A 72089-nucleotide genomic window follows, 5' to 3' on the forward strand; every position below is an offset into this window, starting at 1 on the left:
CCACATGTTGCATGTTTATTATAATTATATATATACTTTGTATAAAAAAATTCATATGAATAAAATTTGAAAAATCATAAAGATATTTTGATCTTCAAAATAACCAAAAAATAATAATTCATAAACAAGATTTTAAAATAGTGACTATGTTATGTAGTTAATGGATTTCTTTTAAATATCTTAAGATTTCATAATTAATATTACAATAAATTTTTTTAATAGAATTATTATAAAATAACTTATTAGTTAACAAATTAATTATATCAAAAATAATACAATATTAATAATCATATTATAAATAGTATGTCAGTAATTCTATTATATGGTAAAATTTTATGTTAGGCACAAATCAAAAACTTTTATAAACACTCTAAAGCTTAATTTATATAGGTAGATAGATTTAGGCAGGTTTGGAATGATTGGGGCCATAAGTAATTTTCAAGAGAAAGTGTGGGGCACAAGACAAATTTTCTATAATATTCTTAAAGGATCAGTGGGGCAAGACAATAGGGGAAACAGTGTACCTGTTCCTGCTTACCTTCCCTTAGCTGTTCTTCACTGTAGACTGTGGGTCCCACACTCCTCTCTCTATCTATATTATTTTCTCTCTCTAAGAAAAAAATAAATTTAAATAAAATGAAGTTTTTTGAGGAGAAAAGAAAAATCTAATTTTCCTCTCTATTTCCTCCTGGTCTTATAAAGTTTTACCCAAACCCAAAATCTGAACTTTTCTTTTTCGTTTTGTTGAGAGAGTCTCCTCTGTACACACACAATACTGAAACAAATGTGAAGAATAAAATTAAGAAAAAAAAAAACCTTCTTTCTTTGAGCCCTACTTTTTTTTTTTTCTTCTTCTGCTTCTGCTTCTGCTTCTTGAGTTCTCACTCATAATAATTATAAAGCAAAAAGAAAAGAAAGAGAGAAGAGAGAGATGCCTGCTTGGTGGGGAAAGAAATCATCAAAGAACAAAGAAGAGAAGCATCAACAGCTGCAACAGGATAATAAAGAAGCATCAAATGGTAAAAATGATATTCTTAATATTAACAAGAAGAAGAAGAGCAGCAGCAATACTATCAGAGATAGTAATAATTCAAAGCGTAGTGGTAGTTTTGATGAGCCCGTGCGGAATTCACCACGTATGAGCAAAGATTTCGCGGGTGGGTCTTCTGGGTTTTCGGGTTTCGATTCGGATTCAGTTGAGAAGAGAGGTCTTGGTCTTCCCTTGCCTACACCATCTGGGTCAGGGAGTGATCATGGGATTACGATTGGGTTGGGATCTGGGTCGGCTTCTGGTGGTTCTGTTTCAAGTGTAAGCTCTTCTGGGTCTTCTGGTGAGGATCATCCGATTGCAAGTGATCATCACACTAATCTTTTTAATGGTTACAGGTTGGTCCATTTCTTAAGACAAGTTTCGTTTTTGGTGGGTTTCTGATTTGTTTTATATTAGGAGTGATTTTGATTTCTCAATTGATAGTTTTTTATGTCAAGAAATGGTTTTTGATTTATTTGGTAGAGGGAAAAAGAAAGTTTTTTTTGTTTTTCTTGAGAGATATGAATTCTTTTCTGCGTGTCAGAGTTGGGTTTTCTGGGCTGTTTATGTTGTCTCTGTTTCTGTGTCTCGTGTCTTTTATCCATCTCTTTTCTTGTCAGAGTTTGATTTATCTTTGTACTACTGGGTCTTTTCTTCTCTTTCCAATCAACTAGTCTTTTTTATGTATGTCTGATGGTTCTTCTTTATTGCCTTCTTGAAGCTTAAACTTACTCTCTAAACCACTGTATTATGTCTTACCCTGGGAGTAACAACAGGAGTAAATCCTCCAAAAGTTCTAAATTTTAAAACTGGAATTCATATTAAGGATCTATTATTACAAACTCAGGAGCTATGCCTTTCCAATAATACATTCTATCAGTTAATCTACGTAACTAAGCATTACAAGAATAAATTCGGTTTGATTCTCAAGTGAATCAGCTAATTGAAACCCAGGTCAACTGTTGATCACAGAGGAAATGGTGATATAAGGTTCAATATGGGTTCGAGAAGTCCAGGTCCAGGGTCAAGAAGCCCCCGTCCTGGATCTAGAAGCCCCGGTCCTGCATCGAGAGGGGCTAGCAGGTCTGCATCACCTCTTCATCCATTGATGGGAGGTATGAATCTAGACTCTCCAACGGATGGGAAGAATCAATGTCATCCATTACCTCTTCCGCCGGGTTCTCCTACCAGCCCTCCTTCATTGCCAGGCTGTAGAACTCCTGTCGTGACTGAAAGCATGAATGTTCCAGTTTCAAGATGGAAGAAAGGAAAGCTCCTAGGTAGGGGAACTTTCGGACACGTTTACCTTGGGTTTAACAGGTAATGCCAATGATCCTTCTAAACTAATTAGCTGAAATGTTTGTCTTATAATGGCAGATACAATGTTGTCTTATTGTCTATGAAGATGACAATAGACTTTTGGTTATGGAAACGACCATATATAAGGCAGTTGTATTATATTATGTGAATGCTATATAACTACAAAATCATTATTTTATAATTGTTCTAAAGAGAATAAAAAGAAAAGAATATAGTGCAAATAAATGAATACAAGACTGTACTATTGCTTTTATTTGGTAAGTTTGTGCACTCTTCTAAATGCTGTATTGCAACTTAAACAGTGAGGGTGGACACATGTGTGCAATAAAAGAAGTCAGAGTTGTATCTGATGACCAGACATCAAAAGAATGTCTTAAGCAACTGAACCAGGTAATTTGTCTATTGTATTAAATTGAGTGCAACTGACAATGCAGCAAACATTTGCATTTTCAGTATGGTCCTTTAGATGTTTACTAGTTGATAGTTGATTTCTAATGGCATTCTTTTGTCAATAGGAAATCAATTTGCTTAGCCAGCTTCAACATCCAAATATTGTCCGATATTACGGTAGTGAACTGGTATGACTTGTCTTCTTTAGTCACACCTGATAGGGATTTTGGGAATCTTCTTCCTGACCATGTCAAATTATTCCACTTAGTTTAATCCAAGTGATTGTGCATATTATACTCTAATTCAGTAGCTGTTTTGGTTTTCCATTTCCTTAGAGTGAAGAAACACTTTCAGTTTATTTAGAGTATGTCTCTGGTGGCTCAATTCACAAACTACTTCAAGAATACGGTGCTTTTAAGGAACCAGTTATTCAAAATTATACCAGGCAGATTCTTTCTGGACTTGCCTATTTACATGGAAGAAATACTGTGCATAGGTATTTAACTATTGAAGCTAATTATGGTCGATAAAGAGTAGTACTTGGAATCAGAGCTTTTTCCATTCTTATCTTTTCTAGTGTGTTTTTCTTGACAGGGATATCAAAGGGGCTAACATATTAGTGGACCCTAATGGTGAAATTAAGTTGGCCGACTTTGGCATGGCTAAACATGTATGTCTTATTTCAATCTGTAGTCTGATTCTGAATATTGCAAAAATAGAATGGTATTCACTTGCTTACAAATTTTAGAGAATAGAGTTTATTTATGGATTTGCCCTCACTTAGAAATAGTTTAATTTTTTTTTATATTGAATTTTGGGTCATTATTGAAAGTTTCAATTTCTGTTTTTAATCAGATTACATCTTGTTCTTCAATGCTTTCCTTCAAGGGAAGTCCTTATTGGATGGCACCTGAGGTATCCTCTCTTTCTCCCTTACCCCAACTAACACGCCAACAATTGGTTCTTGCTTATAATTAGTTTATGTGTATCTATGAATCCTCTCTGCTCCTTTTCTTTTTCGCTTTTCACTTCCTAGTGTCCACTGTTCATCCTAATTTATTTTGCTCATTCTTTTATTGGATTGACTGAACTCAGGTTGTAATGAATACGAATGGCTATAACCTAGCTGTGGATATATGGAGCTTGGGATGTACAATTCTTGAAATGGCAACATCAAAACCACCATGGAACCAGTATGAAGGGGTAAGCTTTTGAAAAATTCAGAATTTAAATCACCTTTGTCATTGCCAGCTTCAGAATTTATAGGACTGAAATCTTTTTACCATGTTGAATTTAACAGGTGGCCGCAATTTTTAAAATTGGAAATAGCAAAGATATGCCAGATATACCTGATCAACTATCAAATGAAGCAAAAAGTTTTATAAAACTGTGTTTGCAGCGGGATCCATCAGCACGCCCTACAGCCTCACAATTGTTGGACCACCCTTTCATTCGGGACCAAGCAACAACAAGAGCTGCTAACATCAACATAACTAGGGATGCTTTTCCATTCACTTTTGATGGAAGCCGCACACCGGTATATCTTTCAACTTAGTGTGGTACTAAATGCGTTTTAAATTACAAGATACAAGGTTAGATCTTGTATATATTATGAGAGCTTTTCGTAAAACATAATCATTAGACGGAATTTGCACATGCTTAAGTGGTTGGAACAATTTCTATCTTAAGCACTATATTATATTCTTTAGTAAACCATATGCATGTAACTCCTTGAGGATTATTGTTATGTTTCCAAAATCTGTATTTGAGCAAAGAATGTAGATCTAATTGGGCACAAGGCAGCAATGCAAGCCAAGAAGGATCATTACTTAGAAGCAGTCTGCAATTGTAGAGGAAAAGATTGATCAAGCGCTATGCTGGACTGTTTCTCACATGTTGTATTTTCACCTGATTTTCCATTTTGAAACCCAAAATGTTATCTTTTGAATTTATTTTGCTTCTACATGACTGTTTCTTTGTTGTGGGTGGTAGTTTGTGCATATGCTGTCTTTTAGAAATTCCTTTATTTTTTAGTCCAATTTATTTTCGAGCTAAAGTTGGATGTCAGCTAATTGATAATTTTGTTGCTTTGTAAGCAGCCGGCTTTAGATCTTCACTCCAAGAGATCAAGCATCCCTCTTTCCGAAGGAGAATATGCAATGAAGCCAGTGATCACTAATGTAAGAGGATTGAAGAACACTAGGTAAATGGCATACTTCCGGTCACGTCCCTCTTGGCTTCGTGATATTATCTTAGTCTTAATCAACTTTAGTGGTACTGTATGCAGGGATGATGTAAGAATGATCACTTCGCTACCTGTATCCCCTTGTTCTAGCCCATTACGACAATACGGGCCAGCACACAAAAGCTGTTTCCTTTCACCTCCTCATCCAACCTATGCATTGGTAGGGCAAGGTGGTTACAACTTGAGCGATTATTCGTTGTATTCGGCAAGACCGAACACATCATACAATCATGATCCTGGCTTCGAAAACTCATTATTAAAAGGTCAAACACCTGGTGCATCACCAAGAACAAGGCCCATTTGAGTGTAAATACGAGCAACACGTACTTTTTCATGCTTCGTCATAATGCGATACAGTCTGAAACGACAAGGTTTTGTTGTCCATGGTTCCGTGCTCTTAGTCACAGAAATTTCCCACTACTTGAATGAAGTCGGTGGATTATCTTCCCTGCGGAGAACTGGAGGGGACAAACTTTTTGGTGCATGGACTGATGCTAAAATATATTGATCTCATGGCATTCTCTGGGATTGTTGTAAATGGCCAGTGGGTCACTGTGTGTGTAACATTCATGTTGTAATCTAGTAAATTCATGAGAGATCATTGCTGATACCAATGTTTCTAGTTAGATAAAAAGAATGTGGTGGTTTAGGCTCTTCTCCAATACTTGTCCAGTTTGTACATCTTCACCTTGCAGCACAGAAGAATGAAAAGATCTGTAATTTCCTTTTAGTTGGTTGTTTTTCAGCTGACGATTCATCCTTGTCTAATTTGATTAGACACTTAGCGCAACAAATGTACCCCAGTTGTCGGACTTCTTTCATACAAACAAACGCGTAGAATTGGTTTAGGTTTCACTTCAATAATGAAGAGGATGAGGTTGTTATGATGCCTGTGGATAGAAAACGTGTTGAAAGGGGACTTTGTTTTTGTTGGCAGGGGGTTTGATAATTTCAATGGCAGAATTTGACATGACAAGACAAGACAAGACGAAACCGTCTGCTAGCATTACAAAACCACTCTAGGGTTGATGCCAAAATCCTACCTTTCATTTTGGATTATAATATGTTTGTCACATGTGTGTCTATGTTAGTTGGAAGAAGCTGCTTGGATGCTGGATTCCCTTAGGCGGCTACTTTGATTGGTTTGGTACTCCTTTGTGCATTGCCAACTTGCTCTCCCTTACTTTACTTATTTCAGACTGAATTTTGATGATTTGATTACTTTTAACATTTTCAACTTTTTATGGAATTTAATATATATTTAAATTTATATTTTATATAATATTTAAATATTTTTTAACATAAAATAAAAAATATAATAGTACTGTGAATATATTCAAAATTATAAAAATAAGTCCACTGACTTCAATCAATTTAATGTCATAAGACTCCTAATTAAACAGCCTACTATTTAATGATTAAATAATATAAAAATTTAGTAGTAGCTAATGTATAAAAAATATAAGACCCACCATGTAATAAAGAAAACAAAAAAGTCAATGAGGCTGAATCTCTATTGAAAGAAAAACGAAATGATATATTACTTAAGAAAAAGATTTGCCTTCAAATTCTTTGACACTCTCCCAATTTCATAGTCTATTTATCTTCATTGTCCTATATTCTTCTTTTAACCATAACTTTGGTCCTTTTTTCCTCCTTCTATGGCGGCAATGTCGAAACAATTACATAAAAATACTATTTTTTAAATATTCTTGCACTGTACTTTTTTTCTTTTATATAATCTTTCATTTATACTATCTTTTATCATTTCTACTTTTTTTTTTTTTTAACTTTACTTTATTTTCTTCTTTCCTTTCTTATTTTTAGTTTCTATTTCAGTTTCCTTCTATTTTATCTATTCTTTTCTAATGCATGACGATTACTTTTGAATTTTCTTTTTTGTCATCTAAAGCTTCAATAAAAGGTAAAATTTAGACGGTTGATGAACCATCTAAAATTTTGAGGATGGATTAGCACTTCTGTAGATGCCTATTTTGCTAACAACTCTCTATATACAATTTTTATTTCTTTTATTTTTTTCATTTTTATTTTCTCTTTTGCACAAAAGATAAAATTTCAATTTCTTTCCCACTCTTCCTATATCTTTATCCACAATCAAGTGCATCTAATTAATGGGTATACAGTGTTGATGAACTCGATATTATATATGAAATAATATACATATTATATATATATATATATATACATACTATTTTCATACAAATTTTAAAAGAGAAAAATTTCATTTGTAATTTTGTTATCTTGATATGCTAGAAATTTTTATGGGTTGTAGTGAAGATATTGTTGTTTTCTTTTAATTTCTATATTTAGAAGTATATAGTGAAAAAAAAGAATTAGAAGAATGAATTTATAGAACGATAAAAAAAAAAGAATAAGTGGATTATTATACAATTAACAAAAAAAGAAAATGGTATGAAACATCAATCCAAGATTTACTTTTTTTTTTTTATATAATAGTATTACCCGTATATAGATAAATAATGAAATAATCATTTGAGTTAGTTAATGAATTGGATTAAATTATATTCTACAATGATAATGTTTGATAATATGCTTGTTCTAAAAAATCAGCAACACTTTTTAAATAATGGCATCAAAGGTATAAACCATAAACCAAAAAATAATTTCAAATACCATTTATATACTATATTATACTAACTATACATTAAACATATATCAAAATCTATAAAATGTGTACCATTTGTTTATGTTTTTTCTAAAGATATAATAATCCATTTGATTTATGGATTCATAGTCCTTAAAATTAGATTTAATCCTAACCTTAGTGAAGCCATACTTTGTTTGCTAGTACATTCTAATCTACGGTATTATTGATTCTATTCGTGTAGTCCCATGTTTGGTAGGATAATTTAACCAATGAGATAGATTATTAAAATAATTATATTAACTAAACACCATTTGCTACATATATAGAATTATATCTCCCTAATTTTTTCTTTTTATTTTCTCAAAGTCTTTAAATCATCTAGTATTAATTAGTTTTTATAATATTTTTATGTTAATTATTCTTACATGTTTTATTGGATAAATTTTAGTGATTTATTTGATTGAAAATTATAAATAATCATAATCCAAATTTATTATACAAATAAAATAAAAAAATTTGTGACGAACTAATTTAAGAAAGCTTATAATATAAGTGCAAGAAAATTAGCCAAATTAGTGGTAAAAGATTTTATATGGTGAAATAAATTATTTTAATTTAACTTTTCAATTAAAAAGAAAAAAAGAAAGTTAAATTATTTTAAATAAATAAAGTACAAAAGTAAGGCTATTTTAGAAATTGAAATTTCATTATTTATGGGATTGGCAATTGATAGGTCCATATTATATATAAATATGTTAGATAATTTAGAGGTTTAATTATATATTTTCTATATATAATATATGATAAAAATATGTGTTTTTACCTCTTTTAAGCTTAATTATCTATTTGTAGGTATATTAGCCAAAAAAAAAAATATGGAGTAAAATATTCAGAAAGGAACTTAATAGGAAGTGTTGGTATCAAGATCTAAGATCGAGACGCATGGAATAACTATTTTTGCCTAGTCGAAAAAATTCATGACCTAAGGGGGAAAATTAGTCTTTTTATATTTATGAATTATTATTATTTATTTATGTAAGGATAATTAAGAGTTGTGATAAGGATAAGTTTTGGGAGGCTTATTCTTAGAAGAGAACTCTATAAAAGGAATCTATATAGATTTACATTAAAAGGAATTTAGTGTTGGATATTAGTAACATTTTTTCATTCATCATTTGTCCACCATTTTTGTCCCTGCAGTTTTCTCCATTGTTCTTCATCATAAACATTTAGTTTTACGTTTCTATTATTCTTTCAAGATTAATAAGGCTTTTAGAAAGTGAAGAGCGAGGATCAATTATCTTTTTAACTTGAAAAAAAGTTAGATCTTAAGGAATTTTTTACTTTATTAAGGATTTTTGCTTATCCTCGTGAATCAGATAATACTATGTTATTTTCTATGCTTGTTTTGGTACTATTTGCTTTGTTTATTGGAGCCTTAGGCATTCCCTTCAATAAAAAAAAGAATGGAGGTGGATATTTGTTTTGTTTTATGTTTAACTAATTTAATTACTACGACCATAGAATTATATATGTTAAATTAATTTTTTTTTAATATTTAGTTTAGCCTTTTTACTTTGTATGAACTTTATTATTTTTATATTTAATGAATAATTTCTTTGCCAACATATTTTTATTAGTTACAATTATTACTATTATTTAACTAGCATATTAGTTTGGTAATGATAGTTGTTATGAAAATATTTAGGTTGAATACATTAGAAATACCATCTTTGCTTCAACCTATGTTAATATAAGGAACTTTAGTTACATCATTAATTTAAGTGATTAAAGGAAAAAAAATATTACTATCTCATTCATTAGATTCGTGTTTATTATTAAGACAAGGGCAGTACTAAATAATTGGCTGGACTAAATACTATATTCATCATATATTTTCTTTAAATCGTTATTCCTGCATATTTACTTTATTACTTTATTTATTTATTTTATAAACTTTATTACTTTCTCAAAATATCTTTTTAGCGTATTTAGATTTACTTTTAGTTGTTTTGTGTTTGACAATTAGTGTTTATTATAAGTGATCTAACATTCCTTGAGAGATCGACCTCATAGTATTTTACTGCTTTTACTCTAAGAACGGTTCATGCACTTGCAAGTATTCAATTTGACACATTAATTCCATTATAGATAGCGTACTAAAGACATGGGGAAGCTTGGCATTAGATAAGACCCATCTCAAGGGCTAGCTAAGCCCTTAGGATTTTTAAGCCAACCTCTATCATATGTATCAAGTATGTGTTATTTTTTAATACTATAGTTTAGTCAAGCAATCTCATTTACTAAATGGAGTGTAAATATAGTAAATATATTATATATAAGAACTACATATTAAAATATAATACATGTACTCTATTATATTGAATGAGTACTTATATTATATTTATTGCTATTGAAAAAAAAAATTTTGAAATAAAAATATGCTAAACAAATTAAAATTTTGATTAACAATTACTTAACATATATATAACATATAGCTAACATATACATCTTATACCTAACATATAATAAAATAACTATAATGATACTATTTCTTAAGAGGTTACCTTTTAATTTGTACAAATCTACAATTTATATAAATTAAAATAGTTACAGATACCAAATATATATTTAATGTATCTCATATATTTTGTTGAGCGTAACATTTATTGCTACTTTTAATCTTTTTTTAAAAGATGCAAATATTTAAAGTATATTATAAATGATATCCAACATATACTAAAATAAATGGAATATATACTATTTTATAAGAGTTTATCTTTTTAGTTTTTTATATTTGAATATATATATTTAAATATTTTAGATATCAAATATATACTTAATGTATTGCATATTTTATCGAATGAATCCCATTTATTTCTATCTTTTTTATTACATTATGTTGTAAGTGTATAAAATATTTAATATTTTTATAGAAATATAGAATAATAAAATAATTATCATAATATTTTTTTTAAAACTTTTAATAAGAGTTAGTGTTATTATATACAAACCTTAATTAAATCAATCAATTAAAACTTGTATTATATCTATTGTTATTGAGAGAAGATAATTTTTGAAATTAAAATAAACTAATTAAAAAAATTAAAATTTTGATTAATATATACTAAACAAATGTCTAACGTATACTTTTTACTATATATTTATTAAAACTAGTTTTTTTTCTTCACGTGCATTGTATGTAAATATTGATTATTGGCTTGTTATAACTTAAAAAGAATAATATTATACTTTTTAAAATTTATCATCATAAATAATTTTATTGTTAAAAATATAACAAGATCATTCTTTATAAAGTAAATTTATCTTTAAATATACATATTTATGATTTATGAAATTTATACCAGTTATAAACTACTAATCTCATAAAAAATATATATTGAATTCAATTTAATACTTTGTGAATTATTTTTCACTTTATTTTCTTGGCATACATATTCTTATTATTAATTATTATTATTGTAGTTATAATTCATAATGAAATGATATTAAGATTGTCAATTGCTTATGTGTACTGTTTTAACTTATTTACTTCAATAGAATTAGACTTATATTTAATAAATTATTAATATTTTATTAATAAATAACCTAATTAACTAAATTAACTAAATAATTAATAAGGTCATGTTAATAATATGTTAAAATATTAGAAAAATTAAGATTAAGATAAAACAAATAAGAGAATTAAGTTTGATAATAAGCAATTAAAATAAAAAAGACCTGATGATGGTTGACCAATTAAAGACTTGTAGTTATATTTTTTCTCACAATTTTTTAATTTAATGGTGGCATGTATAGTCGATGGAGTGAAGCCTCCAAGCTCGGAGACCTTTAGGATCTACATAAGCTATGCCAAAGACATTGAGGGCCTATGTGCTGAAGGAACAACTACATGGGTGGTTGGAGTGGTTGCGACATCATCGAACATCTCAATAGTATTAGATTCAGCATAAGGAGTAGCAGCTGCTGTAAAGGCGGATTGTTGCCTACAGAGATCACCTTGCTTCTTCTTGGCATAATCCTTGAGCATATGGCCCCAAGCGTGACAATAGCGGCACCCAATAGACTGGTGGAATCACGAGAAGAAAATGGTTGACCCTTATGGCAAGAAGACCGGAAGCCAAAAGCAGCAAGCATAGTAGTTGGCTCAGCAGAGCAGGAGGAGCCCAGGACTCACAGACGAATCCCTTCAGCTATAAGATTTGAAAGTGCAACATCTAGAGTAGGCAGAGGAGATGTGTGCAAGAGTTGGCCTTTGATGGACTCAAACTTTAGATGAAGGTGCATGAGGAACTGAAATAAATGTTGCTGATCTCAGGCCTTTTGCTGCTTCTTGGCGTAGCCAGAATATATAGAACATAAGTCCTCCTCCATGGAGGAGAGTTGGTGCTAATGTTCCTCGTTATTGTGTAAAACTCCTAGTTAGGCCTATTGTCTCGATGTGCAGTAGAAAGATCTTGGAATACTGAATAAGCAATGACAAGACTGGTATAATTAGATGTGACGACCCGATCTGTGGGCTCGTGATGGGTGCTAATCGTGTTAGCTACAATCTAAGGCAGTGTACCTATCGCTGCAGTCTAGCACTAATGGCGAGTATCAAGGTCGTATTTCTCGAGAAAGCGAAAGCCCAGAGTTACTTCTTTGTTCTTTGTTATATTAACCTAAAATGGATGATGAATAAATTCTAAACTAACTATTAACTACGAACTAAGTTGTAAGGGAGATGCATGAGTAATTGATAAGTGAAATAATCAAGACAAGAAGACAAACCCAAAGGGAATCTAAACTAGTTGGCAATCAAAACAAAAGATAAAGGATCGGTGAGTCTAATTATGCTACCCAGTGGGTGAATTCTTAATCAATTCGGTTTCTCTCTCGAGATAACCGAATTCCTAAACCTAATAACCTAAAGTTGAAATCTCTTCCTAACGATTGATTCTTAAATTAGCATTAAGCTTTAATCCGCCTCTATTAAGCTTTGTTAATTCTTAATCTGGCTAGTTAATTATCCTTATCTCTAAGCGATTATTAACCAGTTCTTGTTATTCAAAGTTCCAATTGCCAAACGGATTTCTCAATCTCATAAAGCAATCTAAACATCACAATTCACAACGTCTCATGAATAATGCATAATCTTATTAACACTGAAAACAAGAAGAATACAAAACCAACTCAAACAATCCAACAATATAATATCAAACCAACATAGCAAAGAAATCCCAATGGATTTAATCAATTTAGCTAAACATGTTCATGTTTAAAACAATATAGGAAATCAATTACAATGAAAGAATAATGAAAATAAAACATGTACACCCTTTTCTCTCGAATTGGATGAACAACTCCAAATCTAGATCTATACTTTGATTAATCTCCCAAACTGCCTCTTGAATTGCTTCCACTACGGTTTTGCACTCGGAACCTTGTGATTCCGGGATTCTTACTCCCCACAACTCTCTCTCGCACTCAATACTGTGCAGAAACCGAACCAGCCGCCAGGGCTCTATGTCACTCTTTTTTCCTCCCTTTTTTTCTAAGGAAAATTCATTTTTCTTATATATTTAACTCAGCACGGCCGTGTTCAAGGTCAGTCGGTCACCGTGTTCAAGGCCGTCTTTGGTCAAGACTACCAAGTCCGGCCGAAACCGTGGATCTCACCAGTAGGTTTCACCATTGTTTCTCCCCGTGTTGTCCACCACGGGCCGTGTTGCTCCGTGTTGGCCACCACGGGCCGTACGAAGGCCGTGGTGGCTACTAAACCGTGCCCAAAGTGCCAATTTCAAGAATCAAAGCCAATGGTTGAGCACGGCCAGAGTCCAGGCCGTGCTCAATGTATGCATTGCGGGCTCTTATCCGATCTTGATGAATTCTCGTCCGTTTCCGCACGTATTGATCTATAATTGCTTAAACACCGATGATGGTCCTATAAATGTTCCTGAAATGCAAAAGAACATAAAACACGGGTGATCTGGGAATAAAAGCACAATAATTGCTAAGAACATACGCAATAATATGCAAGCAAATATGTGTAAAACTATGCTCATCAGCTCGTGACTGGCACTAAGGAATGGGTAGGCTTAAGGCCACCAAGTCTCGTAGTAAGCCTTACTAATTGATATTCAATAAAGTGCATATGAAAATATAATATTAATCCTGTCTGACATGCCGTACACAGATCTCTAACTGGTCATTATAACATTTCACGTTTTGCTATAGACCAGGTTAAACATAATATATCAAAGATACTACTGCGGAAAGTCTAGAATTTTTAAATTATTCAAATACAAAAGTATAAATTCATTACAATAGGTCGATGGAGAAGAAAGTCGGGCTATCAAATGCGAAGAACTCTAGCATCACTTGAAAAATAAAATTAGAGTGAGTTAAAATCATATAACCCTGTAACTATTGCAGTCTCCTTAATATAATAATCACTAAATCAGTATATCATATCATTTTGTATTAAAGTGCGAGTCATGCCATAATTTAGAAAGAAAGTACATTTAAAGACTTATAGGATGAGGGGCTCAGCAGAATCATAACTCCAAATGCTAGTAGCCTTTCGGCCCTCTTATTCCAATAGGTCTGGCACCCAGAGAGCGAAGCTCAACCAGGATCATTACATCTAGCTGGACACCGGTAATAATTAGAGGCAGGTAACAAAGGTTATTTTAGATTTTTCTCTGGTCGAGTATAACTCTGTGTGCTGTGAAAGTATGACTGCCAGAGAAAGGCCCCTAGTCAATCAATGCTCTTTAGGCGTCGGGTTAATTGGGAATCAAGTGTCCAGGCTGGATGTAAGGACCATGGTTGAGCTTCGCTTTTTAGGCGCCAGACCTATTGGAATAAGAGGGCCGAAAGACTACTAGCATTTGGGGTTAGGGTTCTGCTGAGCCACTTATCCCATAAGTCTTTAAATGTACTTTCTTTATAAATTATGGCATGACTCGCACTTTAATATAGATTACATGATATACTGATTTAGTGATTATTATATTAAGGAGACTGCAATAGATACAAGGTTATATGATTTTAACTCACTCACCTCAATTTTATTTTTCGTGATGCTAGAGTTCTTCGCATTTTGATAACCCGACTTTCTTCTCCATCGACCTATTATAATGAATTTATACTTCTGTATTTGAATAATTTAAAAATTCTAGACTTTTCGCAGTAGTATCTTTGATATGTTATGTTTAACATGGTCTATAACAAAAGGTGAAATGTTATCAATGACTAGTTAGAGATTTATGTATGGCATATCAGACATGATTAATATTATATTTTTATATGCACTTTATTAAATATCGATTAGTAAGTTTTACTAAGAGACTTGGTGGCCTTAAGCCTACTTATTCCCTAGTGCCGGTCACGGGCCCACAGATCGAGTCGTAACATTAGAATTGAGATAATCTAACTATTGGTACTTTAGATATTAATAACCATTTTCGTCCATTAGTTTTTAAAATTATTGCTTGTTATAACAAAATTAGTTGGTAGAGATATTGAGAAGTAAGCTCAACAATATATAGTTTGGCTAATTCTTTTGCCTCCATTTTCAATCAGAAAAAATTCTACTTTATAACTAATATTGAAAATACTAATAGAGTTAGCCATTTAGAATTAAAGATATATTTAATAAATTACTAATATTAATAAAAAATGATATTGTGATTAATAAAAAATTAGATAAGACTCTAAGAAATTAGATATAAAATACAACAAGTACCGATATTTATACTTATATAAGATAAATTAAACCGTAAAAAATTATTTGTAGAACTAACTCATTAATATTAATTTATAGAACCAACTAAGATTCAATATAAATTATGATAGATGAGTTAGTTTTACAAATAATAATATTATGATAGTAGAATTTTTAATTTTATTTTTCTCTTTAGTATTATTTTTTATGGTAGTTAAAAAAATAAATAAGAAAATAAGAAATTAGAAAAATAATAAATAATTAGTAATAATTAATGATAAGTGCTAGAAGCACTTACTTTTGAATTTTATTTTACCTCGATTTCACCTTAAATTGAGTTTAATTTGTTTGTTAGAATTTGTTTTCAGCCCTTTTTAGGGGCTTGGCAAGCTTGCATGACAAGAGAAAGTTTTAGCTTCAAAATATAAGAAAAATCAATCAAGAAGCACTTGATCATCAAGGAGAAAAGTATCATACAGGCATGACATGGAAAGAACCTTCCCATGTGACCTTCCCGTGTCAAGTGCAAAAATTGGCAAAATGAAGGAGTGTAAGGCATGGGAGGCACATGCCTGTGTGGCCTTCCCATGTGAGATGTAAAAAATGGCAGATCGTCCAAGACATAACATGGGAAGAGGACATGCCCGTGTGCCCTTCCCTTGTAGACAAAAGATATTCTCAAGAATGAATTTTAGCAAAGGACGCCACACGACATGTGGTGCCCGCGTGGTACTAAAAAACACACTGTTTAAATTAACTTTTGAATTTTCTTTAAGGGAGTTCCATCATATTTTCATTTATAGAGAGAGAAACACTTAGAAACTTCATCTTTCTTTTATTTTAGGGTTTTGACTGGTATTTCTCAAGGAGAACATTATTTCCTTCATTGCTTTCTAAGATTGAAGTTTGAAGATTGAAGATTGAAGATTTTTATCTCTACTCTTTCATGACTGGTTTGAGATATTCTCTCCCTAATTTTTATTTTTTATTGTAATGTCTAGGAACTAATTTTCTTGCTATTTGAATTTTGATGAACCCTAATTTGTTTTGTATGGATTGATTCAAAATTAATGCAATTAATCTTTTCTATGAATTGTTTTGTCCCTTTGGCTGCTTAATTATAAATTTCAATTGATAAGTCGACGTATTGATTATGATTTATTTTCATAAATTGATTAGAGTTAACTTTTTATGAATTGATGACATCTTAAGGATTAAGGATTAATTGTGATACTAGAGATAGATCGACAAAATTCTTTGGTTCAATAGTTCCTTAATCTTAATTTATGACCTAAGTGAGAGGGTTTGAGAAGAGATTTCTCTCCCTCCTCTTAGGAATTAGGGGTTTAATCACTTGAGAAATGTTTAAACCTAATTTTGTGGAATGCTAAATTTTTATTTGTTTTATGAAATACTTAACTTATTAGGGGGATTCACTACCTAAATAGGCTTTATCCTTTATAATTTGACCAATTGTTTTAATCTTTGTTTTCTAGATTATTTTACTTTTAAATATAATTATATCCAAGCAATATTTTGATTGCTAAATATTAGTGTATTATTGAAGGTAGTACTCACAATTAGGTCTCCAGTGGAATGATACTCTTATTCATCATTATATTACTTAATATGATCGGTATACTTTATCATGTGCGAATAGCATGCATCAAATTAGTAATTTATAAATATAATTTTTGTATATTATTGGTAGCAGTTATATAATAACAACTACATTAAAATCCTAATTCATATATAATTCTAATTCTAATACAATTAAACTCAAAAAATTATTCAATCCTAAGCCAAAAATTACAAAGCAATAATAAGCAAAAAATTGTCAAATTTAAAAAAAAAATGAATTAACAATTTTAATTATGTAGAAAGAAAATCGAAAGACTTTTTTTTGGCATTATAACTATTAAATTCTAATAAACAACACTTAACACTGGAAGTGTTATTCTGACTTTCTTTCCAAATTTTAATTTATCTCTTAATGATCCTTATTTGTCAACTGCACTCAAAGTCCAAGTCCAGATCACTGGAGTAAACCAAGTGACTGATGCTCTTTCTGCGACCATGCACCACCAGATTGTCTACAGACTTTAGGACCATGCCTTTAATCTACAAATCCCAGACTTCCAAGCCACCTCTGGTGCTTTGTTTATCATGGCTGACTCTGGCCAAGTCCCTACAATAGTCCAAGCCCCAAGGCAGCTGGAAAGAGAAGATCTGCAGAAGTTAATTCCTACTGAATGGGTGACAAATTATGAGAAACTCCAGGCATCTCAAGCCAAGCCTGTTCAGGCTACTGATCCTCTTTTTGTCACACAAAAAGATGGTACTGTGAAAATAATTTTCACAAAAAACGGAAAAATCTTCTTCTGCTCCCTCTATTTTCCAGGCTTCGATGATTCAATTTGTGTCTGGACCTAGAGAGAAGATCCATATTCATTCTTTTCAATCCTTTGGACATCATATCTACACTGTCAGGATTAAGGGACACTTCATCTGGGATGTTGACCCAGGAATGTGTAAATCAGGATGCACCTGCAGAGATGATCTCGATTTTGCTGAACCATATTTTCAACATTCTAAGAAAACTCCAGGAGTCATGTCTCCAGAAACTCTGTGTTCAGTCACGGAACCAAGGCCAGATGACCGAGATCCAGACGATCCTTGGATAGGCATCCACAAAAAATAGAAAGAAAAGCAGGATAAACCTCCTCTTCCTATGTATAAGGAAGCTTTGGAACTTCTTGCAAAAGAAGGAAAGACTGTCCTTGACATTACCTTTGATGAGATGAAGGTACTTTTGGCTGAAAAGGGAATTGTTTGAGCAGAAACCTTCTACTACTTGCAGATAGGAGATTTACCCTGATTTGCTAGCAGTCCAACCACCCCAGACAATCCAAAGCTGTTTCATGTTCCAGCCTGAAGATTTTCCTCCCCTAGGGAAGTCAGAAAATAAAAGATCGGAGATCCTCCTCTCAAGGGTTACTCTATCAGGATCCATAGAGCCTCTTACTCCACCAGAAGAAGTACTAAATTGGCAGACTTCTGATTCCATAGTTCAGAATTCTTATTTAAAGAAGATTGATGGAAAATTAGATCAGGCTCTCCATTTGGCTCACAAGTTGGTCCAAAAGTTGGATACCTTCTCTCAAGAAGTACTCCAACTAAATTCCTCTTTAACCGCCAAATATCAAGCCTTAGATAGAGAGCTTCGAGTTCCCCAACCGATTACACCAGCTTTCATCCAGAAGGAAAAAGAAATTACAAGGCTCAAAAGGCAGATTGATCAAATTGAACATGACCTTAGAAAAGACCAGTCTTCTACAATCCCTTCCTTTACATCAGTAGCCTCTACATCTTCTGCAATTGCTCCCTCATACTATTCTGCATTTCTTTTCCTCCCACAGCCAGAACAAGAAGGAACTCTTTACCAACTCTTTGGTACTTTCTCATATCTCTACCCAAAAGGCTCCACAACCCAATAAAAGAAAGTAACACATCCTCCAGTCTCTAAAGAAAATAAATTGCCAGACCAATTACTAATCAGCCCTTATGATTCTGATTCTTCTTCAAATACCTCTGAAATGGCTGATATAACAGAAATTCTCATGAACACCTCTACTACTAAACCCAATCCAGAAGTAGTAGAGCCTGAAGATAGCACAGAGGATGCACATTCATATTTTGTTCTTACTGGAGCTTTACATCCAAGGTCAAAACCTACAACTAGAACAGGACCTTGGTTCACCTTTGATGATTTACCTCCATCAAAATGGAGAGATAAACTTTCTAAATTTTTGGCATGGATTGATCTTCAAATGACTTTTGATGGTGCCACACTTAAAAAGGTTCTTGCCGAATTTGTAACGAGATTCACAGGCAGTTTAAGGAATTGGTTCCAGTCACAGCCTGAATATACCAGACTCCAATTTGTAACTTTGCTAACTCCATCAACTGCAGTCACAGTCCTCCATAATCAATTCCTTGGAATTTATGATCTCATTATATGGCAACAAAAATAGGAATACTTTGATCGAAAATGTTGTTCGTTGAAAATCAAGGATTTGAAAAGACATTATTCTGCAATGTCCAAATTATATTATGTCATTGGAGGGCACGACGGCGATGATACATTGAAATATACTTTCATCACCTCATTGCTAGATGAGACACAACCAGAAGTCAACAATATGATCACCGCAACAAAGAAGCCAGTTACCTCTATGACTCTTGGAGAAATCTGGCAGTTTACTCTCTCCTTTATCAAGAGATTATGTGACCAGCAAGAATTGTTCAGAAGACTGTCTTAATGAGATTTGATTGTTCAAAAGGCCTGTAACAAAAGTCACCTTAAGATTAAATGCAAGACCTCCAATTGTGTCTGCTCTAGTCACAAGAAGAAAATTAAACACCATTTCCAAAAATACCCCCGTAACAGAGCAAAGAATTCAGAGGAAAAAGGCCACATACAAAGAAATTCAGGTACTTCCGAAAAAAAAGGAATCAAGGCGACAAATCAGACAGATGCTACATCTACAGAAAGAAAGGGCATTATGCTAAGGATTGCCCTCAAAATCTGGAAAAGTCAGCAAGAATGATACAGCAAGTTAGCATGTCCATGTCTCTACCAGATTCATTTGAAGAAGATATAGAGTCTCTCTTATCAGAACAAGATGATCTCACTCCAGAAAGTCTCTTTGGAATAGAAGAAGAATATTCAGACTCTACTGGATCTTCAGAGGAGTCCTCTTCAGATTATGATGATAATGAAATTCTAATCTTGATGATCAGTCTCTCCTCCAAAGAAGAGAAGGACATTCTGACAAATGTGATGCAATACCCTTTTTCTCCATCTCCAGTTCCTGAGTTATCTCAACTTGCTACTAAGATTCCTCCAGTCCCTTATGTTCCTCTACAAGTCTTACCTTCAAGGTATGCAAAACCTGTTCCAGTCATAGCTTTCTTTGAAACTGGAGCTCAAAGAAGCATGATGAATCCTGAAGTCCTCCCATCTGAATACTGAAATCTCATATTCAGTTTTTCAGAGCAGCAAATGGCCAAACTTTCAAGACTACCTTGATCACAAAACAAAAAATCGGGATACAGTTCTTTCCTGATTGTGTGGTATGGACGCACATCATTGGCTCAGATCTCCCAAATAAAGACCTCTTAATAGGTTTTATTGTTTATCATAAAGCTCAAAGGCTTCAAATTCTTCTCAATGGAATAAAGTTCAAGAGGCAGATTCGTCCATACACAGATACATCTAATCTGTTCACTATAGCAGACACAGAACTACCATTCCTGCAATACAAGGAAAAATTCCTTCCTTTTTGTCCAGAATCCCATTCATATTTTTAACACCCTTTATCCTTATGGAAAAATCTCCAATTCTATATCAGCATTCCTTTCAAGCTCAACGACGATATCAACCCAACAAAAGCCACCCATCTAGGAATGTCTCCTACAGATCTAGCCCTTGCTAGATCAAAATGCCTGACTCTGCTACAACAAGGCCTCATTGAGCCCACAACCTCACAATGGGCCTGTCAAGCCTTTTATGTGGAAAAAAGATCTGACAAACTAAGAGGGAAAAAGAGACTTGTTATTAATTACAAGCCTTTGAATCATTTTTTGCAAGACAATAAATTTTCTCTTCCTCGCATTTCGAACCTAAAAGTCCACATTCACAAGACCCAATTCTATTCAAAATTTGATCTCAAGGCTGGATTTTGGCAATTGGGTATCCATCCCTCAGAAAGATATAAAACAGCTTTTTTATATCCCAAACGCCCAATATCAATAGACAGTCATGCCTTTTGGGCTCAAAACAGCCCCTTCTTAGTTCCAAAAAATAATGATAGAAATCTTTAGGCCTATCCTCTACTCCTCCCTTATCTACATTGATGATTTTCTCTTATTCTCAGAGACAGCTGAGGAACATCATTAACTTCTGAAATAATTCCTTGCTATCATCCAAAAATACGGAATCATGCTGTTAGAGAAAAAAAGTATTATTGGTCAGCAAGAGATAGAGTTCCTTGGAATGCATTTTAAGGATGGCCAATATACGTATGGTCCACACTTGACAAAAGAGCTTGATTATTTCCCAGATGAGAATCTTTCTGTAAAGCAAATTCAGTAATTTCTTGGGATACTCAACTATGTCAGGGAAGCCATACCCCATCTATCCAGTTACATGTGTCATCTTTCCAAAATGGTCAAAAAGAACCCTCCCCCTTGGGGAACAGAACAGACAACAGTTGTCAAGAGACTGAAAGAATTGGCTCATAATCCTCCATCCCTCACTATTCCGTCTACAGAACATCTTATCCTGCAGACTGACGTATCAGATCATGCATGGGGGGCAATTCTTCTTGAAAATCTCAATAACAAGGAACAACTGTGTGGTTATGCATCAGGACAATTTTCTCCATCTGAAAGGCATTACCATTCAATATATAAAGAGATTCTAGCAGTCAAATATGGGATAAAAAAGTTTGAGTTTTTCCTGATTTGTCAACACTTCTTGGTCCGAATGGATAACTCTTCATTTTCAAAAATCCTTGAGTCCAACCAAAAGACCTTACCAGAACCTCAATTATTGAGATTAAAATCATGGTTTAGTAGGTATGATTTTGAAGTTCAGTATATAAAAGGAACAAGAAATCTCATCCCAGATTTCTTGTCTAGACTGTCAAAACCACAACCAAAACCCCAACCTATTGTCCTCCTCATCTCAACAGTTAATCTTCCGATAATCTTCATGACCTCTTCATCTTCAAAAAATCCTCTGCAACCTCCCTCACCACCAGACCTTCCTACAAATCTCACAACCAAACAGGTCAACAATTTTGCCAAAAATATGATGTTTCATTATTTGGCAACCATCCAACAGACTTTCTCACTACCCATCCAACCCAATTTCTTTTATCCAGATTACCCTTGGTGCTTAATCTATCACCTTTCTCCTATCCATCCACAAATTAAAAGTGAATTATGGTTTCTATGGTGTCTTTCCACAGTCTGCTATCATGCTATAGAAGTGCCAGTCATGGACCTCCTATACTTTTTCAATATTGATACAAATGCAGGAACATATCCATGGAAATATCTCACTTGGTTCAAAATCCCATACCAATGGAAAAAGGATCTCCTCAAAGTCATTCATGAAAATAAATTGTTCACAGATAATGACTTCAAGGCTTCAGGATATCATGCCATCTATATTCTTCACAGGCCTTACTTTAAGCTCTAAGAAAACACCTATGCCACCCAAAACATCTGTCATTATTGGAGAACAATTGAAATGCCATTGCATCTTGCTCCTCCGCCAATAACAAGGGATTTGAAGCTTACTCTACAATTAAGAAATGATTTAGGAATGACCAATGTTTCTGCACCACTTGTCTGCACTTACAATGGGCCTGATAATCTATGGACTGAACACTCCATTATTGAACACTCAATTTTACCTATACTACCGACTCCACTAGATGATCCAAGTCTGACCATTGAACAAAAAGATGCCATTATGCAAGATTCTCAGCCCATGGACGATGATAGTGATCCGTGATGACTCATCCTTTTGCTGGCAATAAAGACCATCTCTCTCCTCCATAATTCAAAATGTAAAGGTGTAAAAAGATAAGATTCCAACTTTATCTTTTTCGTCCTATTAGGTGTATTATTTTCTGCATTTCTGCATGTGATATCTCTATGTAAGTGTATTATTTTCTGTGTGTATTATTTTCTGTCTTTTAGGGAGATGATAAGACTTATCTTTTTAAGTGGAAAATCTCATCTTTTCTTCTTAGGAAGACATGTGTAAAAGATAAGATTCCCACTTTATCTTTTCTGTCTTGTTGTATTAAGGCTCATCTATATAAAGAGAAGTCTTGAGTAATGGAAGGAAGCAAGTTTTTTCTTTTATCTATCAATATAATATTCTCCTTATGGCTTTCTAAACTCTTCATCTCTTCCTCTCGATCCATTGGTTATGAGCTATTTGCTTGCACGATCTGTTCTTCTATAATTCAAAAGGACTAACTCAGCTATAAGAATCCAAAAGAGCATAAAGACCTCTCATGACAAAGGTGCCTCTATACGGTCTTAGCTTGAGGATTTATCTTGCCTTGAGTTTACAGTATGAGAATCATTAGAATGAACAGCTCTCGGCTTCAATTGGAAGCAAAAGATTAACAATTTAACCAAAAGACTTTCTTTTGGCTTTATAACTATACAATTCTAATCGTAATCCAAAATTAAGTAATTTAATACAAAAATCAAAAGACAACCAAAAAATATTTTTTTGGCATTATAATTATACAATTCTAATTTTAATTCAAAATTAAGTAATTTAATACAAAAAATAATGTAAAAACTATTCAATTATTTTATAAGCATAAATTAAGATTGTAGGCATTCTTTAATTAATTACATCACTTGATAAAAAAAATAAAACTAATATAATATTAAAATATAATTATAATCCTAATTTTTAGGATTAGAATCATTTTGGAGTTAAAATTCTAATAGAGTTGATCTTTTAGAGTTAGACTTTTACTTAATAAATTTTTATTAATAAAACTTATTAGTAAATGACCTAATTAACTCAATTAATTAAATAATCAAGAAGGCAATTTTAGTAAATATGTCTGTCCTTTCTCTTTCGCATATTTATATATGTTATGATATGATAGTTCTCTGCATATGATTTTTAATTTTTTAAATATAATTGACATACATATAAAATAAATTATATTCTTAATAATTTTAGCATTGATATGAATTATATTTGTAACTTAATATTAATGATTCATAGAATTTTTTTAAATAAAACTCTAATTTTTATCAACATATACTATTTGTATATATGTATTCAGTTTCCTGTGTTCTTGCAGAAAATATATGCCAATTTTTTGAGTTTTATTTTGCTTCTGATTTTCAATCTTATCTTCAAATATCAACCAAAAAAAATCATTTAAACTGATATGAAACTCCTCAAATGGTGTCCATTTATCAAGAAAACAAATAAAAAATCTATTGAAATAAAACTCTTTTTTGTTCATAATTGATTTTTTAGAGTCGAGAAACATATGGTTTTTGTTTTTAATTTTTTTGCATGTAATAGTCAATTTTAATTTAAAAACTGATGGAAAAAATAATATGAATTTGATAGAATACTTTTGTCCATCTTTTGGAAGAAATCATTGAAGAGTTTGAATATAGTTTTGGGTGTAGACTTAATTTCAATAAAGAATATTGTATAAATGGTATTATAAAAGTTAGATATTTTTGAAAGAACTTAAAATTTACAGTAAAGCTTATTTCTAAAATTTCTCTTTCATTCTTTCCTGGCTGCAAGACTTCTAGTCTCATTCTTCTTCATTATATTTTTTCTTATATTACAAATCAAAAATAAGAAAAGCACCGATAAATTCTTATGTAATTTTTGTTGTGATCTTTAATTGTGAAATGGTTTCTTTGGTGAAGTCCGATTATTTGTTCTGTAACTCTTGTTGAGATAATATTTTTTATTATACAATGAAAATGATATAAGGTCTTTGTATTATGAGTTTTTTTTATAATTTCTTTTGCTATATATGATCAGTATTTTATTTTTATAAAGGGAAAAAGGAAAGATATTCTGAAACCTTTTGTTTTGTTTTGCTATGATAGGGGGATTTTCCATTTCATAAAAAAAAAACCTTTTCTTTTCCAAATCATTTGAAAATAATCCTAATCCTAAAACTAAAATCTCTCTTTGATACCTTAATGTTCCTCACCTTTCTTTTTTATTACAACAGATTGTTTATTGTTTTATTTTTTAGATTATGAGAACTATTTTTTTATTATCAAACTTAACACCATCAAGTGAAAAAATAATTTTAATTCGATCCTTTTAACTAAGGGGTCATATGACATCAAATAACAAAGTTAGAGCGTTTCAATTGCATCATTTTGAAGATGGAGGGCCTACATAAAAAAATAACAAGTTCATGGTCTAATTATGCCTTTTGCTTCTTTTTTTTTCTTATAATTTCCTCTTTATTCTTTTTATGTCTATTGTCTTCTTATTATTTTTTGAATGACTTCAAAGATTCTTATAACGGTTGTCTATCTATAATGTGAAGAAGTTAAACCATTCAGTACTTTTTTGCTTTCTCATGTTGTTAGTTTATAAGATGTAAATTAAGAAAAAATTGTTGATGATATTTGGAATTGATATTGAAGACGAGAGAATATGTCATTGATTATGTTGAAGAACAATTTAAACATTAGTTTGGTTTAAACATCCGCAATATTTTAATGATTATATTTGGTTTAGTGTTTTAAGAATGTTAATTGTAATTATGCACTTCTTATATTTAATTAATTTTTTTATGTTCAGTAAATATAAGAAGTGCATAATCAATGACATGTTAATCCTAGCAGAGACCCAACACACATATAATTTAGGAGCTCAATAGTAACCAACTGAAACCAAACAAAAAATAGACACAAACTAATAAAAATCATAAATAAATAAATCAGAAACCAACCGAAACAAAAAAAAAAAAAAAAAAATTCAGTAGAAAACTAAATCGAAACTAACAAAAACCAATTGAAATCTTATAAAAACTTAATAGAAACTGTTAAGAAATTCAACCGAAAATAGCAGAAATAGAAAAAGAAAAGTAACTCTATTAAAACTAGACCATTGTATTTTTTGTAATTCTTTTTGCATGTAGCATATTTTTTGAAAAAGAAAGATGATAATGTATTTTTATAACTTCTTTTATATTTTGGCATATTTTTACAAAAATTCTAAAAAATACTAGTTCAAAACTCATTCATTTTTATTTATAAAATCAAATTTTCATCAAATTACGGAACTTGTCTTTTATGCTTAAGTAAGAGTGAAAAGAGCCGAGCCAATCCGAACATGTCATTAATTAAGCTTGACTCAATGATATTATATTAGTAATTAAAATTGGCTCGAGTTTTAGATACTTCAGACGAATTTGAATGAGTTAAAAAGCGAGTCAAATCCGAGTTAAGTTTGAACTGTTCAATATTAAGATTTTTTAATATTTTCCCTTGTTTTTATTATATAAATTAGAATAAGTAAAAGTAGAATAAATCTTCTTAATATTGATATTAATTAAGAAAAATACAAAAAGTAATAAATTTCAAAGTGTTAAAAACACTCTAAGAAATGAGTTACTGTTATGAAACTAAACAATAAATAAATAAGTTTATTTTTATTATCAATAAATATTCTTTTTTTTTTCTAAATATACATATATCTTTCCTATTGATTATATATAATATATATATTATTTATAACGATTCTAAAAATTTATAGATAATACCGAGCAGAGTATTTATCTTTTCAAATTCGGCTTGAAATTTTAATGAACTTAAAAACAAAATCAATTTCAAATCGTTATATTTTGAACAAGTTAAGAATCAAATTAAAATAGAGTTAAAATTATTTTACACCCCAATGCTCAAATAAAGAAAAAAATATTATTGAGAAATAAAAGTTTGCTTATGATATAACAAAAAGAAAAATAAATCTCATAAAACCAACCATCAAAGACAATCATAATTGTTCAATCATTGACCCCATGTTTAGAATAAATAAAAATAAGAGAGGATGAAAAATAAATAAGAAAAAGGAATTTACCTTCGTTAGAAGACCAAAACAAAAGAAGGATGGACAGAAATAGCAACAACTTTCTCTCTTTTCTTTGAGAGAAAATGTATAAAGTGAGAGAAAAATACTATTTAAAATTAATTATTATATATCTCTTTTTTTTTTTTTTTTCAAAACATCATCTTATACCTATTGTAATAAATGAAAGGTAAAATAGTTTGTGCAAGATTATAATTTCCTTGTCTTCATATCTTAGCTTTTCAACCAAAGAAAAATATAAATCATGAAAATAAAGATAGTAATACTTTTTTTTTTTTCTTTTTTTTTCTCACAGAAAGCTCCCAAACAAAGGGTAAGGGGGGAGGAGGAATTTTTGACATGAGAACTGAATGTTCCACCACATCAAATCAGATCTAAGAATCCAACTTGATGAATAGAATTTTAGCATCAGCATTGGATGTTCTCCGAATTGAAGAATTTCAGCCATTAGATCTCCGCAGAAAATATAATTTTACCTCTTAAACTTTACTTATCTAATCTATGATTTCTTTAGTTTAATATTTTGATTTATAACATCTCTCAACTAATATTTTTGATATGTTTATTTCTTTAACTTCTGCTTTTGACCACTTGCATTTTTATACATGTATTCAATATTTATCTTAACTTATATCATAAAAGAATTACATAAAAATAAATAAAAATAAAAAAATATATTATTTAAAATTGAAAAATATCAAAATAAAAGTTGCTAGGTGTTATAAATTAAAAAAATAGCAATTATTATCTTCAAATTTAGTGAATAATTAGCTTAACTTGACAATTTCGAGCATAAAAAAATATTACTTTAAAGAAGCTATTAATTATCAATATTATTTTATTGAGAGTTTACTACACAAATCTTTTGGTATGGAAATTGCTGCATTCAACTTTACTTTTTTATAGTTTTTTTTGGAATTCAATTTTGATTATCTTTTCTCAATTAAAATCTTGAAACCTGAATTCCAAATAAAGTCTCAAACTGACCCTTGTTTAAATAAGGGAAAGAAATGAGCTTTATTATTATCGTTTTTCTTAATGTTCTACCCTCATGCTAGGAAAATAGCATCAGAACTCTGTACAAATTATGGTACAAATGAGATTATTTATTCACTTTTAACCATTTTTCTTTTACTTTGGGTCCAGGAAGTTAGACACAAAAGAATAACTTATGATTCCCCAGTAAATACAATTTAAAAAAAATAAATAAATATATTTGATTTGCCAATAAGGGAATATAAAACCAAACCCCCTTTAAAGCTTACAATTGTAATTTTCTGATCCAACACTCTTTCACTACAAATTGATGCCACAAAATCAAAGAACCCCTTAAGGCCCCTCTGGATTCTCTTAACTTTATGAGAATTGGCAAACTCATATCAAAAATGGGATTGTCAGGTTAGTTACATTTCGAGTGCTATCATGCTCTTTACTCTCAGCAATTTCCTTCAGGCTGGTCCAAGATTTTCTCTTTCTTTTACTCGATGCATTAACAGTTCTTTCACTATCTTTTGAAGCCTTGTTACTGTCAGTTTCCTTAGCTCCTGATTTGTTTCTCTTTCTCCTCTTTGCATCCAGTAAAGTGGCTCCACTTTTTACTAATGGAGTAGCTGGACTGTTTGTGATACAGGTATCCCCAGATAATGGGGGCAGAGTTATCTCATCCATCTTTACCATCTCATCCTTGATTCCTGATACATTCTCCAGGCTGACAGACCTCTCAGGAATTGACTTGGAAGGTTTTGACTCAGCTGACGGCTTTTGCTTTGGCTTGGATGGCCATATTTCTTTCATATAGCCTTTTGCACATCCTCTCTTTAGATTCCGATGTGAACAGAAGTGGCAATTATAAACCACGTTACTCTGCATTGATGTATTAGGTTTTTTGTGTCTACGCCTTGACTTTGCAAGGGTCTTCACAATTCGCACTGTGCAGTTCAAACCAGGCTGAAGAAGTGTCTCACATCTGCAAAACAGTGGGATTTAAATTCAAGCAGAAGCAACTCCACCAATCATAGAACTATAGAGTTTCAAAAAAAGATAAGACATACAAGCTCAAATCATAGATCTGGATACTCAAAAAGGTACAAACAAATACTCCAATGGAAAAAAAGAAAAGAAAAAAAACTCAACTGCAAAGTGAGAAACCTTATGGGTTAGCTCTAGGAGTTAAAACCAGGCTGAAGAAGTATCTCACATTGCAAAACAGTAGGAGCAGAAGCCATTCTACCAATCATAATCATAATGAATTAGACAAAATCATCATCGTAGTCACTAGTTAAGCATGAAACAATAATCTACACACATCCAATGCTATTTTCTCAAAATCTAAGCCAAGAAATATTTCTTTTAAGCACTATATTGTCAACAAGAAACTCAGCCAATTAAAAGAATTATATCAGCTTTTACTCCTTATGCGGAAGTTAAATTCATAAAATCAAGCCCAAATACAAAGCCAGCAACTCAACCTAGTCAATGAGAAAAATTTTCAGCAACTTTCAACATTGTAACAAATTCAACTATGAATAAACATTTATCTTTTAAAAATTGCAAGCCCGAGAAACATTTATCTTTTAAGCATAAACATACCCACGTAAATAACAAAGAAAGTTCAAGACACAGACCTCTGGCAAGGAATCAGAGCATGGTCAGGAAGGAGCCCAATGCTTCCCCAGCAGCGGCAAATTGGCGTCCGAAAAAGGCGGACAAAGAGGGGATAGAAGCTTCTCTGGAGGCCCATACTGACAGGTTCTGCAAGTGCTCGAGTTTCAAGAATGATTTTGGATTGCGAACACTGGCGCCTTTGGTTTGTATTCTGCCAGTTGTTTCTTGTCTTAAGGAGATTGATTTGTGCGACGGAGTTGGCGTGTCTGGTTGCTTTTTAGTCCCTCCTCTCTTGCCCATGGTTGTTTCAACTTTCAAGGTTTCTGTTCGGAATTTAGTCGAACAGTTGGTAAGCGAGACGGCGCTTACAAAAGAAAACGCAGGGAAACAAAGAATAAAAGGTCAATTTGCCCCTTGAACTCTTTCCTAGCAACACAATTTACTCCGACGTTAACTTTTTGGGAAAATTAAACCAAAACTTTGATGAGAAAGGTTAATTTGCCCAAATTTAAGATAGTATATATTTCACATACCTTTTAAGGAAGTAAGATCCATCAAAAGAATAATTAAAGCGTCTATTTGATTTTTTTCCTCCCTTAAATTTTCCCTTCTTCTTTTCTTACTTTTACCATACTATTAACATGCTAACATCTTTCAAGATTCTTTATTTTTAATATTCAACCACTAATTTTATTAAAATATAAGAGGAAAAAACTTAAAATTCAAGGGTAATAGTGTATGCAATGAAGCAAATGGTACTCACAGACACTTCTAATAGTTAGAAATTTAATATTAGTAAACAATTTTATAATATACTTTACAGTAACAATACATATAATTCTCCAATAAAAATATACATGATAGCATTTCTGAATCAATTTAAAGAAACAAACTTATGTGACTAATTACAGCACGAGATTTGTAGAGCAAATGCATTTCATATGGGAAATTAAAACGTTAAATGTTGTACAGTAAACAAATAGAATTCTAAAACTTTCTTGCTTTAATTCAAAAGCTTCATGCAAAATGCCAAAAAACACCATAAATGTTGTAATTTGCTTTCTATAAGCATCAAATTTTGAATTTAGATATAGAGAGAATTATGAAAAATATCAAAGGAATTATGAAAACCTCGATGATGAAAATCACTATTCCTCCAGAATCTCACGAAAATTTGAAAGGTCAAAGTCTCGGTTAGAATTGCACATTGACTGAGTCAAAGGGGGTAATTTTGTAAAATTTCTCCGAAAACCAAAGAAAATAGTGAAATTGGGTAAGAATTGATTGAAACGATCCAAATTGCGTCAAAATTGATTGAGCAGTCAAAATTATGTCAAAATTGAATTTTATCGCTCTCGACCCTTACAATCAATTGACTATGCATACAGTCGATCGATTGTGCATAGAGCCGATTGGCTGTGCACACAACTGGTTGATTGTGCACTGCATTTTTCTACAGATACTTACTAATTTTTTTGAGATTTAAATGCCAATAGTTATCGTATTTGATTTTAAAAGGATTTTCTCGGTATTATTTGAATTCTAAAGCTTTTATTTATCGATTAAGAAAACATATATGATAAGTCATTAATTATCTTTGTTTTAATTATTTTTAAATTATTGATAAATATTAGGTCTTTTCCCTGGCTCCTAGAGTTTCCTCTCCTGTCCATAAATAGAAAAGAAAATCTTAGACCAAGGGATTGACAGTTTTTGATAAGCTTTCTAGGCAAAACACTTGGATGATAAATAGTTTATGAACATTTAAACACTTTGGAAGACAGAAACCAGTACCCAGTCTTTGAATTGACCTTTCCTCCTGAGATTATCGAGTCTACACAATACGGTGAAAATCTAAGGGTTTCTTTCTCATCTTTATCATCATCTCTTCAATTTTTTTTTTATCGTTGTCTTTTATTATGATTATTGTTTGTTTTATTTACCAATATGATCAGATATATTACTTACATGTGTTTTTTAAGGATTTAGAACTAATAGATTCCTTGCATGCCTAGGGTTTTCTTTTGAAACTCACAAATTATTAGATTTAGATATGAAAGTTTTATCATGATGAATATTGACTGATAGATTTGCATGTTTAGGATAATTTATTGATAATTGGATTTTGCCATTATTAGATATAATTTTTTCTGTAATATGTTTACCTGTTTTGAATATAAAATTGTCGTTTTGATATATGTTTAGAATAGTTTCTATATTTGGTTTGTCATTCGTCAGATCTGCTTATTTGAACAATCTACTTTTTAGTAATCAACATATTCGGGGATTCAATTGTCGTTTTTATTTTCTTCATATGATGATTATCCTATTTTGTATAATTAAAAACAATTAAATTTTATCTCTGTTCTATTTTGGCTGATATTGCAGTTTGTTACTTTGTTACTTTCTTATTTCATATGATAAAGTCTAAATATTCTGTTCTTTTCGTTTCTTGCTCTATTTTAATTATTTTTCTAATTATTTTTATGTTTTATGCATGTTTTACAATTTGTGGGGCTCAAAACCATTGGAGATTGAAAAAACTATAAAAAATCAAACAAATTGTAGCCTCATCAACCATAAAGCCGATTGGCTGTGCACCCTTGAATCACCTGATTTTGCTTGATTTTGAAATTTTTATTTTCAGTCTGTTTTTGTTTATTTTTCCTCAGTAGTTGTAGGAGGGATGTAATTTTTATTTCTTTTTTTTTTATTTATTTTTTACTCTATAATAGTTAGTGGATAAATATGTGATTGATAACTAAATGGACTCACATAGACAATATGATTGAAATTGATCTTTTTGCATGTAAACAATAGTCCATTAGATTAAAAAGATGATAACTTTGGGCCAAGTTAATGACATTGAATTAGACTTTGTTTGCCCTTATGAACCAAGGAGGGGGGCGGGGGGAAAGATTAAATTGGTGAATTGTAAAATGATTGGGAATTAAAAAATTTGAAAGAGAAAGAAGTAGAGAAGAAAGAACAATAAGGATTTATAGTGGTTTAGGTATTAACCAACCCTATGTTTACTCTCCAATCTCTAATCGGGTAATCACTATACACTCAATCAATTACAAAAGAAGTCTCCACAAGCTCACTCTAAATTTTTTTTTTGGACTCACACTAAACCTTCTACACTTGTCTTTTATGGCTCACACACAATCTTTACAAGAGTTTTACCCAGGCTAACTCTCAAACTGAATCCCAAGTGTTTAGGCTAACACTCAAACCCTATAAGAGCATTCAAGCTCTTCCAACAACTAAAGATTATAAATTAATTGCAAGAAGAAAAAAATAAATGCACAATAAGTGTAGGCATTTTAGAGGTTGTTGATAAATCATTTAAGACCTTTAAAGGTTATTTTTATCACATACAAATCTTAAAGAGCCATTACTAGTATATCCCAAAAAATACATAATCTTTTGCTTTAAGATAGTGCATTAAATGCATTGTTAAACTACAAATCACGGTCGCGCTTCTTGCATTGCATTCGTGAATCTTAAAAAGTCTTCAACGTCTATCTGACGTGTCATAGAAACATTGGCTGCTTCAAATATAACCATCGGTTGTTTGCAATGGTCACAACCCTTCATGAATTTTATGGTCGCGCTCTTAAGGATAGCTGTCATGATTTTTTAGCTTCAAAGCCAATAGCCTTTGCCTTAGAAGTCTTGATTTTTGCGGTCACATTTCCATGGGTGCGGTTGTGATTTTTATCCCAAAAACTTCAATAGCATATGTCCTTAAACTTGAGCTTTTCGTGGTTTCACTTTGAGAGATGCGATCACGATTTAGATAGACTTAGATTTTGAACCATGATTTATGCTACATAAACAACACTTAAAAGTTCATTAGATCAAAGCTCAATTTGAGTGTCAAGATCAAAATCAGAGACTTTAGTCTTATGATAAATCATCTACACTAATAATTTCTCCCTTTTTGATTTTAATAAACAAATTTAGTTAAGGAGATAAAAGACATGATTTTAAGATAAATGTAATAACCAATAGACTTATATTTCTCCCCTTTTGACTTTTAAACTCTTCCCCTTTATCTTTTAATTTTTACCCTTTGTCTTTTGATTTTTAGGAGATGCATTTTGACTCCCTCTTAATCCTTGCGTAACCTTTAATTGTCATTTATTTTTGCTAGGCTCCATTATTATCTTTCCATTATCTCTCCCGCTTTGTCAATATAAAAAAGAAATAAAGGAAGCAATTTAGACAAGATAGAGAGTAAAACATGAAATAAGAAATAAGAACTTTATTAAAAAAAAGACAATGTAGAACAACAATCACAAAGAACCAAAGAAAATAAAAAAAACACTTTAAAATAAGGATAATATGAAAGAAAACATGAAATGGAAATACGAATGAATGGCTCTAGATGTCTTAAGAAGCACTAGACTCCTCCTCATTTTCTTTTTTCTCCTTTTTATCACTAATCTCATCCTCAGATAGCCTCTAAGAATCTAGATAATAAGGAGGGATGCCATGGTGCTTTTGAATCTTACTGAGATCCTCATGGACATTGTTGACCGAAGGTGCAATTGATCTCTATTTTGATCTTAATCCAAATTGAACATTGTTAATCTTATGTTTGAGTGTCTATATGACAGAGCACCAAAGGAACCTATCAAAGTAAAAGCATCTTTAAGCTTTCAAAGAAGTCTTGTAAAAAGACCCAAAAAGCGCGATGGCACTTTTGATATGACCAAAATTATACAAGATGTTGAAAAGTCCTTCTGACATCTTGCCAATTACAATGTGATACCTATCAGTCAAAGTGTCAAAGCATCAAGAAGTGCGAGGGTGCTAAATGTTGGAGCTTAAGACTGAAAATAACAGACGATATCGTGATGAGAAGCCTGAGGGCACTTTTGAGCACGACCAAGGCAGTCGCAAAGACATTATTGTGGCACATGGGTGGTTTTTATAATTAATGCGATGTCAGTAATCGTTGAGATATCAGCCACCCCGTCAGAGCCATATGCTTAGAGCCGTTGAAGTCCTAATGTCTTTTTTTAGAAAGCGCGAGCGTGCTTGGAAAGCACGAGGGCGCTTTTCAAAACTTCAGGCAAATTTTTTTCCAAGTCAACAATCTTGCATAAAATGAGTTTTGGACCTATTGTAACATCTCTAAGAGGTTGGTATGAGTATAAATACCCATCTTAAAGACTCAATAAGTAAGTGTGTGATAAGTATACCAAAATCTTGCAAATTTATTTCTCAACTTTCTATACTCAATTTCTTTCTTTGTAAAGTATATTAAGTTGAATCTCATTATTCAACTAAAACTCTAAAGGGTTGTTATGTGAGCCTAGGTATTGAAAACACAAGGAATTGGTTATTGAGTAACCATTAATACTTAAGGATTAAGGGACTTAGTGAGGGATTAGTTCACTAAGGGAAAGATGTATAATTAGCCTTGGAAAATACTAAGTTGTTGGGTGAACTTGTAAAACCCAAAGGTTGCAATCTTAAAGATTATAGTGGAATACTTAAGTGTGATCTTGAGGAGTGGATATAGGAAGGATTATTTCCAAACCACTATAAACCTTTTGTGTCAATCTTTTTAACTTGAACTTTCTTCCAACTCTCTTTATCTTTCTCTAATCCTTGTGTGTGACCTAAAGTTATTCAAATCCGTAATTTGAGGTTACCAATTCAACTCATCTTCTTGGTTCCAAGGGACAACAAGTGGAATCAGAGCTTGCTCACTCTTATCAAGCTTTATTGCGAGTGTACGGATCATGGTAACTAGTGAAGGAGCATAACACCTCAAGCCATTCTTTGATGAATTCGACTATATTTTTTGAAAATTTCGTATAAGGATCTACTTGGATTCCTATGGCATTGAAGTGTGGGATTATGTGGTGAAGGAATGGAAAGCTCCCACTGAAATAAAAAATGGTGAAGAAAGGATTCTTCCTAAAGAAGAATAGGTGGATGCCCACAAGAAGCACAACCGCGATAGTAAACAAGCAATGGCTATACTTATGCGTTATCTTTATAGAGAAGAATGTGGGAGAGTGCAACATTGTACTACGGTTCATCAAATTTGGACTACCTTGGAGAACTATTATAAAGTCACAAAGCAAGTTAAATCATGGAAGATCTAAATGTATGTCACCAAGTATAAAATGTTCAAGATGAAGCTAGACAAGTTCATCACCGACATGACAAATAGACTTCTTACCATCATCAACAATATGAGGAAGCTTGGGAAGCATTATGTTCGAGTAGACATCAACAATAAAATCCTTAGGAGTCTTCTTTTGGATAAATATGGTGCTAGATTGGCTAGTATTGAAGAAGCAAATGAAGATTTAGGGAAGATTCCTACAGATATTCTCATAGGCAAGCTTCTAACCCATGAAATGTCTCCTATGAAGGATGAGTTTGATAGAGATAGTGGGAAGAAGGAAGCCCTAACACTCAAGGCTAGCATAAGAGCTCAAGAAGCAATTAATGTCCCAAGTGATGATGAAGATCAAGGGGAAGCACTAAGTGGGAGTAATGATGTGGCTCTGATCACCAAACATGTAAAAAGAATACTTGAAGCTAAAAGGAGAAGAAGCAACAAGCCTTTCACAAGCAGAAACCCTTCTCCAATCAAGAACAAGCAAGGACAAGAAGGAGGAAGTCATTTGCTATGAATATGGAAAGTAAGGACATATCAAGTCGGATTTTTCCAAATACTTGAAGAGGAAGAAGGGACACAAAAAAAAGAAAAAGGGGTTGAAAGCTACTTGGAGTGATGCATCCTTATCCTCCAATAATAAAAGTGAAAGGGAAAAAGAGGCTAATCTTTATTTCATGGGAAACAGGGAAGACTCCCATGAGGTATGTTCTACTTCTCATTCTTGATATTTTTCTTCTTTTTGTTCATCTTCTCATTCTTTTGGTGATGATGTGTTGGATGATGAGGATGAGCTTTTAAAAAATATGCTTTCAAAATTAAGTTTTTATAAAAATAAATGTTCTAGTTTGGAGGAAGATCTTAAGATTTCAAAGAAGGAAATTGCCTCCTTAAAAACTTCTAATGAGGACCTAAAGAAGTCATTGGATGAAATTTCTAACGAAAAACTCTTTAAAGAAAACAATTCTTTGAAAAATGAAGTTGAGAAGCTTAGGAACTCAATCTCAAAATTTCACAAAGGGAAAGAGTCTTTTGACACACTAGTTGTATATCAAAGAGCTCCCTTTGTGAGGAATGAACTTAGGTTCAATGAAGCTTCATCATCCACATCTCACAACATAATTTTTGTCCAAGCCACTCAACCACAAGCATTTGAGAGAAACTCAAATGTAGTTTCAAATAATAAAACAAACACTAGACCTTCCATTCAAAAGAAAGGGAAAGTTACACTTCTTTCAAAGGCTAACCCAAAAGAAATAAAGCATGCATTCATATGTAAGAACTCAAGTATTAACAGATCTTGTTCATGTATGTGTGTAAAAAATCATATAAGGTCTAAACACCAAGCAAAAGTGGCTAAGAAGACCAACTTACACTTAAGAATTCCAAGGTGACTTACAACTATTGCATGAGACTTGGACATATCAATGTCAAATGCCAAATAAGAAAGATGCATCTTTTCATGAATGGATTTTCCAATGCTAACTCTAAAGGACCCAACCTTGTTTGGGCACCTAAAATTAAGTGAATTAACTTCTTTTTGTAGGTGTATCTTAAATCCACAAGCACCATCTTTGGCATGTTGATAGTGGATGTTCAAGGTATGTGACGGGTGGCAAGAGCCTCTTTGTGAATGTTAAGAACTATAACGAAAAGTAACATTTGGAAACGATGCCAAGGGTAAGGTAATTAGCATCGGCTCTATTGGTAAGGATGGTAAATCTCTCACTGATGATATTTTCCTAGTTGATGGATTGAAACATAATTCATTAAGTGTAAGTCAATTGTGTGTCAAAGGAAACAAAGTCACTTTCGACTCCAATGGATGTCTTGTCAACACTCTAGTGGATGACAAAGTGATATTTAAAGGAGAAAGAAGTGGCAACACCTACACAATTGACCTACACAAAGTTGCTAATCAATCCTTCAAGTGCCTTGTATCTATTAGTGATGAATCTTGGCTATGGCATAGAAGACTAAGACATGCAAGTATGGAGCTTCTATATAAGATAGTGAAAGAAGAACTAGTAAATGGACTTCCCAAGGTGAAATTCATCAAAGACACGCCTTGTGAACCATGTCAAATAGGAAACAACATCTATCATCCTTTAAGTTTAAAACTATTGTAAATATTTCTAGACCACTTTAACTATTAAATATGGATTTGTTTAGACCTACTAGAGTAGGTAGTTTGGGTGGAAAGTTATATGCATTTATGATTATTGATGATTACTCTAGATTTACTTAGATTAATTTCCTTATTCATAAGAATGAAGTATTTAATATTTTCAAATCTTTTGCAAAACATGTTCAGAATGAAAAAGAGTATTTGATTTCCTCTATAAGGAGTGATCATGGAAAAGAATTTGAAAATGATCTATTTGAAAACCTTTGTAAAGATTTTGAAATTTCTCATAATTTATCCTATCTTAGAACACCATAACAAAATGGAGTTGTGGAAAGAAAATATAGAACACTAGTGGAAATGGCTAGGACAATGCTCAATGAGTATAAACTTCCTTCTTATTTTTGGGCCGAGGCCATTAACACTAGTCGTTATGTTGCAAATAGAATTTTCAAAAGGCCTTTACTAAATAAAATCTCTTATGAGCTTTGGAAAGGAAGAAAACCTAAGGTCTCATATTTTAGAGTGTTTGGATGCAAATGCTATATTTTAAATACAAAGGACAACCTTAGAAAATTTGATGCTAAAACCGACATAGGAATCTTCCTAGTCTATTCCACATCAAGCAAAGCCTATAGAGTCCATGAATGTAGTTTTTGATGAATCAAATAAGCTTGATCTTGGGGAAGGTGTTTGTGTAAATGATATTGTAGGTGCACTTGAGGAACTCAAAGTAGATGTTGATGATCCTTCAAAAGGAGCGAACAAATCTATAAAGGAAATTCAAGAAGACCAACAAAATCAAGATGCAACTCAAGATCCCTAAGAGTTGGAGACCTTATAAAATCTTCCCAAGGAGTGGAGCATAAAAAAGGATCATCCTTCTACTCAAGTCATTGGAGACTTATCAAAAGGTATAAGTACTTGTTCCAAACTAGTAGCTTTAAATATTCTAGGCTTTGTCTCTCAAATTAAGCTAAGGACGAATGATGAGGCTTTAAATGATGAGAGTTGGGTGATTGCTATGCAAGATGAACTCAACCAATTTGAGAGAAACAAAGTGTGAGAACTTGTTCCTAGACCCAAGGACCACCAAATTATAGGATGTAAATGAGTGTTTAGAAACAAGTTTGATAAGCAAGACTCTATCACTAGAAATAAAGCTAGATTGGTTGCAAAAGGTTACAACCAAAAGGAAGGTATTGATTATGATGAGATCTTTTCTCCGGTTACTAGATTAGAAGCTATTAGGATACTTTTAATATATGCATGTCACATGAATTTCAAATTATTTCAAATGGATGTGAAAAGTGCATTTTTAAATGGTTTATTAAGGAGGAAATTTATGTTGAGCAACCTCCCGATTTTGAAAATCATAAATTTTCCAATCATGTTTTCAAATTATCTAAAGCCTTGTATGGGTTGAAACAAGCTCCTAGAGCTTGGTATGAAAGGCTTAGTTCTTTTTTAATTGAAAATGGATTTTAAAAGGGCAAGGTTGACGCCACACATTTGTGAAGATTCATAAGCATAATATTCTAATTGTTCAAATTTATATTGATGACATTGCGTTTGGAGCTACTAATGAGTTGCTTTATGAGGATTTTGCTAAGTGTATGACTAGAGATTTCAAATTAGCATGATGGGAGATCTCAAAATTTTCCTTGGTCTTCAAGTCAAGCAAAGCAAGGATGAGATATTCATCAACCAATACAAGTACATAAGAGAACTCCTAAAGAAATTTGAGATGGATGGTTTTAAAGTAGCCAAGATCCCTATGAGTGTCACAACAAAATTGGACAAGGATGAGAAGGGTAAGAGCGTGAATGAAAAGCTTTATAGAGGTATGATTGGTTCACTTTTATATTTAACCGCCTCTAGACCCGATATTATGTATAGTGTTTGTCTTTGTACTAGATTTCAATCTTGTCCCAAAGAGTCATTTGAATGCTGTAAAAAGAATCTTGAAATATTTTTGTGGGACTTTGAACTTAGGGCTTTAGTATCCTAGAGAAACACCCTTTGACATAATAAGTATTCGGATGCCGATTATATGCGGGTAGTCTATTATATAGAAAGAGCACTTCTAGAAGTTATCATCTTCTAGGTGAATGCTTAGTATCTTGGTTTAGTACGAAACAAGTTTCGGTTGCTCCCTCCACTGATAAAGTCGAATATGTTACGGCAAAATGTTTTTATGCTCAAATCCTTTGGATGAGCAACAATTAAGAGATTATCGGAGAGAGTTTGATCACATTCCTATTAAGTGTGACAACACTAATGCTATAAATCTTTCGAAAAATCCTATTCAACATTCTATGAGTAAGCATATAGATATTAGACACTAATTTTTAAGAGATCATGTTCAAAATGGTAGTGTAGTGCTAGAGTATGTTAACACAAATAAGAAACTAGCCAATATTTTCACCAAGCTCTTAAACGAGGAAAGATTGAATTACATAGAAATATAACTAGGAATGATAGATGGAAGTACCTTAACATAGATAAAATTTTTATGATGTGCTAAATATATATGTTTGTTCATTGTGATATTTATACTTGCGCATCTTTATTTTTTAGCATAATTGAGTATTGAAATTACCTTGGCACAAAATCACTTTCAATCTTTGTGCATTCCATGTTCATCCAAATAATTTTCCATCTTTTCTCAAATATTGCAAAAAGCATGCTCGTGCTTTATAAGTCTATGTGAAAGCTTGGAAATGACCTTAAAAGCGCGCTCGTGATTCCACAGCGTGAACACGGTTTCCTAAAATTATAGCTATTGTGATTAATTTTTTAAAACCGCGATCGTGCTTCTCAGGCGTGCCTGCACTTCTCAATTTTTGAAAAAAGACTAGCCGTTACAGTTTTATTCAAAATATATTTAATGAAAAACTAGCCATTTTTTATCATATTTTCACCCCCCTTAAGGCTATAAAAACCTAATTTCATAGAAACGCATCACTTTTTATATATATTCTCATTCAAGCTTTAAAACATTCTTCTTCTCTACTTTAATTTTTCCCAAACTCTCTTCAACTTATTCAATAATTGATATGGGGCCAAGAAAGACTATTGGGAGAGGTTCTTTTTCCTCTGAATTTATCATGGAAAGAATGAAGGGTGTCAATGAAGAAGCTCGAATCAAGTTTATGATAATAGAGAGGAAAGAGACCAACTAAGTAGATGTTTCGATGAAGAGACCCTCATCAAACTATGCATTTCTCAAGAGGTAAACACTATTCTAGACAATGTTGGCTTTAAAGATTTCTTTCTACCCTAATCCATAGAATTAGGATTTGAGAACCTCACTAAGGAGTTCTTTTCCACCTTAGTAATCAACAAAAAGGAAGATAGGGATGACTACTATGGGATAGAGTTTAGACTCTTTAGGAGAAAAAGAACCTACTAAGAACCCAATTTTCATCAATTTTTAGTTTTCAAGAAAGAAGCCACCTTTCCATTATTGAAAACCTTGTTGAAATGCCTCTTTTGTTTTTTCACTTTTGGAGGCGAATCTCCAACAAAGAAACCCATTCTAAAGACTCTCTATCAAAAGACCTCAAATTCTTGGCTCATTGGGTAGTGCATAGGATGATTGCATCTAACATCCACGCGAGAGACAATGGGATAGAAAAAGTGCCTCAAAAGATCTTCTCTTCCTCTATGCTATGATCAATGGTAAAGGCATTCTCACTTTTAAATTCTTCATTGATCATCTTTGTCATCTTGGCAATACACAAAAAGGTGTCATTCTTGTCTCTTCCCACATCATCAAGATTGCCAAACATATTCAAGTCATTTCTCCTATCAACAAAACCTTTCTTACTCCTGTCTCACCTCTCTTGTTAGGTTTAGCCTTTCTTGAGCATGCCAAAGTCATAAGACTTGGGCCATGGAGAAATTTTCTTTTTAATAGGGAAATATGTGGATGATAGAAAGAAGAGAAAAAAGGACCATAGATTGCCAAGTGAGCCTACTCACTCCACTTTCCAATGGCAACCCTCCCTCTCTTTTGAACAAAAGGTCTTAAAGAAAATGTGGAGGACTTAGAATTACCTCCATCACTTACATGCAAATTTGGTCAAAATTCAAAAAGTCTATAAGATCCCTTATTGGCATGTGGAGAATTGGGAAGAATAAGAAGAAGAAGAGGCTCTCGTCCTCCTCTTCAAGCAAGCAAAAGTGGTTTAGGGAAAGGTAAAGAGCCTATGGTTCAAAAAGAGAAAGAAGAAGAAGAGGATGAAGAAGAAGAAGATTAATTTCTCTTTAAATACTTTTTATTTTTTTTCTTTCTCTCATGCATGCATTCATTTTTATTGATCATACATATAAAGTGTTTCATTTAATGCAAGCACTCATTTTTTGTCTCTTTATGTTCTACTTCTTTGCTATTTATTTTCTTGCTTTTTAATTTTGACAAAGGGGGAGGAGTATGTATAAATTGATTACTAAGAATAAAAAGAGAAGTATAAGGGAGAAGTATGTATAAATTGATTACTAAGAATAAAAAGAAAAAAATACAGAATTTCAGCACTGATTTAGTTTAGTTGTAAAAACTAAAGGAGAGAAAATACAAATATTGAGGGGGAGTAATCTATCAATGTTAGCTATTAACTATTCAATTGCACTTATACATGATTAATTTTGGATCTCTAATCAATTTGGTTATCAAAATAAAAAAGAGAGAGATTGTTGACCTAAGGTGCAATTGATCTCTATTTTGATCTTAACATCCAAACTGAGCATTGCTAACCTTGTTTTTGAGTGTCTATATGACAGAGCTCCAAAGGAACCTGTCAAAGTAAAAGCATCTTTAAGTTTTCAAGAAAGTTTTGTAAAAACATCCAAAAAGCGCGAGGGCACTTTTCATATGATCAAAATTATACAAGACGTTGAAAAGTCCATATGACATCTTGCCAGCTACAGCGCGACACCTAACAGTCAAAGACAAGGCAGGTGCAATAGCGCTGTTATGGCACGGGAGCAGTTTTCGCAATTAATATGATGTCAGTAACCATTGAAATATCACCCACCTCGTTAGAGCCACGTGTCTGGAGTCGTTGGAGCCCCAACGTCTATTATTAGAAAGCGCGAGCGCACTTGGAAAGCGTAGGGCGCTTTTCAAGACTTCAGGCAACTTTTTGCCAAGTCATCAATCTTACATTTAATGAGTTTTGGACCTATTTTAATGTCTCTAAGTGGTTAGTATAAGTATAAATACCGCTCTTAAAGACTCAATAAGTAAGTGTATGATTTAAGTATTTATGTATAATAAAACTCTTGTAAATTTATTTCTCAACTTTCTATGCTCAATCTCTTTTTTTGTAAAGTGTATTAAGTTGAATCTCATTGTTTAACTAAAACTCTAACGCGTTGTCGTGTGAGTCTAGGTATTAAAAATACAAGGAATTAATAGTTAAGTAACCATTAATACTTAAGGGTTAAGAGAGTTAGTAAGGGATTAGTTCACTAAGGGAAGAAGTTTAGTATTAGCCTTGAAAAATACTAAGTTGTTGGTGAACTTGTAAAACCCAAAGGTTGTAATCTTAAAGATTATAGTGGAATACTCAAGTATGATCTTTAGGAGTGGATGTAGGAAGGATTACTCTCGAATCACTATAAATCTTTGTGTCAATCATTTTAGCCCCAACTTTCTTCCAATTCTCTTTACTCTTTCTTTAATCCTTGTTTGTGACCTAAAGTTATTCAAATCCGCAATTTGAGGTCACTAATTCAACCTCTTTCTTGGTTTCAAGGGACAACAGACATGTTTAAGAAGCCTATAGACTTTCTCAATCCTTTTGGCTTATTTTTTCATGAAGATCATCATCTTATCCCTTAGGGTGATCTTTTCTTGAGGAACACCAATTTCTTGCTCCGCTCTTTCTTCATCACTTGGAGTTTTCTCAACTTCTTCTTTCTCTTTACCCTTAATGTTTAACCTTGCCCTCTTGTTTTCCGTTGCTGACTCCATAATAGAGATAACACTAACAGTCAAATTATTTCATAAGAATCATCATCCATCTTCATGATGACTTTAGAGCGAATGAAGTATTAGAGGATAATGTAATTAGTGCTCATGGGTAGAGGGTGCTTTAAGTAGACTATATTAGAAAGGGTGTGATGTTTGAAGCAGATAGTTATCATGGATACATAAGAAGAGACGATTATGCATCCATGAGAGAATTTGGCTAGGTGAAAAAAATGGTCAATAAGAAAGTAAGAAAGTTGAATCGGTCTATTGTTGATCATGCAATAGAGAATGCATAGATCTTTTTGAGTGATCTTCTCATTGGCATCATACCTACCATGAATTATGATGGTGATGAGTGTATGAAGGGTCTAATGGAGGAGGAATTTAATGTGTTTGGCATTTGAGTTTTTGTCTAATTTGGTTTATATGGATATAGATTTTTAAGAATTCACTAGACTTACCACCAAGTCAACAAGAGCAGTAATTTCTTAATCTTGAAAGTTGTATATGTTCCCAAGATCAATCCATGTTAGCGAGAGTCTTTGGCTAAACATATTGAAGGTGATCTCGAAATATCCCAAGTAGCCTCCATGCCTTTTGCTAACCTCTAATGAACTCAAGAACTGCAAGATTAATTCCTTATAACCATCCACATTAGGATAGACAAGTCTATCCAATTGGATATTGTTAAGATGTTTGAGGACATCTTCATAGACTCCTATCTTCATGAAATCCATATTTAGAGGGGCTCTTGAGGCTTTAAATTTCTTCTTGGACAATATCTTGTATTTGTTCCTTGCCTTTTATGTAATGCCCTTTTCATTTTGATAGGGATGTCAAGAGAAGAAGTCAATGTGCCTTGGCCTTGGGCTTTACCCTTGGCCTTGTTTGCTTGAGAAGTAGTCTTCTTATGAGCCATTGATTTAATGATATGAAGAATGTAGTTCTTGAAAATGTGCTTTTTTGGAGAGAAATATTAAAAAAATGAGAGTGAGGAAGATGAATATAAGTGAAATGCATATAGAGGTGATAAGAAAGGGGTATTTATAACCAATAAAATGCTGAAAAATGCTAAAATTATCTTTAAGAGGTGTAACTCCTTATAAATTGGTCAAATGTAACAATAATATTTTTATAGAAAGCAGGCTCTTCGCAACCGCGATTCACAAAGTGTGACAATAAAATTCAAATTTCTTTCAGAATGGCTAGTTTGACTAGCGTCGCGATAACGAATGCTGAGGGTGTGACCGCAAAAACAAGTAAAAATCTGACAGAACCAAAGCCTTGATTTTGACTGCATTCTGTGACCGTGCCTTGGCATCACGACTGTGGTTTTCGAAAATTATGGAGAATTTAGAGAAAACTTAAAAATAATTCATTTGGTCCTTGAGACAATAATCCTCTTTAATATATGAATGGATATAATATAAGGATAATGAATGCAAAATTGAAATTCATAACTCACTTCCATTAAGAAACACATACACACAAATTAATCAATCAATCAAGAATACTACTCAAGATAATCTCCATCAAGCATACTGAGTTCTCTTTTAATAAAATTTAATCTTTCCTCATTAAGGGGCTTGGTGAAAATTTCAGCAAGTTGGTTACTAGTATCAATGAATTTTAACACTTCATCACCATTTTGCAGATGATCTCTTAAAAATTGATGCCTAATGTCTATATGCTTACTCCTAGAATGTTGAATAGGGCTATTAGATAAGTTTATAGCACCAATATAATCACATTTAATAGGTATATGACTAAGCACTTGGCCATAATCCTTGAGTGGCTGTTTCATCCATAGAATTTGAGTACAACAATAGCTTGCAACCACATATTCTACTTCGACAATAAATAAGGCAACTATGACTTGCTTGTTACTAAACCAAGAAACTAAGTCTTCTGCTAAGAAATGGCAAGTTCCATAAGTGAGTTTCCTATCTAAGAGACTACCCGTATAGTCGGCATCGGAGAAGCCAATTATGTCAAATGATGTATGCTTACGATATCAAAGACCTAAATGCACAGTGCCATGTAAATATTTTAATTTTTTTTAATAATATGCAAATATGACTCTCTAGGACTAGATTGAAATCGAGCATACAAATAAACACTATACATAATATCGGGTCTAGAAGCCGAAAAATAGAGTAGAGATTCAATCATACCTTTATACTTCTTTTCACTTATTGGCTTACCCTTTTCATCTTTGTCCAACTTTGTTGTGCTCATTGTTGTCTTGGAAATCTTGCATCCTTCCATTCCAAACATTTTGAGAAGCTTTTTGATGTACTTGAATAGGTTGATGAAGATGCCATCCTTGCATTGTTTGATTTGCAATTCTAGTTAGAACTTGAGTTCCTCACTTTTTTTGATAAATGAATAATTGATGGAATTACCAATGGAGTTGGTGTTACCAGTTTCTTTGTAGGAGAGGGTATAAAATATGTAGGAAGCGGTCACATCTCTTCTTATCTCTTATTATATTTATTTTATGCATTAATCTTTTTATTAATTTATTCTTTTTACAATTTGTAAAAAAAATTCAATTTTATTTACAAATTGTAAAACTTTATTTGAAATTTTATTAATTTTAATATTGAATTTTTTTATTTTAGAATTATTTAATATAGAATATAATTCTAATTTTAATTATTTAATATAATTTTGAATTTAATATTAATATTTAATAAATAATGGAAATTAAATAAAATATTTATTATTTACGTATATTTATTATACGTATATATATATATTTATTATATGTATATTTATTATTTAAATTTATTTATTATTTATATTATTTAAATAAATTGAATTTATTATTTACATTTAACATTTATATATTTATTATTTACATTTAACATTTATATAGCCCTTTCGTTATTATTCGTTGTTAAGAAAGGTAATAAACCCAAACTTTCGTTAAGCATTTTTTATCCTTCTTTACCCCATAAAGATATTGAATAAAATGAACTGTTTTTTTTACCACTGTAATTTTTTAAATGAACATTTAAATGTCCTTCAAAAGTAAGTAAATAAACCCGAAACATATAAAATGCAGTTAATCCAGCCGTGAAACAAGCTATTATTGCGAAAACAGGTGAATACAACCAACTATCGTTAAGAATTTCATCTTTGGACCAAAAACAGGCGAAGGGTGGAATACCACAAAGAGAAAGTGTTCCTAAAAAAAAGCAGTTTTTGTAATTGGAATATGTTTTGTTAAACCACCCATAAGAATCATATTTTGACTCTTATCTGGAGAATAACCAACAATAGCTTCCATTCATTATGCTCATTTCAAATTTCCTAGTCATACGCTTAGAAAATTTCTCACATAAGGATTCATTAGTAGCACTAGCACCAAATACTATATCATCAATAAAAATTTGGACAATTAATGTACCATGTTTGTGAGTTTTTACAAAGAATGTAGAGTCAACTTTCCCTTTTGAAAAATCATTTTGTAGTAGAAATGTATTAAGTCTTTCATACTAAGCTCTAGGAGCTTGTTTTAAGCCATACAAGGCTTTAGACAATTTAAAAACATGATATGGAAATTCAAAGTGTTCAAAACTAGGAGGTCATTCAACATATACCTCTTATTCAATAAAACCATTCAAAAAATACACTTTTTTGACATCCATTTAGAAGAGTCTAATAGGATTCTAATTGATTCTAATCTTGCTATAAGGGCAAAGGTTCTCATAATCAATGCCCGAATCTTGGTTATAGCCTTTGGCAACCAATCGGGCATTATTCCTAGTGATGGAAGCTTGCTCATATAACTTGTTCCTATATACCCATCTACAACCTATAATAGGATGACCCTTGGGTGTAGGAACAAGTTCCCGCACTTAATTTCTCTCAAATTGGTTGAGTTTTTATTGCATAGCAATCATCCAACACTTATTATTAAGAGCCTCACTGATGGTCCTTGACTCAATTTGAGAGACAAAAGCAAGATTATTATCTAAGTGTTTGAATTGAGATCTAGTACTACACCCTTTGAGAGGTCACCTATGATCAATTCCTTGGGATGTCCCTCGGGTTCCCTCCACTCCTTTGGCAATTCTTGAGATGCTTCTCCTTAAGCTGGTGGAGAGGGTTCAATGCTTTAAGGTTGACCTTGAGAAGTTTCTTCTACTTTATGGTCATCTCCATTGATGTCAAACTTTTCAAGATCACCTACAAAATGATTAAAAGAACCTTTCTCAAGATCAAGTGTACTGGACTCATTAAACACAATATTGATAGACTCCTCAATAACCATGGACTTTTTGTTAAAGATCCTATAAGCTTTGCTAGATGAGATATCGCTAAGAAATATGCCTCCATCCATTTTGGATGAGAATTTTTCAAGATTTTCCTTGATATTTATAATGTAGCATTTACAAATAATAACTTTAAGATATGAAATTTTGGGCTTTCTTCCATTCCATAGCTCATAAGAAGTTTTGTTTAAAATAGGTCTTTTGAAAACTTTATTGATTACATAACAAGATGTATTGACAGCTTCCACCCAAAAGTATGTAGGCAAATTATACCCGTTGAGCATAGTCATAGCCATCTCTACAAGAGTTCTAATTTTTCCTTTTTATAACACCATTTTGTTATGGTTTTCTAAGGGATGAAAAATCATGTGAAATTCCATTTTCATCGCAATAGATTTCAAATAAGAAATTCTCAAAAAAAATTCCATGATCAGTTCTTATTTTAGAAATATAAAAACCTTTTCCATTTTGAACTTTTCTTGCAAAATTTTTAAAGGCTTCAAAAGTATCATTCTTGTGAGCTAAAAAACTAATCCAAGTAAATCTAAAGTAATCATCTACCAAAACATGTGCATAATACTTTTCTTATAACATTTTTGGCTTTGAAGGATGCTTAGTGTTGCTTGCCTATTTGGCAAGGTCCACAAGTTTTGTCCTTTGTGAACTTCACCTTTAGTAACCTAACTACCAATTCATCCTTTTTGAGGCTATGAAGGAGTCGATGCTTGCATGTCCAAGCCTCCTATGCCACAACCATGACTCCTCACTAAGAGACATAAAACACTCAAGATATTCATTAGTAAATTTGTGTACGTTAATTATGTAGGTATTGCCAAATCTTTCTCTTCTATCTCCCTGTCACTCCCTAAGGAAGTGACTTGGCAACCCTTAAGAGTCAAGGGTGACTTTGTTACCTTTGTCATATAATTGACTTATACTCATAAGGTTATGTTTCAAACCATCAACTAAAAGAACATTATTAATGAGAGGAGAGTATTTTTACTAATGGAACCAATGCCTACAATCTTACCCTTGGTATTTTTTTCTAAAAGTTGCCTTTCCTCTATAAATTTCTTCAAGTGTGAGAAAAGGTTAGCATTTCTAGTCATATGCCTTGAGCATTCATTATCTACATGCCAATCATCCTCTTTCATGCTTGACTTAAAGCATACCTACAAACCCAAAATTAAGTGTCTTTTCTTTTGGATACCCAAACTATTTTGGATCCTTAAGGGTTAGTCATTAAGGTCTCTCCTAATAGGAGATGTGCCTTCCTTATATGAAAAAACACATTTATGTGCCCAACCTTCATGCAAAAGTGGCATTAAACATTAGACTTGAATTTCCTTTTGTTCATATGCCTCTTTGCTTGAAGTTTAGGTCTCAATACACTCTTAAATTTATGATGCATACAAGAATATATGTATTAGTGTGTGATTAGGAGACTATTTCTTGTACATGTATGCATGATTAGTTTCTTTAGCCTTAGCCTTTGGAACATGTGAAGCTCTTTCCTTAGTTTTAGGAATTAGAGCTTTGGTGTGTGCCTTGACCTTCTTTTCAACACTCTAATTAAAGAGGTTTATGGTGTTGAGGCCTTTACAAACTTAGATATAGAAGCAGATGAGGTAAGATGATTGATAGGAAAATCATCATCTTAGCAACCACACACCCCAATAACTAATGAGTTATGATACATATGGAATGCAAGAAAACACCCTCCAATCAAGATGATTCCAAAACCCAAGGATCTCCTCAAGTGAAAATAGGAAAAACTAGTTCCAACAATGAAACTAGCACTTGAATTCAACTCCAAACGCCACAAACCAAGTATGATTTGATAAGTTATGAATCAAACACAAGATTTTGGTTAGAGAATGCCACAAACTAAAAATAGTTTGATAAGTTCAAAGTTCATGCAAGAACTTAAGCAAAAACACTCACAAAGAGCAAACAAAGATTATCATTCAAAATTCTATATCTACAAATGGATTTGGCATTGATATTTATAGCCAAAACAAGACAAAGAAACCTAAATGGATGTCTTTTGAGCTTCCCCACATTTTTCCCTTTAATTCCCCTTAAAACTTATTAAAAGTGGCTGTTTTTACATTGATGTCACTCATTTTTGTAACTCCCAAATGACAACTAATTATGTGCATCCATTTTGTAACTTCAAATTATGACTAATTATGTGTATCTATTTTGTAACTTCAAATTATGACTAATTATGTGCATCTATTTTGTAACTCTAAAAGACAACTAATCACACCATAACTTAAGAAAAACCTAATAAAATGAAAATAGAAAAAGGCTTCAAATGAATCTTATTGGACCTATGAGTTCAGCCCAAACTTATTGCATTAAATTGATGATTTTGGATCCTTTTTGCAATCCTAAATCTTGGACTGAGCCTTGTTGTGTTTGAACACTCCAAATGTCTTTAATTAAGCCCAACAAAGCTTCTTGCATACTTTTGGACTTGGATCTTGTCATTGGACCTCCTTGAAAGCTTAAAGGATCATTTGTAATTCTTGTCTTTATTGCATCATTCCCTCTCTCCTCGTAAGGATTCGTCCTCGAATCAGCCTCATTGTCAACTTCATCACCTACATCAAATAAAGAAAGATCAGCAACATTAAAAGAAGCACTCACATTGCCATACTCACTTGGCAAAATCTATCTTATAGGCATTGTCATTAATTCTTTCAAGAACTTGGAATGGCCCATCCCCTCTTGGCATTAATTTAGACTTCCTTTGGCTTGGAAATCTTTCCTTTCTCAAATGTACCCAAACCCAGTCACCCGGTACAAATACAACTTTCTTTCTCCCCTTGTTGTGTTGCTTTTGATATTGTTGATTTCTTTTCTCTATTTGAGTACGCACATTCTCATGTAAGCTTTTAACAAATTCAGCTTTTTGCTTGCCTTCAAAATTAGCCTTATCAATGGGTAATGGCAATAAATCCATTGGAGTTAATGGATTGAACCCATATACAATCTCAAAAGGTGAACAATTTGTTGTACCATGAATACTCCTATTGTATGCAAACTCAACATGTGCCAAACATTCTTCCTAATTCTTCAAATTTCTTTGAATTATTGCCCTCAATAGTTGTGAGAGAGTCCTATTAACCACCTCCGTTTTTTCCATCCGTTTGTGGATGACAAGTTGTTGAGAATAGAAGCTTTGTTCCCATCTTGCTCCAAAGTGTCTTCCAAAAGTGGCTAAGGAACTTGACATCTCTATCACTGACAATTGTCCTTGGAACCCCATGCAATCTTACAATTTCTTTGAAGAACAACCCCGCAATATGAGTTGCATCATCTGTCTTGTGGCATGGAATGAAATGTGTCATTTTGCTAAACCTGTCAACAACAACAAAAATAGAATCTTTCCCTCCCCTTGACCTAGGTAATCCTAGAACAAAGTCCATAGAAATGTCTACCCAAGGTTCATTAGGTATGGGAAGTGGAGTATACAACCCATGAGGCATCACTTTAGATTTAGCTTGTTTATAAGTGATGCATCTCTCACATATTTTTTGAACATCTCTTTTCATTTGTGGCCAAAAGAAATGATTTTCTAAAACATCTAAAGTCTTTCTCACACCAAAGTGCCCCATCAAACCCCCACCATGTGCCTCCCTCACAAGCAACTCTCTTAAAGAAGATTGAGGCACGCATAACTTATTTTCTTTAAAAAGAAAACCATCATGTCTATAGAACTTGTCAAACCCCCCTCTCTCACATGCCCCATATACATTAGCAAAATCATGGTCTGAATTATATAATTCCTTAATGAACTCAAAACCCAATAATTTTGCATCAAGTGTAGAAATTAGAGCATACCTTCTAGATAGAGCATCGGCAACAACATTCTCTTTACCTTTTTGTACTTAATGATGTATGGAAAGGATTCAATAAATTCCACCCATTTAGCATGCCTACGGCTTAGCTTCCCTTGTCCTTTGAGATATTGCAAAGACTCATGGTCGGTGTGTATAATGAATTCCTTATACCAAAGATAGTGCTGCCATGTCTCTAAAACTCTTACCAAAGCATAAAACTCTTTGTCATAAGTTGGGTAGTTTAGACTTGCTCCACTTAGCTTCTCACTAAAGAACGCAATTGGTCTTCCTTCTTGCATCAAGACTCCACCAATACCTATTCCACTTGCATCACACTCAACCTCAAAGGTTTTAGCAAAGTCAGGCAAAGCAAGTAAAGGTGCTGAACTAAGTTTTTCTTTTAGCAAGTTAAAAGCATCATCTTGTTCTTTACCCCACTTGAAACCCATATTCTTTTTAATGCATTCAGTTAAAGGTACAGTAATTGTAGAGAAATCCTTAATGAATCTCCTATAAAAGCTAGCAAGACCATGAAAATTCCTAACATCATGCACACTAGTAGGTTTTGTCCACTCTCTAATTACTTTTACTTTTTCTTGATCAACATGAATTCCCTTGTTATTAACAATATAACCAAGAAAAGTAATTTCATTAGTGCAAAAAGAGCATTTCTTAAGATTAGCATATAATGTCTCTTGCCTTAACACATCAAAAACCAGCTTTAAGTGTATTACATGCTCATATAAAGATTTGCTATACACAAGAATATCATCAAAATAAATCACTACAAACTTTCCAATGAAAACGCGCAAAACATGATTCATCAATCGTATAAAAGTACTTGGAGCATTAGTTAAACCAAACGACATGAGTAACCACTCATATAATCCATGTTTTGTTTTGAAAGCGGTTTTCCATTCATCACCCTCACGCATTCTTATTTGATGATATCCAGATTTTAAATCCACTTTAGAAAACACACAAGCACCGTGCAATTCATCCAACATGTCATCTAGCCTAGGTATAGGATGGCGATACTTTACCGTTATTTTGTTGACGACACGACAATCAACACACATCCTCCATGAACCATCTTTCTTAGGCACTAAAATTACAGGAACAGCACAAGGACTCATGCTTTCTCTTACGTACCCCTTATCCATAAGCTCACTCACTTGCCTTTGGATTTCTTTTGTCTCCTCGGGGTTGCATCTATATGCTGGCCTATTAGGTATGCTTGCACCCGGAATGAAATCAATTTGATGTTCAATTCCTAGAATTGGTGGTAATCCTTTAGGCACATCTTCGGGAAATAGCTCTTCATATTCCTGCAAAAGCTCAAGAACAATACAAGGCAAATCCTTATTAAGATCATTAGAAATCATCAAAACTTCCTTATACATGAGTACAAGTAAGGGCTGCCTCAAGGTTAGTGTTCTCTTCACATCACTTGGCTTTGCATACACATTCATCTTTCTTTCACTCTCATCTCCCTTGTTTTCTCTCACCTTGTGTTTTCCATTACACTCACTTTTACCACTTACCTCACCTTTTTCTTTTTTCACTATTTCTTGCTCCCTCCCCTGATATTCCCCATATGAAGATTCAAGCTCTTCATATTGTTGTTTAATTCTCACTTGATCATCAAAAATGGCCTTGGGAGGTAATGGTCCAAGATTGAACTTTTGTCCATCAATAGTCAAGGAATATCGATTCTTGAACCCATCATAAATCACACGCCTATCATATTGCCAAGGTCTTCCCAATAAAACATGTCTGGCATATATGGGAACCACATCACAAAGCACCTCATCCTTATATCTCCCAATGGAAAAAGAAATTAGCACTTGCTTATTTACCTTCACAACACCACTATCATTCAACCATTGCAACTTGTAAGGCCTTGGGTGTTTGGTAGTTGGTAATTTCAATTTCTCCACAAGCAAAGTACTAGCAACATTAGTACAACTTCCACTATCAACAATCATGTTACACAACTTATTAGCAATTAAACAATGAGTATGAAATAAATTCTCACGCTGCTCTCCATGTTCATCGTGTTTACATTGCAAACTAAGTGTGCATTATACTACTAACACATCCCCTTTAGCATACTCAACATCACTAACATCCTCTAAAGTTGGCATGTCATCATTCTCATCATCATTTTCATTTTCACTTTCAGATTCAACAATTCCATCTCTAACAATCATGGTCCTCTTATTAGGGCAATCACGTGTATAATGACCATGTCCAAGACACTTAAAACACTTCAAGCTTCTAGATTGATTAGCTTGATTCTCAACTTTGTTTTTGCTGCCTATTTCATTTTTATTCTTATTCTCATCCACTTTAGGCTTAGCAAATTTATCATCCTTTTTACTCCAATTCAATTTCCAATTAGAAGAACTAGAACTCGAATTAAGTTTAGAATCAAACTTACTTGCACCTTTTCGCTTGAGTTGCCTTTCAATTTTCATGGCCACATTCACCATGTCCTCAAGCTCCACATAATGTTGCAACTCCACAAGATCAGTAATATTCTTGTTTAGACTATTCAAGAATCTTGCCATAGTGGCCTCTCTATCCTCCTCCATATTTGCTTTAATGATAGCCATTTCCATTTCTTTGTGGTACTCCTCCACACTCATGGTTCCTTGCCTTAGAGTTTGCAATCGTTGATGCAAATCTCTATAGTAATAGTTAGGAATGAACCTCTTCCTCATGATGCGTTTCATCTCCATCCATGACCCTACGGGTCTTTCTCCATTTCGTCTCCTTTCCCTACACAATTGATGCCACCAAACACTAGTGTAATCACAAAACTCAACGGCAGCAAGTTTTACCTTTTTCTCCTCCGAATAGTTATGGCATTCGAAGATCATCCCCACCTTTTGCTCCCATTCCAAGTAGACATCAGGATCATTCTTTCCTTGAAAGGAAGGAATTTTCATTTTGATGCTGCCTAGGTTGTGATCTACACCATCTTGCCTTGATCTCCTATTGTGTCTCCTAGGATGGTCATCTCCACCAAAAGTGGTTGCTTGGTCATCCTCCAAATCATCTTCGGCATCATAATCCTCTTGTTCAAAGGCTAGTTGCCTTTCTCTTCTAGGCTCGTTTTGAATTCTTGTAATAGTTTCACCTTGCCTTCTCACACTTTCAATAACATCATCCATTCGCCTATACATTCTTTCAAACTCTTTTTGCATTGCTTGCAAAGTTTGCTCAATGGATGCTCCAACACTACTTGCAACTTGTTCTTTTGACATTGCACGAAAAACCTGAAAAACAAGTTAGTATAGCCTCACAAAAACACTCGCTCGCGTGTGTCTCTCAATTAAAATGTCACACCGCTCGTGTTTCACTCAAAGTTTTGGCTTTTCTTGATGCTAGTCTCACCACTATTGCCTTTTACCTCTCTTGCTTTTGCTTTAGGTTCTTAGATGAACTAATCACCTAAACAAACCAAATCAGATTATGGCAATTCAATGGAGTGAAAAGAAAAAAAAAAGGTTGGTCTAGATTAAGTTGTTAGGTCAGGCCAAATTTAAAGTAGCTAGACACAAGAAAGCAATAAAATAAAATAATAGAATAGGATTTCTATGCCGCCCAAACTTTCTCTTTTTTTTTTTGATCTTGTTATTCTTTTTTTTTTTAATGATAATAACACAAGTGAAAAGAAATTATGAACAACACAATTTTTTTTAGCAAGGGACAACGAAGTTTTACTTTATGCGCACAAAGGTGTAAACTTTGAAAAGAAAGAGTACTTAGAAGGAAAATATTGAAACAAGAAGAATTTGGCACAAAAAAAATAAAGAAGATGAGAAACTTTAATAACATACAAAACACAAAGATAAGCAAACCTCAACTTGAAGCAAGCTCTGATACCAAATGATAGGAAAATTATCATCTTAGCAACCACACACCCCAATAACTAATGAGTTATGATACATATGGAATGCAAGAAAACACCCTCCAATCAAGATGATTCCAAAACCCAAGGATCTCCTCAAGTGAAAATAGGAAAAACTAGTTCCAACAATGAAACTAGCACTTGAATTCAACTCCAAACGCCACAAACCAAGTATGATTTGATAAGTTATGAATCAAACACAAGATTTTGGTTAGAGAACGCCACAAACTAAAAATAGTTTGATAAGTTCAAAGTTCATGCAAGAACTTAAGCAAAAACACTCACAAAGAGCAAACAAAGATTATCATTCAAAATTCTATATCTACAAATGGATCTGGCTTTGATATTTATAGCCAAAACAAGACAAATAAACCTAAATGGATGTCTTTTGAGCTTCCCCACGTTTTTCCCTTTAATTCCCCTTAAAACTTATTAAAAGTGGCTGTTTTTACATTGATGTCACTCATTTTTGTAACTCCCAAATGACGACTAATTATGTGCATCCATTTTGTAACTCCAAATTATGATTAATTATGTGCATCTATTTTGTAACTTTAAAAGACAACTAATCACACCATAACTTAAGAAAAACCTAATAAAATGAAAATAAAAAAGGGCTTCAAATGAATCTTATTGGACCTATGAGTTCAGCCCAAACTTATTGCACTAAATTGATGATTTTGGATCCTTTTTGCAATCCTAAATCTTGGACTGAGCCTTGTTGTGTTTGAACACTCCAAATGTCTTTAATTAAGCCCAACAAAGCTTCTTGCATACTTTTGGACTTGGATCTTGTCATTGGACCTCCTTGAAAGCTTAAAGGATCATTTGTAATTCTTGTCTTTATTGCATCAATGATGATGCACCATTAAAGCCTAACCCATATTTAATTAAAGGAGGCCTTTGAGATACAAGTAATATATCCAAGGCTTCTTTTTCTTCATGAAATTTTAAAATGAAGCTTCTCAACTCCTCAACTTCCACTAGTAAATAATTATTCTTTTGAAAGAGATTTGAAGAAGAGAATTGAGATGAAAGCTCATTCAAGGATATCTTCAAGTTATCATTTGATGAAGTTAATAAAGAAACTTGTTTTTGAAGTTCATTTCAATCCTGCTCAAACTTGAAGCATTTTTCTTTATAAATCTTCATTTTCAAATAATATTTTTTACATTTTAAGTTCATGGCTTTAAGTTACTCATCATCATCTACATAATGCATGTCATTTTGACAATCAATGTCATCACAAGAGTGGGATGTGGAACATACCTCATTGGAGTCATTCTCTTGGGTCATGAAGCATAAGTTGGCCACTTCTTCATCTTTATCTTCACTTGATGGAGAGTCATTCCATGTAGCTTTGAAGGCTTTCTTTTTCTTCTTCTCCTTTTCAAACTTCTTCTTATCTTTATTCTTGAAGCAATCGGCTTTGATGTGCCCTTGCTTCCCACACCCATAGCAAGTGAGATCATTTTTCTTCTCCTTACTTTCTTTGAAGCTTGAGTTAGAGTTGAATTTGGAAGAAGACTTCTTGAAGGCCTCTTCTCACTCTTTCTATTTCTCATTATCTCCTTGACTCTCCTTGTATAGCTAATTCTTCATCATCATCTTCATTAGACTCAGATGCACTAGAGTTTTCACTCTCTTATTAACTTATAGGGCTCTTGATAGCCAAAGGCTTTCTCTTCTACTTTTCTTTCTTTTTCTTCCTCTTCCTCTTTTTTAGGAGCCATCTCATGGGTAAGGAGCTGCCAATAAGCTCATTTATTGACACCTTCCTCAAGTCATCAATACTTGCCACCCTTGAACCATAGTCCTTGAGTGGTAGATCTTTAAGGATCTTGTTGTCGATATCAACAACTTCATAGTGCTTACCCAACTTCCTTATATTGTGGAAGATGGTGAATAAGCCATTTGGTAATGTCAGTGATGCTCTCACTTGGCTTCAAGATCCGTCACCAAAAGTTGAATTTTCTTAAATTTGACTTGCTTGGTACCCTCATGGTAATTCAACATGGTCTTCCAAATTTTGTAGGTGGTAGGAAGATGTTGAACTCTTTCACATTCTTCTCTAGAGAGTGAACTAAGGAGAATGATCATAACACTTTTATTCTTGCCATTTGCTCTTCTATGAGCATCCACCCATTAATCTTTATGCAGACGAACGTCTATACCATCTTCTTGCTTGGTTGTCAGTCTCTATTCCTTTCTCATACAATCCTATACATCCATAATATCATTGTCCAAATAAATCTCCATCTTGTACTTCCAATGGGCATAATCAAACCCATCAAAAATGGTCCAAGGTGGTATATTCCTTCATTGGAGATCTTGATCATTTAACTTTTATAGTTAAGCTTGATGAAGAGTCCTTACTCTAATACCACTTGTTTGCCCTTATGAACCAATAAGGGGGTTGAATTGATAAATTGTAGAATGGTTGTGAATTAAAAAGTTCGAAGATTGAAGGAAAAGAAGTGGAAAAAAAGAACAACAAGGACTTATAGTGGTTCGAGTATTAACCAACCCTACGTTCTATCTTCAATCTCCAATTGGGTATTCATTATACACTCAATCAATTAAAAAGGAGTTTTCATAAGCTCACTCTAAACTTAGTATTTTGGGCTCACACCAAACCTCTTACACTTATATTTTATGGCTCACACACAATCCTTACAAGAGTTTTACCTATGCTAATTATCAAACCCAATCCCAAGTGTTTAGGCTAACACTTAAACCTCACAAGAGCATTCAAGCTCTTAGAACAATCAAATATTGTAAAATTGATTGCAAGAAGAAAGAAAATTAATGCACAATAAGTGTACGCTTTTTGGAGGTTGTTGATCAATCATTTAAGGTCTTTAGAGGTTTTTGTATAGCATACAAACCTCAAAGAGCCGTTACAAATATTTTCCTAAAACACGCAATATTTTGCTTTAAAACTGTGTATTAAATGCACTGTCATAGTGTAAATTGCGGCCGTGCTTCTTGCATCGCGTTTGTGAATCTTAAAAAGTCTCCAATAACTATCTGACATGGCACAGAGATAGTGGCTACTTCAAATCTAACTGTTGGCAGTTTGCAATAGTCATATAACCCTTCATGAATTTTGCGGTCATGCCCTTAAGGATAGCTATCGCGATTTTCCAGCTTCAGAAAGCCAATAGCCTCTGCCTCAGAAGTCTTGATTTTTGCGGTCACACTTCCATGGATGTGATCACGACTTTCATCCTGAAAACTTTAATAGCATATGTCCTTAAACTTGACCTTTTCGCAGTTGCGCTTTGAGAGGTGTGATTACGGTTTTTAGATAGACTTAGATTTTGAACCATGATCTATGCTATACAAACAACACTTAAAAAGTTCATTAGATCAAGACTCAATTTGAGTTTCAAGATTAAAATTAAAGAATTTAGCCTTATGATAAATCATCTAGGTTAACAAACTAGAGTGGGCTTTACCATGTTTAATTAAATTTGACCCATCTAGACTAGATGCTAAAACAAGACTCTCGTATACAAAAGATTAGTCTAGTTAGATTAAAGAATGGCGACTTGGGCTAAAACTAATAAAATTGGCTATATTAAGTGGGCCAATTGCATGAAATATAATAGTCTATTAGATTAATAAATGGTAAGGGTTGGGCTTGACTAAATAAAACTATACTAAAACTAAGTGGACCCTTGCCATGCTGTATTGCTTGCTTGTAATATATGTCATCTTGTGTTTACAGAAAATGAATTTTTTACTAATAAAATAAAAGTACATATACACAATTAAGGAAGTTGGTCTTCGAAACCATCTATGGTGCGGCAATACAAAAAATCTAGTTATGCCACAAGGAGAAACAGTATCCTGGTGATTACTCAAGTGGCGACTCGTTTCTCCGCTCTAGTCTTTGTGACTGGTTAGCGTGTTCCTGGATAGGTTGTAAAAGTTAAAGTATGCCCTAAAGACAAAGAGTTGTCAGATGATCTGTGTTAAATTATACATCATAATTGATGGAATGCAATTATACTAAAGGCGTTGTTCGACTCTAATGGTATGAGTAGTCGAGTATTATCAAGGAATAATCCAAACCGTTAGAGATGAACGCCATGGAATGTAAATATAAATATAAGAAAAATTATAAAATGAGTTTATAATGATGAGGTTCTCATTACATATATTCCTAAACTTTGTTATAGTCGATGTTTGATCAAGAATTAGATATTGATCATTGGATATTGATCAAACGCTCAATACTATAATGCATTATCACTTATTTATGAAGTAAGCAATCTGTCTCATAAGGTTGCGGAATAGGGATTCCGAGATAAGCATATGGGTGCTTGTTAAAGAACAAGTTCATTGAACATGACCTTATTGAGTAGTCCATATGGAATTTACCTCAAGTGTCTATGGACAATACTCTTGTGACAATCATGTAGGACGTGATCCTTAGACTTGAGATAACCGTATATTATCTTATATGAGGATTACTATACTTTGGTGCTATCTTATGTTCTTCTATCTATGGAGTGCTCAAAGGATAGTCATTGGGTATAGTAAGAGTCATATGAAGATAATAAGTTATCAATAAAGAATTCATTGCCCAAGGTAATATATCATGGGACCTAAAATTTCTCTTACCATTTCGTCTTTTTAGACTTTTTCCGGCCTGAAAAGTCCATCGTCCTTGTGTCGTCAGGTTGCTACACCTAACCTAGCCTCCTAATTCCATCCCGAGCCTTTTCTGATATGCTTTAACATGGAGATCCTTGACCAAGATTATATGAATGAAGATTATGAAAAGTGCTTCATAGATCTTATTCAAAATGTTATATGCAATTATCAAGAACAAATATGATTGGTTCCATTATAGAGTTTACACTTGCATCCATGCTTTATGAATCAATTGGGATAAAAGTACAATAAGGAAGCTTTGCCACATCTAGAGATGGATCCGAAAGTCAACTTTCTTATTTGTGTATCTTAGTCTTTAATTTTATTATTTAACAACTTATTCCTCATAAATGCAGCATAATATTTCTACATATCAAGCACTATAACATGTGTAATCCACCTAAGTCTAGCTCATTATAGGTTTAGCCCAATTACCAATTATATTGTTAGCCTAAATTAACTATTCAATTATGTATAAAGAGGCCCACCTAGTCTAGCCCAATTATAAATTATGCTCTAAGTACCAAGTTTTAACCTAAATAGGCTACATCTTATATGCCAAAACTTGATTTAGTGATCCTATTCTAGGTTAATTGATTAATTAACTAAACATGGCAAAGCCCACTAAGTGTAATTGGATATTAATTTAAGCCCAAAATTACCAATATATTAACATAATGGACTACAAATTGTATGCCAAAGTCTAAGTTTTAAGACTTAAGTCTAGATGTCCAATATTAGTTAATAGTCATATAACAATTATTTGCCATTATCAAAATAAAGTAAAAAAATAAAACAAAATAAAGAGAGCAGTAAATCTAACTATTACAATCCTTCCTACAACTAATAAACTTAAGGAAAACGACTAAACTATAAAAATTCAAAAATAAGGCCAAAGGTGATGCAAAGTCGAACCGGCACTGCACAGAGCTAATAAGCTCTAGGGCTTGGTAACGGTTGGTTTGCATATTTTCTCGATCCTCCCTCGCCTAGAAGCCGATTTAACATGCACACATAATTAAAACTCAAAAAATGAAGCAAGAATCATAACAAGACAAATCAAATTAAGCGAGAAATCATAAAAAAATAATACAAACCATAGAAAATAAAAATAAAAAACTAATAAGAGGCAAATAAAACTTCACATGGCAGATCCTAGATTTTAATCATGCAACCCTAGTAATTCAATATGATCACATAATAAAAAGAATAAATCTAACATATCACACTAATTATTCCAATCATCAATATTCAAAACCCAATAGAAAACATATTATCAGATTCAAAATCCAACATGTTCATATTATCATATTCAAAAACCAATATGCATAAACATTATAGAAACATATAAAACTATTAAGAACCATATATTTGATCACATAAATCATATACAATATTTGAAATCAATCCGAACATGTTTCTAAAATATAAAATGAAAGAACCAGTTTTGTGAAGATAGGATGTTGATGATATTGGATTTGAGGAACCGTCAGGTTGTCACCGCCGAATGCTGATCTTCAAGTCTCTAGAGATGATAAGGTGGTGTTATCAAAGAATGGTTGAGAATCCAGTGCTACTTGGGTTTGAAAAATCTTTTGTCCTTCAAAAAATAAAGTTTACAAATCTAAGTTCTTACTTAGTGACTTTTCCTTTTGTTTCCTAAAACTCACCTTGCTTTTTGAATGTTTATCAATTCTCCTAGCATTGTTAGTCATCTGTACTTAATGAATGTGACTAACCTAAACCTAGGGTATCATATTCTATTTATAGTAATAAGGTTAGAAAATCCTAAAGAAGCAAATAAATACTTAATTATTTAAATTAAAATAAATTGATTGCTTTTTCCTTTATTAGATTCATATCTAATAAAATACTTAAAATTTAAATAATCATCACTAAATATATTTTACAATTCCAATAATTATCACAAATCGATTCTAAAAACTTCTTTTTTACCAATTTTAGGTAAAAAGATACATGCATAAAACGGTGTTAGATTTCAAAAAATAGCTAGTTGGCATTGTGTAGAGCCGACCGGCTCTACACAGAGCCGATTTGGCTCCATGCTAAGCCAATCCGCTCTGTATAGAGCCGATTGGCTTTAAGGGGAAAAATGTTTAAAAGAATATATATTTTAGTCCCTGAACTTGTAAAAACTACCATTCCATCCCTCAAAGTTAACTTTCTCTAACAATTGAGTCTAAATTGATTCTAGAATTATTCTCAAACATAACTTTGATTCACCCGTCCTTAATCTTCCGAGACTCGAGAGAGGTAGTAACTTTCATCATAGGGTTTTCCGTAATTCCCTCGATATTTAGATCTAGAAAATGGATGCTAACACCATAGGAAGAAAAATTATGTGAAATACCTATTTGTTCACTAAAAGTTTTAAAACTTTCATTTTCAATTTCTTTTTCATGATCACTCGTAATAGAAGCGATTTTAAAACCTTTTTCATTTTGAATTCTTTTTAAAATTCTTAAAAACATTTCATAATTTTCATCCTTATAAGCAAGAAAGGCTACCCCAAGTGTATCTAGAGTAATCATCCATAATCACAAATGCATATTGTACGCCACCTAAACTAGCAACCTTACATAGTTCAAATAAATCCATATGTAAGAGTTAGAGAGGTCTAGAGAAGATTACCTTATTTTTGGCTTTAAAAGAACTTTTACATTGCTTTCCCATTTGACATGGTGCACACACCTTGTCTTTATTGTATTTGAATTTTGGAAGGCCAAGGACATGCTCATCTTTGCACAAATCTCCAATGAGCTCCATGCTAGCATGCACCCAAGTCTTTTATGCCATATCCAAGAGTATTATTTAAAGTTACAAGGGACTCAATTAGTCAATTTAATAAGGTCAACCATGTATACATTATTAATCCTTTCACTATTAAACATAACTTTGTTCTCATTCCTTTGAGTGACAAAGCAAATTTGATGGTTAAAGGTTACATTATATCCTTTATCACATAGTTGATGAATACTCAAAGGTTGTGTATTAGACCATCCACACAAAGCATATTGCCAATTAAGGGTGAGTCTTTCTTGCCAATTTTCCCAATGTCGATGATCTTACCTTTGGCATTGTCACTGAAGGTTACATTTCCTCCATTTTTCACCTTAAAATGTGAGAAGATATATGGATTGCCCGTCATGTGTCCAGAGCACCTACTATTAAGGTACCACTTATTCTCATTTGTGGTAATCTTCAAGCACACATATAAAATAGAGAGTTCACTTCTTTTTAGGTACCTAAATGTTACTTGGGTCCTTTGTTGTTAGCCTTAGATGCATTACCAAATGGATAACCTAAATGACTCATTCTTATAAAACACTTATAGTTTGTATGTCCATCCATACAACAATAAAAGCAAGTGACATCTTCAAGATGATGATGATGATTTTGATGCACATGCCTATTACTCGAAGGTCTAACATATGAATGCTTATGATCATATTTCCTTATTTAATATGAGGCCTTAAAGTTTTGAACTCTTTATCTTTGCCTTCTTTAACCACTTGCCCTTTTGGGTTGGATCTTGGGAGGTGGAGCTTGAACTCCTCTAAGTCTAGAGCTAGAAGCTCCTTTGCTAGAATTGAAGGATGATGCAAACAAATTAGAAGGTTTCATAATTTTTGTTTTGTTCTTACTAGAAGAACCATGTTTAAATCCTAAATCATGCTTTATTAAAGGTGACCTTTGAGCATTTATTAAATCATCAACTTTTTCTTTTCCCATTGAAAACTTAGCATTTTGAGAGTTTATCTTTGAAACCTCCTTTTTCAAACTCTCATTTCCTTTAGAGCACTTCAAGTTTTCCATAGTCAAATTCTCGTTGAGCTTAGTTACATTTTTATGTTCCATTAGAGTCGCCTTCCCTTTATACAAACATTCTTCTATGGAAGTAGCCAACTCTTCATTGGATTTAGAAAGTGAGTCAACTCTTCAATTTTATTTGTTAGCATATTTAACTAATTAATTATGTATAAGGCTTACTTAGTCTAGCCTAATTATAAATTATAAATTTAATTCGAGCTTTTAAGCCTAAATAGACTACCTTTTATACTGAGGACCAGTCATGTAATTTTAAATCTAATGTGACCCAATTGATTTAATTGAAGCATGGCAAAACACACTAAATCTACATGGATTTTAAATTTAAGCCCATTTACCATCTTTTAACCTAATAGACTATTTTTTCATGTTAAAGTCCAACTTTAACCTAAAGTCTATATGTCCGGTTTTGATTAGGCATTCACATTGCAGATATTGAGCATCCATTAAACAAAGAACAAAAATAAAGTTCATAAAACTAAATCTAACTATTATAATCCTCTTACAATTATAAATTAAATAAAACGCCTAAGACTAATTTACAGTACAAAATATCGCCAGAATTCAACAAAATTTGAAAATTAGGCCTAAACAAATGCAGAGCTGACCAGCTAATGTCACAGAGTCGATCGACTCTAAGGTTTGTTTATGCTTGGTTCTTCAAATTTTTCTCGATCCTCTCACTCAAAACCCAATTTGACATGCACAAGAGAGAAAAAATGATTAAAACTCATAATAAATAAGATAAAAATCATAAAATAAATTAAATTAAGCCAAAAACATAAAATAATAAAAACCCTATAAAGCAACAAAACTGACAAAAGGTAAATAAAACTTTACATGGGAATTATAGGCTTATGTCACCCTTTTCCAAATTCAAATATCGAGGGAAAAATGAAAAATCCTATGATGAGAGTTGTTACTTTCTCGGGTCTCGGAAGGCGAAGGATAGGCGAATTCGAGGTTAGGGTTAAGGTTAATACAACTGGAATTACCTTTTTTAAATCAATTTGGACCTAATTATCAGAAAAAATTAAGTTTGAGGGTTAAAACGGTAGTTTTTATAAATTTAGGGACCTAATTGCAACTTTTCCATAAACTTTTCCTATGTAGAGCCGATCGACTGTATATAAAGTCGATTCAGTTGTACAGAGTCAATCGGCTCTACATAGTGCAGATTGAGATTTTGACACTTCGACATCATTTTTTTAGGACGATTTAAGATTTAGAAGGTTTCCTTGATGATAATCATCGTTTAATTAATAATTATCTAAATCTTAAAAGAAAATGAGATATTTATAAATATTCCTAAAATCTATTGCTTTCTTTAGGGTTTTAGGAGGGAATCAAGAACTAAAAATTGGCAGTAAGCAAGATCGACATTTGAGAAACACTGAAAAAGAAAAAATAGAGAGAAAATCCAGAGAGAAAAGAAGGAAAAATACTGTCATTCTTAGTCGTCATTAGTAGATCCAAGCCACTAAAGAAAGAACTATTTTAGGAAACAAAGCATAGAAGAAAGATCATTTTTGGAAAAAAGTTTTAATTAATAGAAGGTTTCTCTGAGCCAGATCCAACTCTGGATTCATACCCAATTTTCGATTTAACTGCATCCTCATCGCTTGAGACTCGCAATTCAACATTCACGGTGACAACCCGAGGGTTCCTTCCACTACACATCTGCATCAATCATAAAAATTAGTTCTTTCATTTTTTTTTATTTTTTTATGTACTATTTGTTCTCATAAGCATTATTAGGCTTTTTTATCTTTGATAAACATAGTTAGATTAGGTTTTCATGAATATGCATGTTAACAGGGTTTTGAATTTGATAATAAGAACTAGGGTTTTTTTAGATATGATTTTTTGCCACTTAGGGTTTTAGATTTAATTAAAACCTTGTTATAGGTTAATATTTAGGTCTTTTGTTAATATGATTTAGTAATTAAGCCTAAATAAAACATGATTCTTTACTTTGATAATCTTTTGTCAGTTTATAGGATTTTAGGGTTTTTAGTAATTTAGGTTTTTTTTGTCTTACGTAATTTTATTTTGTCTCTTTTAGCTATTTTATCTCATTCTAATTTGTTTAAACACCTGTGCATGTAAAAATCGGCTCTGGAATGTGAGATTGAATTAGAGAATGAAGGAGAATCGAAGGAAAACTAACTGAAATGCCCCCCTGGACTCTAGAGCCGATCGACTCTATACTGAGCCGGTCGACTCTTCATGCACAAGCGATCAGCTAACCATGTTGGCCCCTATATATTTTTCTTTTTTGGCATTTTTAATGTATTCTTGTCCCCTATTCAATTTTAGGCTTTTCCGATTCTGTAATCGTAGTTGTAGATGGGTTGTAATAGCTAGGGTTTCTATTTTTGCTTTATTATTTTTTTATTGTTTATTGCATGTTAACCTAGTACATGATTACATGATTGATTAATTAAAATGGGTCACCTAGACTTAGGGCTGAAAACTGATCCAACACAAATTTGATAGTTTGATAGGTTAATCCACTTTAATCGGGCCTAAACTTTAAAATTTAATTAGACTAATGGGCTTTGACATGTTTAGTTAGGGTTTGAACTTAGTTATAGTTGAGATCACAATAAATGAGCCTTCTCATAACAAATAGTCCAATAGGCTTAAAGGCTAAAATCCAAAAGGCATAACATGTAATTGGGTTGGAATAGGTGGGCCTTATACATAATTGGTTAGTAAAATTATATTAGCAACTTAAATACAGGCTGGCCTTGAATAAAATGGGCTAGACCTAGGTGTATTATAGGTTAATCAACTTTAATTGGGCCTAAACCCTAAAATTCAATTAGACTAGTGGGCTTTGACATGTTTAGTTAGGGTTTGAACTTAGTTAGAGTTGAGATCACAATAAATGGGCTTTCTCATAACAAATAGTCACATAGGCTTAAAGGCTGGAATTCAAAGAGCATAACATGTAATTGGGCTGGAATAGGTGGGCCATATACATAATTGGTTAGTAAAATCATATTAACAACTTAAATACAGGCTGGGCTTAAATAAAATGGGCTAGACCTAAGTGTATTATATGTTGTTTTAGTATGCTTGTGTACAAAATGCTTGCATTTAGAGGGAATATTTTGTTTAACAATAAATTTAAAGACTAACATACACAAATAAGGAAGTTGGCTTCCGGATCCATCTCCTGACTCTGTGGCTTAAGCTTTCTCATGGAATCTGAGAAAAGCCACTCATTAGTAAAAGTATCCCGGTGATTACACGGGTGGCAATTCCTATCTCCGCACTAGTCTTAGTGACTAGTTGGCATATGTTTCCGATTAGGTTGAAAAGCCTTACAGTACCGCAGTCGCTAAAGACACTTAGGTGGGCATCCGAAACTACCATCCATAGTGGCGACTCTATTGGGGATAAGAGAAGTTGATTCTAATATATGATTGTCTTTACATTTATTATTTAATAGAGTATTCTTACATCACTACACTTTCACACACTATACACTTTGGTCCCTATAGCCTCGATGGCATCGGCTAGCGGTTCTTTGGTTCCACTCGAATCCTCAAATTGCGACACTGGCTACCACAAGTGATGAGTGAATTTCCCTCATCACATGGAGCCTTGAGTGAGGAGATGACCTAAGGAAGAACACGTTTTGCTTGTGAGAGACTTTTATCTTTACGCAAGACTCAGCGCATGGTAATGGCTGTAGTAATATTCCCTAGGTACCCTATTGCTTGCTATGTCAGATGTTTTTCCCTATAAGTATTTTAAGCCCAAGTATTGAAAGGCCTTGGCCCATAAATATGGAACTAGGCACCTAGGTCCAAAATATGCAGGCTTTTATGCTTATACTGGGAAACATCACCTTGTTTGTTTTAATCCACTTTGAGAGCTTATGGCATGCACATCGGGCCTACTATCCCCTGTTGATAGAAAGCCCAAGCCAAAAATCCTAGGGAAGAAAGACTCACCGTGAACTGTGTGCAGGAGAAATAAGATCGGAAGGATTCTTTGTATAATGACTTTGTGTGTGCTAACCCTTTATCTTTGTCCTTTTGCATACCATGTGAATCATGCATCCCATGCATTGCATGCATCATACTCACACCTTGTTTTTTAGCCATATAGATTTATCACCTTTAGTTTGGATAAGACAAGAAGGGTGTCAAGAAGACCTATTTCACCAACAATCGAGGCAATAAAGACATAAGCCTAAGAAGTCCACTATTTTCAAAAATGGTCCATGTGCAAGATATTGATGCTATCAAGACTACAATCATGGCTGACCTAAGGATTATGATATAAGAGTCCAACAAGCTTTGACTAACATTTTTTTAGAAACAGACTATCCAAAAGGCTGCTATTGTCCCTACAACTGCTACTCATAATGTGGAAGCACATAGTGAGCACCTCTAGAATCTAGATGACTACATGCTAAAACAAGCTAAGAAAAAGTCGACTTTTACTGTAAAAGTCATTATGGAATCTGAGATTTTACAGAGTCTGACTAAAAGGCTTGACAAGATGCAAGATATGCTGAAAGATCAAGATTTAGATTCAATCTTTGATTTCGATAAACTGATGCTGATTGAAGAAGACAAGTTACCTTCCAAATTTCGTATGCCTGAAATGTAGAAGTTTAATGGAATCGGATATCCAAAGGTGCACTTGAAGCAATATTCTACTCTTATAAGTACTACTCAATCATCAAGCTATTTGTACTCTCATTAGAAGGGCTAGCTGTGAACTGGTACAATGGGTTAGAAAGCCCTATCAAGTCTGATTGGAAAAGGCTTTGTGATGCTTTGTGAAGCAATATGACTACAACGCTCAGCTAGAAGTCTCTATAAGGGATTTAGAATTGATAAAAAAAAGAACAGTGAGTCTTTTTCTAACTTCTTGACTAGATGGAGAAACAAAGCAGTTTTAATGAAGAACAAGCCTTTTGAGACAGATCAAGTTCAAATGATAGTCCAAAATGTTATCCCATCTTGGATGAAAAAGTTGTAAATGATGGATCCCAAGACCTTCGCAGGCTTGTACGATGATGGTTTATAAGTAAACGAACTCGAAAATACCAGAGCTTGAGGGTACATAGAAAAACATGAAGCTAGAGAGATTAAAGATCTACCATCTGAAGATGATGAAGTTATGCAAGATTCAGATGTCTACTGAGAACAATGATTTTGCTTTTAGCTAAGGTCAATGATATTACTTCGGTTTTGCTTATTTGATGTTTACCTTAATGGTACTTTGCATGACAATGATTATTACATTAGCATGTTTAACACTAACTCTTTTTGAATTCATTTATTTAATCTAGGCACAAATGATAATTCTAGGTAGATTTCTACTATACATAATATGACTCTTGAGGAGAAAAAAAAGTGAGAGAGAATGAAAAAAAAGGAAAAAAAAAAAGAAAAAGAAAAGGAGATAGTATTGGATATGCATGATTGAATCCAAGATAATAGAATTATTTTCAACATACCGGAGCAAAGCAAGAAGGTCAAATTAATCCCCTCATCACATAACATCCTTGAAGCAGGAATCCTTAAAGATTATAAGATATTAAAGATTGGTGCTCTGAACCTGAAATATGAAAGATCGATTGCATCTGACTCCAAAGAGAAATTTAGATCAAGTTGGAAAACTTCCATATCAAAAAGACAAGAAAGAAAAGATTAAGCTCAAAGATGTTGAAAGGAGTTCAAACCTCAGGGGGAATAAGTTCACAAGTCAATCTATACTATTTCAGATACTATCTTTTCAAAAAAAATAGAAAAATAGAAAAATGGATCCTGCTGACTAGAGGACCTGTATAGGCTAGTCAGGCAAAATTTAAAGAAAATTGAGAAAAAAATAGTTGACTAAAAAATCCAAAAAGACTAGTTAATAACTAGAATAGTATTATATAAAATAGAAAATATACCCGTTTGTGCCCAGATTAAATGAATAAAATTTGATTAGAATTTTTATCAAACTAGCACATCAATTTTCATTGCTTGTGCACTACGAGAAGGATAAAACAAAATAAGAAGCGAAATCTATAAGATCTAAATAAAAGCAAGATTAATTTCCTTAACTCTCCTGCAGGAAAAACCCAAGAATTGGCAGCACTCAAGTCTCCATTAATCTTGACATCATCGATAAAACTAGAGTGTTTCAGCTTTCATTCAAGAAGTCTTGTCTCAAGTAAAGTCCTGACAATCAGTGAAAACATATACAAGCTTGACAAAAGAGACTATAAGTACTAGAGTGACCAAATCTGTAAAAAGAAAAAAGAGAAAATAGAGAAAAAAGAAAACACTAAGTTGAAAACACGAAAGGACAGCTTAGGCAAAAATAGAGTCTACAAAGTTGAAAACACGAAAGGGCAGCTTAAACAAAAGTTAAGACATTACCCTGCTAAGTTGAAAACCTGATAGGGCAGCTTACACAAAAGTTAAGGCGTAAAAGTAAGAAAACTAAAGAGATTTGGTTGCTATCTGCATAAGATTGTAGCGAAGCCAACTATCGTTGCACAAGTATCAGTATAGTCCCTAGGCAAAACTATTCAGTCCTTGCATGCTTGGGTTATCTCTAGATCTACACTTTTTATTATCACCATGACTTTCAAATCTTTGATGTGAATCAATTACATGTGCCCGAAGAGCAAGAACTCTCATAGTGTTGATGTTGATGGGCACCAGAATGCCTCTGTCCAAACAAAACAATAGTTTTTAGAAATGCATTACATGTCATACATAACATGCATATCACATACCTTCACTATTTTTGCTTGATAAGATCTATATGTATACTTTTACATATATCACTAACCTGTAATAGGAAAATGAAAAGAAGTTCAAAAAGAAACAAAGCACTCATGCATCGGTTTACTTCTCAAAGTAGAAGTTTATAAATTTACTTCCCAAAGTGGAGATTATCAAGCCTACTTTCTAAAGTTGAAGATCATCAATTCATATCCCAAAGCAAAATTATCATCATAACAGAATGGAATACAATCAGTGGAAGATCATAGGTGGAAGCTCACTGTCCTATTTTTTAAAAGTAGAGAATCAGTTTAAGTTTTAAAGAATTGAGACACATTCTCACAAAGTAGGTGAAGTCCTAAAACCCCAGTGGAGTGAAATTGACAATTCCCTGGTGGAGCAAAGTCCTAAACACGCAAAATCTTCAACCCAAGCGGGCGTGGCCCCACATCTAATCATCAATCAAAGTTGGAGCTTGTGAAGCGTGGCTTATACAACTCAAATATCCTTTTGTCGTATGCTTGATGTCTAAGATTTATCTCAATTTATTTAACGCATTTGCATGCTCATAAATTTCAACAAATCGGGGGCAGTTGTTAGCAGTCCTTTTTCGGATTTGGATATCGAGAGAAAAATAAAAAACCCTATGATGAGAGTTGCTACTTTCTTAGGTCTCGAGAGGCAAAGGATAAGCAAATTTGAGGTTAGGATCAAGGTTAATCCAGCTAGAATTACCTTTTTAAAATCAATTTGGACCTAATTGTTAAAAAAAATTAAGTTTAAGGGTCAAAATGGTGGTTTTTATAAATTTAGAAACCTAATTGCAAGTTTTTCATAAACTTTCCCTATGTAGAGCCCATCGGCTGTACATA

At 32.8% G+C, this 72089-nt stretch overlaps 3 protein-coding genes across 4 annotated transcripts; 2 read left to right on the forward strand and 1 right to left on the reverse strand.

The window, feature by feature from the left end:
• Positions 1 to 663: 663 nt before the first annotated feature.
• LOC8264269 (mitogen-activated protein kinase kinase kinase 3) lies at positions 664 to 5715 on the forward strand. 2 transcript variants are annotated; one of them, XM_048376720.1, is made up of 11 exons: positions 664 to 1386; positions 1985 to 2350; positions 2653 to 2740; positions 2866 to 2928; positions 3076 to 3236; positions 3335 to 3410; positions 3596 to 3655; positions 3836 to 3943; positions 4041 to 4277; positions 4840 to 4943; positions 5013 to 5715. In XM_048376720.1, exons 1-11 carry the CDS (start codon positions 932 to 934, stop codon positions 5287 to 5289), a joined length of 1995 nt encoding a protein of 664 aa, XP_048232677.1. In that variant the 5' UTR covers positions 664 to 931; the 3' UTR covers positions 5290 to 5715. The 2 variants fall into 2 exon arrangements, with proteins under 2 accessions (XP_048232677.1, XP_048232678.1); XM_048376721.1 differs by having other exon boundaries at positions 5028 to 5715.
• A 22411-nt stretch (positions 5716 to 28126) lies between these two features.
• Positions 28127 to 30356, reverse strand: LOC8264267. The gene is given in 3 exon segments (XM_002529683.4): positions 28127 to 29007; positions 29666 to 29696; positions 29699 to 30356. Coding segments are annotated over 3 exon segments (870 nt in total). The 5' UTR covers positions 29946 to 30356; the 3' UTR covers positions 28127 to 28415.
• A 6055-nt stretch (positions 30357 to 36411) lies between these two features.
• Positions 36412 to 38744, forward strand: LOC125370629. The gene is made up of 5 exons (XM_048376920.1): positions 36412 to 36497; positions 36641 to 36962; positions 37340 to 37394; positions 37591 to 37838; positions 38529 to 38744. The coding sequence occupies exons 1-5, from the start codon at positions 36412 to 36414 to the stop codon at positions 38742 to 38744; spliced, it is 927 nt and encodes a 308-aa protein (XP_048232877.1).
• Positions 38745 to 72089: the final 33345 nt, after the last annotated feature.

The sequence above is a fragment of the Ricinus communis genome, chromosome 7 (assembly GCF_019578655.1).
Source record: "Ricinus communis isolate WT05 ecotype wild-type chromosome 7, ASM1957865v1, whole genome shotgun sequence".
In the NCBI taxonomy this organism is placed as follows: domain Eukaryota; kingdom Viridiplantae; phylum Streptophyta; class Magnoliopsida; order Malpighiales; family Euphorbiaceae; genus Ricinus; species Ricinus communis.

What these genes read in the sequence shown, in the direction of transcription:
- LOC8264269 (XM_048376720.1), top strand. Translation starts at nt 932, where the DNA reads ATGCCTGCTTGGTGGGGAAAGAAATCATCAAAGAACAAAGAAGAGAAG. An exon ending in GTTTACCTTGGGTTTAACAG is followed by an intron (nt 2,351 to 2,652) that starts GTAATGCCAATG and finishes CAACTTAAACAG; the next exon opens with TGAGGGTGGACACATGTGTG. An exon ending in AGAGGATTGAAGAACACTAG is followed by an intron (nt 4,944 to 5,012) that starts GTAAATGGCATA and finishes AATCAACTTTAG; the next exon opens with TGGTACTGTATGCAGGGATG.
- LOC125370629 (XM_048376920.1), top strand. Translation starts at nt 36,412, where the DNA reads ATGCATCCTTATCCTCCAATAATAAAAGTGAAAGGGAAAAAGAGGCTA. An exon ending in CATTTGAGAGAAACTCAAAT is followed by an intron (nt 36,963 to 37,339) that starts GTAGTTTCAAAT and finishes TTCTTTTTGTAG; the next exon opens with GTGTATCTTAAATCCACAAG. An exon ending in GTTGATAGTGGATGTTCAAG is followed by an intron (nt 37,395 to 37,590) that starts GTATGTGACGGG and finishes TGTGTGTCAAAG; the next exon opens with GAAACAAAGTCACTTTCGAC.